Raw genomic sequence first — 72,089 nt, 5'->3', positions numbered from 1 at the left:
CTTTTATGCTATCCAGAAATTCTATATCATTTCCAGTCAACAATATGTCATCCACATATAAGATTAGAAATGCTACAGAGCTCCCACTCACTTTCTTGTAAATACAGGCTTCTCCAAAAGTCTGTATAAAACCATATGCTTTGATCACACTATCAAAGCGTTCATTCCAACTCCGAGAGGCTTGCACCAGTCCACAAATGGATCGCTGGAGCTTGCACACTTTGTTAGCACCCTTTGGATTGATAAAACCTTCAGGTTGCATCATATACAACTCTTCTTCCAGAAATCCATTCAGGAATGCAGTCTTTACATCCATTTGCCAAATTTCATAATCATAAAATGCGGCAATTGCTAACATGATTCGGACGGACTTAAGCATTGCTACGAGTGAGAAGATCTCATCGTAGTCAACTCCTTGAACTTGTCGAAAACCATTCGCAACAAGTCGAGCTTTGTAGACAGTAACATTACCGTCAGCGTCTGTCTTCTTCTTGAAGATCCATTTATTTTTGATGGCTTGCCGATCATCGGGCAAGTCAACCAAAGTCCACACTTTGTTCTCATACATGGATCCCATCTCAGATTTCATGGCCTCAAGCCATTTTGCAGAATCTGGGCTTATCATCGCTTCTTCATAGTTCGTAGGTTCGTTATGGTCTAGTAACATGACCTCCAGAACAGGATTACCGTACCACTCTGGTGCGGATCTTACTCTGGTTGACCTACGAGGTTCGGTAGTAACTTGATCTGAAGCTTCATGATCATCATCATTAGCTTCCTCACTAATTGGTGTAGGTGTCACAGGAACCGGTTTCTGTGATGAACTACTTTCCAATAAGGGAGCAGGTACTGTTACCTCATCAAGTTCTACTTTCCTCCCACTCACTTCTTTCGAGAGAAACTCCTTCTCTAGAAAGGATCCAAATTTAGCAACAAAAGTCTTGCCTTCAGATCTGTGATAGAAGGTGTACCCAACAGTTTCCTTTGGGTATCCTATGAAGACACATTTCTCCGATTTGGGTGCAAGCTTATCAGGTTGAAGTTTTTTCACATAAGCATCGCAGCCCCAAACTTTAAGAAACGACAACTTTGGTTTCTTGCCAAACCATAGTTCATAAGGCGTCGTCTCAACGGATTTAGATGGTGCCCTATTTAACGTGAATGCATCCGTCTCTAAAGCATAACCCCAAAATGATAGCGGTAAATCAGTAAGAGACATCATAGATCACACCATATCTAGTAAAGTACGATTACGACGTTCGGACACACCATTACACTATGGTGTTCCGGGTGGCGTGAGTTGCGAAACTATTCCGCATTGTTTCAAATGAAGACCAAACTCGTAACTCAAATATTCTCCTCCACGATCAGATCGTAGAAACTTTATTTTCTTGTTACGATGATTTTCTATTTCACTCTGAAATTCTTTGAACTTTTCAAATGTTTCAGACTTATGTTTCATTAAGTAGATATACCCATATATGCTCAAATCATCTGTGAAGGTGAGAAAATAACGATACCCGCCGCGAGCCTCAACATTCATTGGACCACATACATCAGTATGTATGATTTCCAACAAATCTGTTGCTCGCTCCATAGTTCCGGAGAACGGCGTTTTAGTCATCTTGCCCATGAGGCATGGTCCGCAAGTACCAAGTGATTCATAATCAAGTGATTCCAAAAGTCCATCGGAATGGAGTTTCTTCATGCGCTTTACACCAATATGACCTAAACGGCAGTGCCACAAATAAGTTGCACTATCATTATCAACTCTGCATCTTTTGGCTTCAATATTATGAACATGTGTATCACTACTATCGAGATTTAATATAAATAGACCACTCTTCAAGGGTGCATGACCATAAAAGGTATTACTCATATAAATAGAACAACCATTATTCTCTGATTTAAATGAATAACCGTCTCGCATCAAACAAGATCCACATATAATGTTAATGCTCAACGCTGGCACCAAATAACAATTATTTAGGTCTTAAAACTAGTCCCGAAGGTAGATGTAGAGGTAGCGTGCCGACCGCGATCACATCGACTTTGGAACCATTTCCCACGCGCATCGTCACCTCGTCCTTAGCCAATCTTTGCTTAATCCGTAGCCCCTGTTTCGAGTTGCAAATATTAGCAACAGAACCAGTATCAAATACCCAGGTGCTACTGCGAGCATTAGTAAGGTACACATCAATAACATGTATATCATATATACCTTTATTCACCTTGCCATCCTTCTTATCCGCCAAATACTTGGGGCAGTTCCGCTTCCAGTGACCAGTCTGCTTGCAGTAGAAGCACTCAGTCTCAGGCTTAGGTCCAGACTTGGGTTTCTTCTCTTGAACAGCAACTTGTTTGCTGTTCTTCTTGAAGTTCCCCTTCTTCTTCCCTTTGCCCTTTTTCTTGAAACTGGTGGTCTTGTTGACCATCAACACTTGATGCTCCTTCTTGATTTCTACCTCCGCAGCCTTTAGCATTGCGAAGAGCTCGGGAATTGTTTTATCCATCCCTTGCATATTATAGTTCATCATGAAGCTCTTGTAGCTTGGTGGCAGTGGTTGAAGAATTCTGTCAATGACACTATCATCCGGAAGATTAACTCCCAGTTGAATCAAGTGATTGTTATACCCAGACATTCTGAGTATATGTTCACTGACAGAACTATTCTCCTCCATCTTGCAGCTGTAGAACATTTTGGAGACTTCATATCTCTCAATCCGGGCATTTGCTTGAAATATTAACTTCAACTCCTGGAACATCTCATATGCTCCATGACGTTCAAAACGTCGTTGAAGCCCCGGTTCTAAGCCGTAAAGCATGGCACACTGAACTATCGAGTAGTCATCAGCTTTGCTCTGCCAGGCGTTCTTAACGTCGTCAGTTGCATCTGCAGCAGGCCTGGCACCCAGCGATGCTTCCAGGACGTAATTCTTCTGTGCAGCAATGAGGATAATCCTCAAGTTATGGACCCAGTCCGTGTAATTGCTACCATCATCTTTCAACGTTGCTTTCTCAAGGAACGCATTAAAATTTAACGGAACAACAGCACGGGCCATCTATCTACAATCAACATAGACAAGAAAAATACTATCAGGTACTAAGTTCATAATAAATTTAAGTTCAATTAATCATATTACTTAAGAAATCCCACTTAGATAGACATCCCTCTAATCATCTAAGTGATCACGTGATCCAAATCAACTAAACCATGTCCGATCATCACGTGAGATGGAGTAGTTTTCAATGGTGAACATCACTATGTTTGATCATATCTACTATATGATTCACGCTCGACCTTTCGGTCTCGGTGTTCCGAGGCCACATCTGCATATGCTAGCCTCGTCAAGTTTAACCTGAGTATTCCGCGTGTGAAACTGTTTTGCACCCGTTGTATTTGAACGTAGAGCTTATCACACCCGATCATCACGTGGTGTCTCAGCACGAAGAACTTTCGCAACGGTGCATACTCAGGGAGAACACTTTTATCTTGAAATTTAGTGAGAGATCATCTTATAATGCTACCGTCAATCAAAGCAAGATAAGATGCATAAAAGATAAACATCACATGCAATCAATATAAGTGATATGATATGGCCATCATCATCTTATGCTTGTGATCTCCATCGTCGAAGCATCGTCATGATCACCATCGTCACCGGCGCGACACCTTGATCTCCATCGTAGCATCGTTGTCGTCTTGCCAACTTATGCTTCTACGACTATCGCTACCGCTTAGTGATAATGTAAAGCTTTACAGGGCGATTGCATTGCATACAATAAAGAGACAACCATATGGCTCCTGCCAGTTGCTGATAACTCGGTTACAAAACATGATCATCTCATACAATAAAATATAGCATCATGTCTTGACCATATCACATCACAACATGCCCTGCAAAAACAAGTTAGACGACCTCTACTTTGTTGTTGCAAGTTTTACGTGGCTGCTACGGGCCAAGCAAGAACTGTTCTTACCTACACATCAAAACCACAACGATAGTTCGTCAAGTTAGTGATGTTTTAACCTTCTCAAGGACCGGGCGTAGCCACACTCGGTTCAACTAAAGTTGGAGAAACTGACACCCGCCAGCCGCCTGTGTGCAAAGCACGTCGGTAGAACCAGTCTCGCGTAAGCGTACCCGTAATGTCGGTCCGGGCCGCTTCATCCAACAATACCGCCGAACCAAAGTATGACATGCTGGTAAGCAGTATGACTTGTATCGCCCACAACTCACTTGTGGTCTACTCGTGCATATAACATCTACGCATAAAACCTGGCTCGGATGCCACTGGTGGGGAACGCAGTAATTTCAAAAAATTCCTACGCACACACAGGATCATGGTGATGCATAGCAACGAGAGGGGAGAGTGTGTCCACGTACCCTCGTAGACCGAAAGCGGAAGCGTTAGCACAACGCGGTTGATGTAGTCGTACGTCTTCACGATCCGACCGATCCAAGTACCGAACGCACGGCACCTCCGAGTTCAGCACACGTTCAGCTCGATGACGTCCCGCGAACTCCGATCCAGCAGAGCTTCAGGGGAGAGTTCCGTCAGCACGACAGCGTGATGACGGTGATGATGTTGCTACCGACGCAGGGTTTCGCCTAAGCACTGCTACGATATGATCGAGGTGGAATATAGTGGAGGGGGCACCGCACACGGCTGGGAGATCAAGAGATCAATTGTTGTGTCTAGAGGTGCCCCCTGCCCCTGTATATAAAGGATCAGGGGGAGGAGGCCGCCGGCCTGGAGGAGGGCGCGCCAGGGAGGAGTCCTACTCCCACCGGGAGTAGGACTCCCTCTTTTCCTAGTTGGAGTAGGAGGGGGAAAGGAAGGGAAGGAGAGGGGAGGAAGGAAAGGGGGCGCCGCCCCCCTCCTTGTCCAATTCGGACTAGAGGGGGAGGGGCGCGCGGCCAGCCCTTGCCGCCCCTCCTCTTCTCCACTAAGGCCCATCTTGGCCCATTAAACTCCCCGGGGGGTTCCGGTAACCCCCCGGTACTCCGGTATATGTCCGAAACTCCCCGAAACCATTCCGGTGTCCGAACATAGTCATCCAATATATCGATCTTTACGTCTTGACCATTTCGAGACTCCTCGTCATGTCTGTGATCACATCCGGGACTCCGAACTACCTTCGGTACATCAAAACACAAAAACTCATAATACAATCATCATCGAACTTTAAGCGTGCAGACCCTACGGGTTCGAGAACTATGTAGACATGACCGAGACACGTCTCCGGTCAATAACCAATAGCAGAACCTGGATGCTCATATTGGCTCCCACATATTCTACGAAGATCTTTATCGGTCAAATTGCATAACAACATACATTGTTCCCTTTGTCATCAGTATGTTAGTTGCCCGAGATTCGATCGTCGGTATCTCAATACCTAGTTCAATCTCGTTATCGGCAAGTCTCTTTACTCGTTCCGTAATGCATCATCCCGCAACTAACTCATTAGTTACAATGCTTGCAAGGCTTATAGTGATGTGCATTACCGAGTGGGCCCAGAGATACCTCTCCGACAATCGGAGTGACAAATCCTAATCTCGAAATACGCCAACCCAACAAGTACCTTTGGAACACCTGTAGAGCACCTTTATAATCACCCAGTTACGTTGTGACATTTGGTAGCACACAAAGTGTTCCTCTGGTAAACGGGAGTTACATAATCTCATAGTCATAGGAACATGTATAAGTCATGAAGAAAGCAATAGCAGGATACTAAACGATCAAGTGCTAAGCTAACGGAATGGGTCAAGTCAATCACATCATTCTCCTAATGATGTGATCCCGTTAATCAAATGACAACTCATGTCTATGGCTAGGAAACATAACCATCTTTGATCAACGAGCTAGTCTAGTAGAGGCATACTAGTGACACTCTGTTTTTTTATGTATTCACACAAGTATTATGTTTCTGGGTAATACCATTCTAGCATGAATAATAAACATTTATCATGATATAAGGAAATAAATAATAACTTTATTATTGCCTCTAGGGCATATTTCCTTCACATCGTCACCGGATTGACACCTTGATCTCCATCGAAGCATCGTTGTCGTCTCGCCAACTATTGCTACTACGACTATCGCTACCGCTTAGTGATAAAGTAAAGCATTTACATGGCGATTGCATTTCATACAATAAAGAGACAACCATATGGCTCCTGCCAGTTGCCGATAACTGTTACAAAACATGATCATCTCATACAACAATTTATATATCATCACGTCTTGACCATATCACATCACAACATGCCCTGCAAAAACAAGTTAGACGTCCTCTACTTTGTTGTTGCAAGTTTTACATGGCTGCTACGGGCTTAGCAAGAACCGTTCTTACCTACGCATCAAAACCACAACGAGTTTTCGTCAAGTTTGCTGTTTTAACCTTCAACAAGGACCGGGCGTAGTTACACTCGATTCAACTAAAGTTGGAGAAACAGACACCCACTAGCCACCTGTGTGCGAAGCACGTCGGTAGAACCAGTCTCGCGTAAGCGTACGCATAATGTCGGTCTGAGCCGCTTCATCCAACAATGCCGCCGAATCAAAGTATGACATGCTGGTAAGCAGTATGACTATTATCGCGCACAACTCTTTGTGTTCTACTCGTGCATATAACATCTATGCATAGACCTGGCTCGGATGCAACTGTTGGGGAACGTAGTATTTCAAAAACAATTCATACGATCACGCAAGATCTATCTAGGAGAAGCATAGCAAGGAGCGGGGAAGAGTGTGTCCACGTACCCTCGTAGACCGAAAGCGGAAGCGTTTAGTAACGCGGTTGATGTAGTCGAACGTCTTCGCGATCCAACCGATCAAGTACCGAACGCACGGCACCTCCACGATCTGCACACGTTCAGCTCCTCGAACTCTTGATCCAGTTGAGGCCGAGGGAGAGTTCCGTCAGCACGACGGCATGGTGATGGTGATGATGAAGTTACCGGCGCAGGGCTTCGCCTAAGCACTACGACGATATGACCAAGGTGTGAAACTGTGGAGGGGGTGACGATGACATGTGCATAGGGTAGGGCAATAGACCTGATCTAAGCACCCTACCCAAGGATATTACCCTACAGTCAAGGACATTCAAAGGACAGCAGATTCTATCGACTGAAATCACCACTGGACACAACCACTCGACTGAGAGTTCACCCGGATAACCCAATTCCATTCGACCAAGATATATTCATTCGACCATACCAGAAACCACTTGGAGAACAGAAGATCTAAGGTCACTCTGAATGACAATGGTCAGGCGTTCACTCCGTAGTCTTAATGATCATTTATATGACTTTAATGCTGGCGTTACCAGTAACGTTCCCTCTTTATGTACATTGAACTCCTTGTGACGTGGGCTGGCTGGGGTCCTGGCGCACTCTATATAAGCCACCCCCCTCCATTGGCATGAGGGTTCGCACCCCCTGTAACTTCACGCATAATCCAATCGACCAAGCCTCCGGGCACCGAGACGTAGGGCTGTTACTTCCTCCGGGAAGGGCCTGAACTCGTAAATCTTGCGTGCACAACTTCACCGTAGCTAGGATCTTGCCTCTCCATACATACCCCCTATTCTACTGTCATACTTAGAACCACGACAGTTGGCGCCCACCATGGGGCAGGTGTCTTAGCGACTTTCGGTGAGGTTGCATTTTTTCTGATTCCCATCATCATGTTTTCCGGCGGTGGTTTGGCTGAGGGCCGCGAGATCCGTCTCGGCGCTCTCGTTTTTGTTGCTGACGACTCCGCCTGGCTCCAGGAGGCCCCTCTCGACGTCGAGGCGCTCCCCGTCCGCGGGGCGACGCACTTTCGCGCGTGCGTTCGCGGCGTCCTCTTGAGGCAGCCGTCGACCCAGTATCGGTCGGCTCCTGCAATGTCTTCGCTCCCCGCTGTGCGCCGTCACAAACGATCTGGTCAGTCGCGGCTTCAGCGGTGGGTGAAGCACGCGGTGGCACGCCAGTCGGCCACCCCCCAAGTCACGGCAATCGAGCCCGACGAAACTCTCTACGACCTGTTCGATCTGTCGACTAGCTCCGTCAAGACCCTGTCCGAGTGCGACAGTAGCGACCCTGCGGCAAAAGTCTTGATGGTCAACACGCCGCGCAGCCCGCCTGGTTTTCGTCGCGTCGACCGACGCGACGGCGGCGGTGATCTGTCGCAGGCTGATGAGGAGTATAATCCCGAAGCCCTCACCTCACAGCAGAGGGAGGAACTTCACCACCGCAACATGGAGGCACTCCACACGCCCATCGTCAGAGAAACCTCCGAGGCTTGGGCCTTGGAGGCGGTGCGCCTGGCCACTTTGGCTGAGCGCACTCGACAGGAGAACCTTCAGCATACACTCGACGAGCATGCTCGATGGCAGATCCCTGAGTCCAGTCGACGACAACTGTTTCCACCTGAACCATAGGTATACCGCACTCCAATTCAGAATCTTACAGCCGCTGCCCGTATAGCAGAGTCCATTCAGCCGTCCCAGTCGGAGACTGGAAGAGGTTTGATGCAAATCAGAGTGTTGCTATGAGCAGCAGGAGAGCTGAACACAGCAGTATCTCAGTCACGTAACAGAATACACAGCAGATCTATGATGGCTGACATAGTTCAGTTGGCCCACAGCCCAAGATCGCCCTGCAGTGTGAGGGACGTGGGCATCACCAGGATCAGTACTTGGGTCGGAACCACGAGCAGTATGATCACCAACTCGACCGTGATGACCGCCGTCGGGTGCCCACACCTCCTCCGAGGAGTGGATCATATGTGCCCCGGCAATATGATGGCAGGCGCCCGCACAGTGGTGAACGAAGGGTACCAGTCGACCCAAGGGAGCCAGGTTTTGATACGAGATCGACTCTCGTTCAAGGTCTGGTCGACAGGAACAGAGCACACACAGAGGGACTTGACAAAGATCGCCCGACTGGCAGCAGAGTTCATGTTTCCGGTCCAGAGTGTTTTAGCAGAGCCATCGGGGCTGCAGAGATTCCTCCCAACTTCAGGTTGGCGACTGGAGTTAGCAAGTTCACCGGTGAGTCCAAGCCTGACACTTGGCTTTTGAGGATTACCGAGTGGCTGTACAGATCGATGGTGGCAATGATGAGGTGGCCATGAAGCACCTCCCCTTGATGCTTGAAGGATCAGCTAGAGCCTGGTTGAATCAGTTGACTCCAGGCAGTATCTTCAGCTGGGAAGAGTTAGCCCGAGTGTTCGTCAAAACGTTTGAAGGTACATGCAAACGACCTGCAGGGTTGGCAGAATTACAGCATTGTGTGCAAAAACTGAATGAAACTTTGAGAGATTACATCCAGAGGTGGACCACTTTGCATCACACAGTGGAGAATGTGTCTCAGCATCAAGCAGTGTGCGCCTTCAAGGAGGGCGTTCGGTATCGTGAGCTTAACCTAAAATTCGGTCGGACAGGAGACATGACCCTGACCCGAATGATGGAAATAGCCACTCGGTATGCAAATGGTGAAGAAGAAGACCGACTCTGCAGCGGCAAGAGCAAACCAGTCGGCCAAGATACTGGAGGAGGTAATTCCAATCAGAAACAGAAACATAAAGCTGAGCCTGCAGGACCTGGTGAGTCTGCAGCAGTGATCCAAGGAAAGTTTAAAGGAAAACCTAAGGGGCCCTGGACCCCCAAGAAGATGAAAGATCAAGCTGGGAATGATGTGTTGGATTTCCCATGTCACATTCACACCAAGAAGGATGAAGAGGGAAATCTGATTTATCCCAAGCATACCACTCGATAGTGTCCACTCCTTATCCAGCAATTCTTAGAGAAACAACCCAGTGAGAAAGAGGAGTCTGATAAGGATGAGGGCAAAGAAGAGGATGATGGTTTCCCCAATGTCAATTCCACCTTGGTGATTTTTGCTGACATTGAGAGCAAAAGTCGACTGAAAGTCATAAACAGAGAAGTAAACATGGTTGCCCCGGCAACGACGACATATTTGAAGTGGTCGCAAACTGCAATCACATTTGACCAGTCCGATCACCCAGCACGCGTTGCCACTCCAGGGCGGCAAGCGTTGGTAGTCGACCCAGTGGTTGGAGGCACTTGACTGACCAAAGTGTTGATGGATGGTGGCAGTGGTCTGAATATTCTTTATGCTGAAACCCTGAAGGGGATGGGCATTCTGATGTCCAAGCTTAGTGAGAGCAACATGAGCTTCCATGGCGTTATCCCTGGAAAGAAAGCTGAATCACTCGGTCAGATCACTCTTGACGTGGTTTTCGGTGATTCGAAGAATTACCGTAAGGAAAAGTTGACATTTGAAGTGGTAGATTTTCAAAGTGCTTATCATGCTATTTTGGGCAGGCCTGCATATGCACATTTCATGGCTCGACCATGTTACGTGTATCTTAAGTTGAAGATGCCTGGTCCCAGAGGTGTGATCACAGTTACCGGTAATCGGCAGAAAGCAAAAGAGTGCCCATCAAAAGGGCTTGAAAATTGCTGATGAGCAGATGGCAGCAGTTGAGATGCAGGAATACCAGAAGAATGCAGATCCGAGTGATTTGCTGCGAACCAAAAAGCCTGCCTCAGATTCTGCATTTCAGTCGTCTGGTGAAACAAAGTCAGTTCATATTCACCCGACCAATCCCAATGCTGCTCCGACTCATATCTCAACAACACTTGACAGCAAATAGGAAGAAGCGCTCATCCAGTTCCTCCGTGAGAAATGGGACATCTTCGCATGGAAACCTTTTGACATGCCAGGTGTGCCCAGGGGACTGGCTGAGCACCGTTTGCGAGTCGACCCAAAGGTAAAACCAGTCAAAGAGCATCTCCGATGGTCTTCCGTACAGAAGAGAAAAGCCATTGGCGAGGAAGTGGCTCGGCTTCTGGCAGCTGAGTTCATCCAAGAGATTTACCACTCCGAGTGGCTCGCCAATGTCGTCATGGTTCCTAAGAAAGATGATTCACTCCGTATATGTATCGGCTTCAAGCATATCAATCGGGCCTGCCCGAAGGATCACTTCCCTCTTCCTCGCATAGATCAGATAGTCAACTCGACTGCGGGATGTGAGCGGTTGTCTTTCCTGGATGCATATTCCGGGTACCATCAGATCCGGCTGTATGGACCCGATGAAATAAAAACAGCTTTTATCACCCCATTCGGGTGTTTTTGCTATGTCACCATGCCCTTTGGTCTCAAGAATGCTGGCGCCACATTCATGCGCATGATACAGAAGTGCATGCTCACTCAAATCAGTCAGAATGTGGAAGCATACATGGATGACATTGTGGTTAAGTCGCGTAAAGGTTCCAACCTGCTGACTTACCTCGCTGAAACCTTTGCCAATCAGAGGAGATATGATATCAAGCTCAATCCGTCAAAGTGTACGTTTGGAGTTCCAGGTGGCAAGTTACTCGGTTTCCTTGTTTTCAAATGTGGGATCGATGCAAACCCAGAGAAAGTTGGAGCAATAGTCCGAATGAAACGCCCTGTGCGCATACACGACGTTCAGAAGCTTACTGGTTGTTTGGCCCCTTTGAGTCGATTCATCTCCTGTCTCGGTGAAAAGGCTTTGCCTATTTACCGACTGATGAAGAAATCTGATAAGTTCGAGTGGACTCCTGAAGCTGACGCAGCGTTTGCAGAGCTCAAAACCCTGCTTTCCACCCAGCCGGTTGTGACGCCCCCGATTTGACCGTACACTAATCATGCACGCAAATGTGTACGATCAAGATCAGGGACTCACGGGAAGATATCACAACACAACTCTACAACATAAATAAGTCATACAAGCATCATAATACAAGCCAGGGGCCTCGAGGGCTCGAATACAAGTGCTCGATCATAGACGAGTCAGCGGAAGCAACAATATCTGGGCAAAGACATAAGTTAAACAAGTTTTCCTTAAGAAGGCTAGCACAAAAGAAGCAACGATCGAAAAGGCAAGGCCTCCTGCCTGGGACCTCCTAACTACTCCTCGAAGCCGAACTCCATGTAGAATCATCCTCGGGATCCCTAGCTCCTGGACTCCAGCATCTGGTTGCGACAACCAGGTACAGAAAGGGGAAAAGAGGGAGAAAAGCAACCGTGAGTACTCATCCAAAGTACTCGCAAGCAAGGAGCTACACTACATATGCATGGGTATATGTGTAAAGGGCCATATCGGTGGACTGAACTGCAGAATTCCAGAATAAGTGGGGGATAGCTAATCCTACCGAAGACTACGCTTCTAGTAGCCTCCATCTTGCAGCATGTAGAAGGAAGTAGATTGAAGTCCTCCAAGTAGCATCGTATAGCATAATCCTACCCGGCGATCCCCTCCTCGTCGCCCTGTTAGAGAGCGATCACCGGGTTGTATCTGGCACTTGGAAGGGTGTATTTTATTAAGTATCCGGTTCTAGTTGTCATAAGGTCAAGGTACAACTCCGGGTCGTCCTTTTACCGAGGGACACGGCTATTCGAATAGATAAACTTCCCTGCAGGGGTGCACCACATAACCCAACACGCTCGATCCCATTTGGCCGGACACACTTTTCTGGGTCATGCCCGACCTCGAAAGATCAACACGTCGCAGCCCCACCTAGGCTCAACAGAGAGGTCAGCACGCCGGTCTAAAACCTATGCGTGCAGGGGTCTGGGCCCATCGCCCATTGCACACCTGCATGTTGCGTACGCGGCCGGAAGCAGACCTAGCCCCCTTAATACAAGCGCGAGCTTACGGTCCAATGCGGCGCGCGCCACTCAGTCGTTGACGTCAAAAAGAGCTTCGGTTGATACCACGACGCCGGGATACCCATAACTACTCCCGCGTAGATGGTTAGTGCGTATAGACCAAATGGCCAGACTCAGATCAAATACCAAGAACTCGTTAAGCGTGTTAAGTATCCGCGAACGCCGACCAGGGCCAGGCCCACCTCTCTCCTAGGTAGTCTCAACCTGCCCTGTCGCTCTGCCACAAAGTGACAGTCGGGGGCCGTCGGGAACCCAGGCCCACCTCTACCGGGATGGAGCCACCTGTCCTTTCAGCCCCCTCATCAGTAGCACTTGCGGGTACTCAACGAGCCGACCCGACTTTAGTCACCACATGTGTCATGTATATAGTATATAAGTATATACCCGTGATCACCGCCCAGGTGATCACGCCCGATAATATAGCACAGCAGACGGACAAGAATGTAGGGCCACTGATGGAAAACTAGCATCCTATACTAAGCAGTAGGATAGCAGGTAAGGGAAACAACTGTAGCAACAATGACAGGCTATGCAACAGAATAGGATTAACCGAAAGCAGTAACATGCTACACTACTCTAATGCAAGCAGTAGAGAGTAGAGTAGGCGATATCTGGTGATCAAGGGGGGGCTTGCCTGGTTGCTCTGGCAAGGAGGGGTCGTCAACACCGTAGTCGATCACAGGGGAATCAGCATCGTCACGGGGTCTACCGAAGAGAAGAGGGGGAAGAAACAGTAAATACATAGCAAGCAAGTGCATAACAGGACAACAGGCAGAGCTAGACGTGTTCTAACGCGGTATGAGGTGATACCGGTGAAGGGGGGAAACATCCGGGAAAGTATTCCCGGTGTTTCGCGTTTTCGGACAGATGAACCGGAGGTGAAATGTTGCAGGTTCGCTATGCTAGGGACGCGTGGCTGGCGAACAGGTTGCGTATTCGGATTCGTCTCGTCGTTCTGCGCAACTTTCATGTACAAAGTATTTTCATCCGAGTTACGGATTATTTTATATGATTTTTATAAGTTTAAATGATTTTCTAAATTTCTAGGATTTATTTTAATTTGAAAATAAAAGAGAAATTGCTAAATGTACCCAGCCCTGTGTACATAGCAGTTTACACAGGGGCTGACATGTGGGCCAGGGGGACCCAGTTGACTAGTCAATGTTTGACTGGTCAACGGGGGGTTGGGGCCCCCGTGTCATTGACAGATTAGGCTAAACAGGGTTTAATTAAGTTAACTAGTGATTAGGTTATTCTAATTATGATTAATTAACTTAATTAATTCTTTAATTAATTAATTAATTAATTAATATTTTTATTATTGTTATTATATTTTTTTAATTCTTTTTTTTATAAAAATGTTCTGCGGGGTGGACCCCGGCTGTCATTGGGCCAGGGCCCCTAACGGGTCGAGCGTGCAGCGGGGCGGGCGAACCCGAGCGGAAAAGGGTGAAGCGGGCGGGGCGCCCGAACGGGGCTCTGGCCGTGGCGGGGCGCTGGCCCCGGCCGCGTGCTGGCTGGCCGGCGGCCGCAGCCGGCCTGAGTGGGGGCAGCGAGGTGAGGGGCGGGGCCAGGAGCGGCGCAGGGCGAGTGCCACGGCGGAGCGGGACGGCAAGTGTGGCGGCGGCCTCGGCACGCAGTGCGTGGCCGCGGGGAGCAGGGGGTAGGGCGGAGCTGGCCGCAGCGCGATGGGGGCGAACGGCGTCGGCGGGGGCGTGCGCGATCCTTGGCGGGGACGCGGGGCTGCGGGGAGGTAGAGCAGCGGCAGTAGCAGAGAAACAGCGGGGCGGCCACGCGCGCGAGCAGGGAGCGATGCGGGGCGCGGTCAGCGCGAGCGCGCGCGCGGTGGTCGGGCACGGTGGGGCGCGTGGCCTAGGCGCGTGCGGGGGAGGAGGCCCCGAGCACGGGGAGTGCGGGCGACGAAGGTAGCACGGGAGTGCGGGCGATCAGAGGAGAGGGAGCTCACGGGGGTGTAGGGTCCGGGGGCAGGGGTGCTCGGGGAGGTAGATGGGGATGACGGCGACAAGGTGGCAGTCCGGCGGGGAGGCGGCACGGGGGTGCGGCGCACGGCGGAGAGGACGACGAGGCGTCCAGCGAGGAGGAGTGGTCGAGGCGGCGCGGTGCGGTCGACCCGGGCGGCGGGGTTGTCGGGGGCGGGGGCATGGTCGCCCCGATCCCGATCTGGATCGGGGGAGTGGGGGAGAGAGCGAGTGGTGGGAGGGAGTGCGTGGTGGTAGTGGGTTAGGGTTTGCCCAGGGGGGTTATAGGGGGCGGCTGGGCCGGCCTGGTTGGCCCGAGGGGGTACAGTGGCAGCTGGGCCGGCCAGTTGGTCGAGGCCCAAGGGCAGTGGGGGGGTTTCATTTGTTTTGTTTTTTTTTGTTTGACTTTATTTCTTTGTTTAATCTTTTCCTTTTTTCTGTTTTATTTTTGTTCCTTTTTATTTCAGTTTTATAAAAATTAACACTAGCACCTAAATTTGTATTTATAAATATACTACTGCCACATTAACTTTGGCACCTAAATAAAATAGTTTTGTAATTATTTATTATTTAAAAGTATTTATTAAATAACAATTTTCCCGCTGTTTTAATTACTATGGTGCATTTAAATACTTTAGAGGAGTGTGGTTTCTACACCAATATTTAGTATGGATTATTTGGCTCACCCCGAACGTTTAGTTTTAATATTTGAAAACTTTTATTGTTTGCTTGATTTTGAATTTGAATCAGTTTCGAACTAACGTGAGATTAGCAACAGTAATCGAGGTGACGTGGCATCATTAGTAGAGAGTTACTGTAGCTTAATTATCCGGGCGTCACAATTCTCCTCCACTACAAGAAATCTCGTCCCGAGATTTAAGAGGGGAGTACGGGGGAAAGTTCTGGTTATGGAATTCTAACGAATCTTCTCGGTCCTGGTTGCTCTTCTCGAAGAAGTTGACACGTTACGTTGATGTCTTCATTTTTCCTGCTCAAGGTCATCATGATTAAGCTGGCATCCTTTCTTCGGGAACTCCATCGTACTTATGAAGGACAAGGGGTAACTTCGGAATAACAGACCTCTGAACGGTTGACTATCTGGTTGATAACATCGGGGAAGGTGGCGGAAAGTAACTCTTGAATGGAAACTTAAGACAATATCGAGAGCAAGGTAAGTAGGTACCATGAGAAGTTTTGAGCGGGTGAATCGTTCGTTGCCTGAAACAAAGTGTGAAAGGGGTTCAAGCAGCGAGAGTAAGTATTGCGTCTGATACCAGAATAGATCAGTAGGACGGTGGTCCGTGAATTACATACGAGGCCACGCGCGATGAATAAATTTGGGAACAGGGGGTGCACAAGAGAGTCAGGTTTTGATCCTGTGGAACTATGGGTTATGGGCCCACCATGTGGTTAAAGTAGGAAGGGCGGTGACATCTTGCACGATCATGATAGCAAGGCATGTCAGAGGGTAGCCTGTCAGTTATATGTCAGCAACATCGTCGGTACCAAGGGCGAGGGACGAAGAGAACCATTTTCCTGCTTGTTGAAACGAGGCGGACCAATAGGCAAAGTTCTCGTCCATCGGTGGTTACCGGAATGTCACCAACAATAGTAACAGGGTCTTACTGACAGAGTTGTACACTAAGGTGTTTGCACAAGCAGGGAATTAATACTGCTTAGATCATAATGAGCACCAGAGACGTTAAGCCAACCAATGGAAAGGAAAATATGATTATCAGATTAAACAGAACAATGGAAAGGAAAATGTGTTTAAACACATATTTCAAGTGGTATATCCTTCCCAAGGAAAATGGTTAGAAGAGAACCATTTAGGTTAGGGAAGAGGAAGTTCATGACATTACCCAAAGAATGGTGTTTGAATAATTGATAACGAAAATTTAGCATTGTGCTTCAAATGTTTTTATTGAAGATCGGAGTACCTTAGACATGCTTCGAGATAGCATTGACATGGTCATCAGGTGAAGATCAGACTTTGAAAACACACAGGATCCATCAGGAATAACTTGTAGAATAAGCCTTACAATTTCCTCATGGAAGAATGGATAACCTTGCTGAAAAGGAATCTATAACAATAGGGCCAACCGGCCAGGTGTGCTAGGCATGACATCACCTTACCGGGTTATATAAAGACCAATGTTATGACTCTTGGAAAATGTTCCAACCATCATATCTGTCAAATTCAGATTTGATTGGTGTCAGGATACCTCAGACTCAGGATGTCTGAGAAGAAAAGGTGCAACACAATTTACGAGATGACATTGTAAGATTTTCAAGAACTGAACTATGGAAGCGAGTTCTGAAACCAGAGTTCATCATTAAAGGAGAGGATGAGGAGGTGGCTGATGGAGTTGGCGACAACTCATCGAGATTTCTAAAAAGAGGGATTCTGACAATTATGTGAACAAGGGTATAACATTTGTCAGATCAAATGATATAATGGTGTGCTCGAGGAAAGCATACACAATTGAACATTGATTGAAAGGTGCACCCGAAATATGGGTTGGGTCGCACGATCAATGTTAGAATGGTGACTAAATGAACAAAATAAGTAGAATGAAACTATCGACCATTCAATTCCAAGCAATAGAGTTGCTAGAAGTTTTGAATTCACCCTCAAAGTTCGATAGCCGGTATTCCGATTAGAAACCACACGGGGACCAAGAAACGAACGGAGATGGCGAGAAGTAATACTATAGAAAGAATTCTTAAGAGGTGGAGCATTTCTCACAACATCCTTGATATAAAAGATGATACTAATCCAAGGTAAAGAAGAACAAATGCTGGATAGCTAGGATCTCAAGGTATAACACAAAACATGAACAAGTTTGTGTTTGAACGGGAGGCAATCGAGTGGTCGATGATAACACAGATCATCGAGGGCAAGGGTGGTATTTCTCATCATGAATTCAATTGATATCCTTGAGGAGCTCGGAATGTTGATGATGACCACGACACATTTGTCGAGAGGTTTCAAGAAGATGTAATCGATCGGCTACGACATCACACCAAGGGAATGGTGAAACAAAAGGGTACTGGAACCATGGGTACGACACAAACTCGAAATCACATTTGCTATTCAAGGAGAAATGATATGACGAGGGAGATTGACGTAAGATTAGCTCACTGTCGAAATTTGTGCGCTGGGAAGGTCCAGGTAGCACAGTTAAAATTCAGCACGATAATGATGTAGCCAATCAGGCTAGGAATGACGTGATCGGGTACAAACTCATAAGTAAAGAAGATTACTAAGAGTTGTTTAATCGTAGTGCAGACTCGATTCAGCTATCGGTGGTTTTGAGTGTCTAAAAACTCGAAGCCCGTGAAAAATTGGAATCAATGAGAATGTAGCTCTTGATGGAGAACTCATAATAAGTTATGCAGTTCCGTGATAATCTCGAGATACCAGGGGGGTAATACTCGACGACAAACCAAAGTAGAGGTTGGACTGGGGTATTGCTCTGCAGAAGACAAGTGCTCAACTTGTACGAGAAATGGTATTTAAAGGAGAACATGGTCGGAACCACGATTGCAAAAGACCAGATCATAGATATAAGATGAACTTATACCAAGGGAATAATTAATTTAAGAGAAGCTTTTAATGATAAGATCTACATCGTGTCCATGGGCATGAACACAAAGTTCAAGGTCGACTCTCACTTCTCCAATGCATAACCTTTCATTCACTTCTCGCATTCGATGAAGTTGTATGGTAGAAAATTATCTGGTAAAATACCAGAAGGGTATGGCTAGTGAAAACCTTCGGGTTCATACGGTTTTTAGGGAAGGTATAGGTTCAATCCATCGGGGCATCTTAGAAACATATACCTCAAACTTCAGGAGTAAATAACACAAGCTCGAAAGGAGAGCATTGTTGACAAAGCATAGGATACAATTTACCAAAGGCATTATGTATCCGAGAAATGACTCACAAGCTTATTTAATATGGAGGACATTGTCGGATAAAATCCGACAAAAGGGTCTGGTGGTCCACAAGGGATCTGATGTGAGCATCAGTACTCAACCAGAGGAAGAGAGAATGCAAGGAGATCAGATTATAGAAACAACTGACTAACTCAAAGCTCAATGCAAAGGATTTATAATTTCAAATTCGAGGGATCAGAAGCAAACGCTCTGATTGAGGATGTGTAAGTCGAGTAAACTTACGGGTACAATCGATGGCAAATTTGATTGGTCGAGATCCAGCTCATGTTAAAAATGATGTCTGAGCCGGAAGGATGAATTCTAGGATCTGATTGAGGATTGCGAGCATTCGCAACATATTGAATCAATGGACTCAAAAAGATAATGACAAAGGGTGCCAATAAGATTTCGAGACTTATGGGATTAATCATAATGCTAGTAAGCAAGAATTTCAAGAGCAATAGGCTCCTGAGGATTTTCGGAAGATCAAATGGTATTCTGAACACTTTTGTGATATACTTGAATCAACTGGGGATGAGCGGATACTCGGTAAGTGCGAGAATTATCCGTAGGGGTATTCAGGTGACAAGGAACAGCAAGGCAGTAAGCTCAAAGGATTCTCGGAACAACAGAGAGAATTTCGGGGTATCTTGTAATAACAAGATCAACGGGGAAACATTGTATGAATGGCGAGTATACGTGGTTATCCATAGGGTTTTATCGATGGAAGGGAATTGCAAAAGCGATGAACACAAGTTCTCGGGTTAACAGCGGAGAGTGTCTTCAGGGTCTTCACGTGCAGCAGACGATCATCAGTAATAAGGGGCTCTCTGGGTGAAAGTGATAACGAGATCCTAATGTTAGATTTAGCAAAATTCATTTAACCCGAATAGGAGAGGGGTCAGAGTCCCAGAGTAAAGGTCGAGGAGTAAAAGATCCTAGTACCACCCAATGGCGACGTGGGCCCGTAAGACACACAGCCATGTTAGTAAAAGTTTTGCAATGACTAGACTCAACTTCGGCCAAGGAGTTGGAAAGGGGGATTCCTACAGGCAGTCGGCTCTGATACCAACTTGTGACGCCCCCGATTTGACCGTACACTAATCATGCACGCAAATGTGTACGATCAAGATTAGGGACTCACGGGAAGATATCACAACACAACTCTACAACATAAATAAGTCATACAAGCATCATAATACAAGCCAGGGGCCTCGAGGGCTCGAATACAAGTGCTCGATCATAGACGAGTCAGCGGAAGCAACAATATCTGGGCAAAGACATAAGTTAAACAAGTTTGCCTTAAGAAGGCTAGCACAAAAGAAGCAACGATCAAAAAGGCAAGGCCTCCTGCCTGGGACCTCCTAACTACTCCTCGAAGCCGAACTCCATGTAGAATCATCCTCGGGATCCCTAGCTCCTGGACTCCAGCATCTGGTTGCGACAACCAGGTACAGAAAGGGGAAAAGAGGGACAAAAGCAACCGTGAGTACTCATCCAAAGTACTCGCAAGCAAGGAGCTACACTACATATGCATGGGTATATGTGTAAAGGGCCATATCGGTGGACTGAACTGCAGAATGCCAGAATAAGTGGGGGATAGCTAATCCTATCGAAGACTACGCTTCTGGTAGCCTCCATCTTGCAGCATGTAGAAGAGAGTCCTCCAAGTAGCATCGTATAGCATAATCCTACCCGGCGATCCCCTCCTCGCCGCCCTGTTAGAGAGCGATCACCGGGTTGTATCTGGCACTTGGAAGGGTGTATTTTATTAAGTAGCCGGTTCTAGTTGTCATAAGGTCAAGGTACAACTCTGGGTCGTCCTTTTACCGAGGGACACGGCTATTCGAATAGATAAACTTCCCTGCAGGGGTGCACCACATAACCCAACACGCTCGATCCCATTTGGCCGGACACACTTTTCTGGGTCATGCCCGGCCTCGGAAGATCAACACGTCGCAGCCCCACCTAGGCTCAACAGAGAGGTCAGCACGCCGGTCTAAAACCTATGCGCGCAGGGGTCTGGGCCCATTGCACACCTGCATGTTGCGTACGCGGCCGGAAGCAGACCTAGCCCCCTTAATATAAGCGCGAGCTTACGGTCCAATGCGTCGCGCGCCACTCAGTCACTTACGTCAAAAAGAGCTTCGGCTGATACCACGACGTCGGGATACCCATAACTACTCCCGCGTAGATGGTTAGTGCGTATAGACCAAATGGCCAGACTCAGATCAAATACCAAGAACTCGTTAAGCGTGTTAAGTATCCGCGAACGCCGACCAGGGCCAGGCCCACCTCTCTCCTAGGTAGTCTCAACCTGCCCTGTCGCTCCGCCACAAAGTAACAGTCGGGGGCCGTCGGGAACCCAGGCCCACCTCTACCGGGATGGAGCCACCTGTCCTTTCAGCCCCCTCATCAGTAGCACTTGCGGGTACTCAATGAGCCGACCCGACTTTAGTCACCACATGTGTCATGTATATAGTATATAAGTATATACCCGTGATCACCGCCCATGTGATCACGGCCCGATAGTATAGCACAGCAGACGGACAAGAATGTAGGGCCACTGATGGAAAACTAGCATCCTATACTAAGCAGTAGGATAGCAGGTAAGGGAAACAACTGTAGCAACAATGACAGGCTATGCAACAGAATAGGATTAACCGAAAGCAGTAACATGCTACACTACTCTAATGCAAGCAGTAGAGAGTAGAGTAGGCGATATCTGGTGATCAAGGGGGGGGGGCTTGCCTGGTTGCTCTGGCAAGGAGGGGTCGTCAACACCGTAGTCGATCACAGGGGAATCAGCATCGTCACGGGGTCTACCGAAGTGAAGAGGGGGAAGAAACAGTAAATACATAGCAAGCAAGTCCATAACAGGACAACAGGCAGAGCTAGACGTGTTCTAACGCGGTATGACGTGATACCGGTGAAGGGGGGAAACATCCGGGAAAGTATTCCCGGTGTTTCGCGTTTTTGGACAGATGAACCGGAGGTGAAATGTTGCAGGTTCGCTATGCTAGGGACGCGTGGCTGGCGAACAGGTTGCGTATTCGGATTCGTCTCGTCGTTCTGAGCAACTTTCATGTACAAAGTATTTTCATCTGAGTTACGGATTATTTTATATGATTTTTATAAGTTTAAATGATTTTCTAAATTTCCAGGATTTATTTTAATTTGAAAATAAAAGAGAAATTGCTAAATGTACCCAGCCCTATGTACACAGCAGTTTACACAGGGGCTGACATGTGGGCCAGGGGGACCCAGTTGACCAGTCAATGTTTGACTGGTCAACAGGGGGTGGGGCCCCCGTGTCATTGACAAATTAGGCTAAACAGGGTTTAATTAAGTTAACTAGTGATTAGGTTATTCTAATTATGATTAATTAACTTAATTAATTCTTTAATTAATTAATTAATTAATATTTTTATTATTGTTATTATATTTTTTAATTCTTTTTTTTTTATAAAAATGTTCTGCGGGGTGGACCCCGGCTGTCATTGGGCCAGGGCCCCTAACGGGTCGAGCGTGCAGCGGGGCGGGCGAACCCGAGCGGAAAAGGGCGAAGCGGGCGGGGCGCCCGAACGGGGCTCTGGCCGTGGCGGGGCGCTGGCCCCGGCCGCGTGCTGGCTGGCCGGCGGCCATGGCAGGGCGGCCGCAGCCGGCCCGAGTGGGGGCAGCGAGGTGAGGGGCGGGGCCAGGAGCGGCGCAGGGCGAGTGCCGCGGCGGAGCGGGACGGCAAGTGCGGCGGCGGCCTCGGCACGCAGTGCGTGGCCACGGGGAGCAGGGGGTAGGGCGGAGCTGGCCGCGGCGCGATGGAGGTGAACGGCGCCGGCGGGGGCGTGCGCGATCCGTGGCGGGGACGCGGGGCTGCGGGGGAGGTAGAGCAGCGGCAGTAGCAGAGCAACAGCGGGGCGGCCACGCGCGCGAGCAGGGAGCGATGCGGGGCGTGGTCAGCGCGAGCGCGCGCGGTGGTCGGGCACGGTGGGGCGCGTGGCCTAGGCGCGTGCGGGGGAGGAGGCCTCGAGCACGGGGAGTGCGGGCGACGAAGGTAGCACGGGAGTGCGGGCAACCGGAGGAGAGGGTGCTCACGGGGGTGTAGGGTCCGGGGGCAGGGGTGCTCGGGGAGGTAGACGGGGACGACGGCGACAGGGTGGCAGTCCGGCGGGGAGGCGGCACGGGGGTGCGGCGCACGGCGGAGAGGACGACGAGGCGTCCAGCGAGGAGGAGTGGTCGAGGCGGCGCGGTGCGGTCGACCCGGGCGACGGGGTTGTCGGGGGCGGGGGCATGGTCGCCCCGATCCCGATCTGGATCGGGGGAGTGGTGAGAGAGCGAGTGGTGGGAGGGAGTGCGTGGTGGTAGTGGGTTAGGGTTTGCCCAGGGGCGTTATAGGGGGCGGCTGGGCCGGCCTGGTTGGCCCGAGGGGGTACAGTGGCAGCTGGGCCGGCCAGTTGGTCGAGGCCCAAGGGCAGTGGGGGGGGTTCTTTTGTTTTGTTTTTTTTGTTTGACTTTATTTCTTTGTTTAATCTTTTCTTTTTTTGTTTTATTTTTGTTCCTTTTTATTTCAGTTTTATAAAAATTAACACTAGCACCTAAATTTGTATTTATAAATATACTACTGCCACATTAACTTTGGCACCTAAATAAAATAGTTTTGTAATTATTTATTATTTAAAAGTATTTATTAAATAACAGTTTTGCCGCTGTTTTAATTACTATGGTGCATTTAAATACTTTAGAGGAGTGTGGTTTCTACACCAATATTTAGTATGGATTATTTGGCTCACCCCGAACATTTTAGTTTTAATATTTGAAAACTTTTATTGTTTGCTTGATTTTGAATTTGAATTTGAATCAGTTTCGAACTAACGTGAGATTAGCAACAGTAATCGAGGTGACGTGGCATCATTAGTAGAGAGTTACTGTAGCTTAATTATCCGGGCGTCACACGGGTGCTCGCTGCTCCAATCAGCAAAGAGCCTTTGTTGCTTTATATTGCAGCCACTGGACAAGTCGTCAGTACAGTACTCACGGTCGAGCGAGAAGAAGAAGGTAAAGCCTACAAGGTTCAACGCCCAGTGTATTATATTTCTGAAGTTTTAACCCCATCCAAGCAAAGATATCCACATTATCAGAAGCTTGTCTATGGAATTTACTTAACCACAAAGAAGGTTGCACATTACTTCTCAAATCATTCAATTACAGTCGTCAGCGACGCTCCATTATCAGAAATTTTGAACAACAGAGATGCAACTGGTCGAGTGGCTAAGTGGGCGATTGAACTCCTTCCATTGGATATCAAGTTCGAGGCAAAGAAAGCAACCAAATCCCAAGCAATAGCAGATTTTCTCGTCGAGTGGATTGAACAGCAGCTGCCGACTCAGATTCAGTCAGAACATTGGACTATGTTCTTTGACGGGTCCAAGATGTTGAATGGTTCAGGTGCTGGAGTAGTCTTGGTATCCCCGTGAGGCGACAAGCTCAGTTATGTTCTCCAGATTCACTTTGACTCCTCAAACAATGAGGCTGAATGTGAGGCACTTCTGTACGGGTTGCGTATGGCCATTTCACTCGGCGTCCGGCGCCGAAAGGTTTACGGCGACTCAGATTTGGTGGTCAATCAAGTGATGAAGGAATGGGACGTGAGGAGTCCAGCTATGACTGGTTATTGCAATGCAGTGAGGAAATTGGAAAAGAAGTTTGAGGGGTTAGAGCTTCATCATATACCCCGACTGAAGAACCAAGCAGCCGATGACCTGGCAAAGATAGGTTCCAAGAGGGAGCCTATTCCCAGCAATGTGTTTTTGGAACATGTTCACACACCATCCGTTCAAGAGGATCCCTTAACAGAAGAGCCCCCATAGGCTAAGAGCTCCATTGATCCGACTGAAGTTGAAATCCCAGCCGTGGTCGACTTGATCATGGAAGTTTTGGTCGTTATTCCCAATTGGACAGTGCCGTACATTGCATATATTCCCAGGAAAGAGCTCCCAAAGGATGAAGAAGAGGCTCGTCAAATTGTCCGTCGATCCAAAGCCTTTACTGTGATGGGTGGACGGCTTTACAGAGAGAGTGTTACTGGAGTCGCTCAGAAATGCATCACACCAGAAGAAGGCCGAATGATCCTCAATGATATCCACTCGGGGACCTGTGGTCACCACGCGTCCTCTCGGACCATCGTGGCCAAAGCATACCGAGCGGGGTTTTACTGGCCACGTGCCAATGAGATGGCAAAGGAAATAGTCGACAAGTGCGAGGGTTGTCAGTTCTACCCCAACATGTCCCACAAGCCTGCATCAGCCTTGAAGACCATTCCACTCATCTGGCCATTTGCTGTTTGGGGATTGGATATGGTAGGACCTCTGAGGACTGGCAGGAGTGGCTTCACCCATCTGCTCGTGGCAGTCGACAATTTCACCAAATGGATTGAAGCTAAACCTATCAAAAACCTTGAATCAAGTACTGCTGTCAGCTTCATCAGAGAGATAACGTTCATATATGGAGTTCCGCACAGCATCATCATAGATAATGGGTCAAACTTTGATTCAGACGAGTTCAGAGCTTTCTGCGCTTCCCAAGGCACTCGCGTCGACTATGCTTCAGTCGCCCACCCACAGTCGAATGGACAAGCAGAGAGAGCAAACGGTTTGATCCTCAAAGGGCTGAAACCTTGATTGATGCGTGACCTCAAGCATGCAGCAGGCGCTTGGGTCGACGAGCTACCATCAGTGCTTGGGGGATTGAGAACAACTCCCAATCGGTCGATTGGTCGGACTCCCTTCTTCTTGGTGTATGGGGCTGAAGCTGTGCTTCCGAGTGACTTGCTTCACAATGCATCCCGAGTGGAACTTTTCTCAAAAACTAAAGAAGAACAAGCTCGACAGGACGCTGTTGATCTTCTGGAAGAAGAGAGAGAGATGGCCTTGATCCGGTTGACTATCTATCAGCAAGAACTTCGTCAATTATACGCTAGAAACGTCAGAGGTCGAGCATTTCAGGAAGGTGACCTAGTGCTCAGAATGGATCAGCAACGGCCACACAAGCTTGCTCCCGCTTGGGAAGGTCCCTTCATCATCACTAAGGTGCTCCACAATGGAGCATATCACCTCTACAATGTGGAGCACAATAAAGACGAGCCACACGCTTGGAACGCGGAGCTGCTCTGACGTTTTTATACTTAAGTCATTCAGACTATCGAGATGTAATAAGAAGTACCTTTTAGTTTGTTTATCAAAGACACAGTTTTACAGTCTCCTAAATGATTGTTGTTGCTTAAACATGTGTTTAAAATCCCCCGGTGGGTGGCTTAGCTGCGAATCCATTTCGCCTAAGTTTCAAAAACAAACTCCGAGTGAAGAGCAAGCCTCTCACTTGGAGACTTAGCTGCAGTCCCGTACTCGCCTAAGTTTAAAAAATCCCACCGAGTGAAGAGCAACCCTCTCACTCGGGGGCTTAGCTGCAGTCACATGCTCGCCTAAGTTTAAAAAATCCCACCGAGTGAAGAGCAACCCTCTCACTCGGGGGCTTAGCTGCAGTCTCGTGCTCGCCTAAGTTCAAAAAATCCCACCGAGTGAAGAGCAACCCTCTCACTCAGGGGCATGGCTGCAGTCCCGTACTCGCCTAAGTTTAAAAAATCCCACCGAGTGAAGAGCAACCCTCTCACTCGGGGGCTTAGCTACAGTCCCGTGCTCGCCTAAGTTCATAAAATCCCACCGAGTGAAGAGCAACCCTCTCACTCGGGGGCTTAGCTGCAGTCCAGTACTCGCCTAAGTTCAAAAAATCCCACCGAGTGAAGAGCAACCCTCTCACTCGGAGGCTTAGCTGCAGTCCAGTACTCGCCTAAGTTTAAAAAATCCCACCGAGTGAAGAGCAACCCTCTCACTCGGGGGCTTAGCTGCAGTCGCCTAAGTATTAAAAAAATCCCACCAAGTGAAGAGCAACCCTCTCACTTGGGGACTTGGCCACAAGTACAATGTGTGCTCCATCCTGATCCACAAGGATGACGAGGTACAGGTCGACTACGACCTTCTCCTCAGAGTTGTGCCACAAGTACAATGTGCGCTCCATCCTGATCCGCAAGGACGACGAGGTACAGGTCGACCACGACCTTCTCCTCAGAGCCGTGCCACAAGTACAATGTGCGCTCCATCCTGATCCGCAAGGACGACGAGGTGCAGGTCGACTACGACCTTCTCCTCAGAGCTGTGCCACAAGTACAATGTGCGCTCCATCCTGATCCGCAAGGACGACGAGGTGCAGGTCGACTGCGACCTTCTCCTCGGAGCTGTACCACAAATACAAACAAGAACAATAGCCAGTTCTGAGTGAAGATTCAAGTTCCGCTCGGAAATAAAGACAAGCATATTCAAGTTCAGATAAATCCCGCGAGGGTCTAGATCGCGGATTAAAGTACTCGGGCTTCAGACCCGAAGGAGTTTTACGGTTACAAAACCACTCGGCATACCGAGGCAAATTTAAACGGATCATAAAAGAGTTTGTTTACTCCGCAGGAGGAGGGCTAGCAGGCTCGACAAACTCATCCAAGTCGATTCCATCAGCAATCCGAGTAGCAGCAGCAATGAAAGTCTCCATGAAGGACTGGAAGTCAAGCCTCTTGGTGTTGGCAACCTTGATCGCCGCTAGCTTCTCTTCTTTGGCTTCCTTGCAGTGAACGCGAACCAGAGACAGAGCCACGTCAGCACCACACCGAGCAGAAGACTTCTTCCATTCCTGCACTCGACCGGGGATCTCATTGATTCGAGTCATCAGAGACTCGAGATCATTCTGGAATGTCACCCTTGGCCAGAGCGCTGAGTCGATCCGCGACACCGCAACCTTCAGTCGAGCGAGGTAGTCGACGACGCTAGCAAGACGAGATTCCACTTGGAGCACATTCATGGCAGCTTCATCCTTGACAGGGGAGTTGATGGGGTCCAAGCTCGTTTCGATTTGACCAGTCTCTGCCTCGAAGTTTTGACAGAATTTTGTGCTCACAGAGAAGCAATGAGTCGACGGTTTTACAACTAGTCGACAAAAGCAAATCAATCAGATGAAGACAAATACCTTCTAGCATGAGGAATAACTTCTTGGCGAGTACTCCCAGATAATTATCCAGCTCGTCTCTCTTGCGGGAGATGTCTCCCACCTTGTCAGTCAGGGCGCCCTTGTCCTTCTTCAGTCGAGTCACCTCTTTGTTGGCTTCGTCAAGGGCAGCCTTCAATTTGGTATTCTCTTCCTCCAGCTTTCCGACTGAGGCCAGCTTCTGGTCGGCGAGTGCCGTTTTGTCTTCTGCCATTTTTCGTGCAGCCGCAAGATCAGAGTCCTTCTCCAAAGCTTGTCTCATTGTTTCTACAAAGAATAACATTCGAGTTAGAAAAAGGAAGGGAAAGATAGCAGGAGAATCAGTCGACAAGTTTTCCATACCAGCAGCATCATCCTTAGCCTTCTGCAGATTCGTCTTGGCCAACTCCAGATCAAGATTGAGCTGGATCTGCTTCTGCTCCAAGTCAGCAAACCGAACTCCAAGTTCACAAGATTTCTGTGGACAGAAGATAGTTAGTCGACAGACAAAAAGATTGGTTGCTTCTGAGCAATAGAATAACAAGTTCTAAGAGTTCTAAGACTACTGCCGAATCAAACATTCAACAGTAGTCTCGGGGACTACACCCAGTGGGTGCACTCAGCGTGCCCCCACTGGTTCAGTGACTTTTCAATTGACTTGGTTCGTCCAGTCGGTAAAAAAACATATGACTTGTTCTCAGACCATAGTCGACTGCTCGCAGTCGACTACGATCTCGGGGACTACACCCAGTGGGTGCACTCAGCGTACCCCCACTGGTTCAAAGATTCAAACGACACAACCTAGTCGACTCAAGTGGAAAAACTATTCAGCAGAAATTGAAACACCCACTGGGTGTACAGATGCAAAATGCAGACTGGCAAGTAGAAGCACAATAAAGGTTTTTCAGGTAGCATATCCTAACAGAACAAGCGACAAGCTAGAAGATCAGTCGGAAATCAGCTAAGCTGGACATTGGCCTGGAGTGCTGAGCTGGCGTCATAAGCAGCTTGACCAGCCTCGCGAACCACTTTCATCTGCTCCATCATAATGCCTGCCTGGCGTATAGCTTCCTTGGCAGCACTCACTTGGTCCTCTGGGACATGATGGGCGGTGAAAAGTGAAGACGGTGGATCAGCTGGAGCCTGTGCAGTTGATGCTGAAGGCTGTGCACTTGACAATGGAACGACAAAAGTAACAGAAGCCCGGTTGGCGTCTCCGGACTGCTGAACCACTAGTTCCGTCACTGGCGTCGACTGAGGCGTCTTGCTAGTTGATGTTTTCCTGCTCAAAGTCCTGCTCCTCCTTCCCGTGGGCCTCAGTGGTACATCCTCGTGGTCGTCTGGAAGTTCAATAACATTGGGCGGAGCTGCAAAAGAATCAATCGCAAGAGTTCAGTCGACCGTCAAAATGGCCGATAAAGTAAAGACAAAATGGCAAGAGTTATACCCGTGTTGGAGGTGACTGCATCTTCCATCTCCTCCTCATCATCATCTTTATAAACAGAAGTCCCAGAGGTAGCAGCACTGCAAATTTCAAAATTCACTCGGTCAGACCTTCCGAGGTGAGTCGACCAAATATCAAGCCATGCTAAACTAAGAAGTCGAATTCAAAGATTACCCAGAAGCAATGGGGACAGCCACTTTGATCTTAGGCAAGGCCTTCCGAGGTTTTGACGGCGCGATTTTGGGCTGCTTCGAAGCCTTCTCAGTGGGCACAGGAGAAGACGTCTGAGTGCGCTTTGAAGTATGTCCAGTCTGTGCGGTCGCTTTGCCACGGATACTTGCTGGATCATGGGTATGCTTGGATCGCCTTTTGGTGCGAGGAGGGGAGTCGACTTCCTCACCACCGCTTGAGTCGTCACTCTCATCGTCCTCCCCTCCATCAGAATGCCAGTCGCCGCTGTCACCCCCGCTCGCCTCTCCGTCTGGCTCCTGCTCCTGCTCCCCGTTGGGCATCGAATACATCTCGGTGTAAATCTGCAAGACACAGAGTCGACCGGATATCAGTCGGTTTCAAAGGTAATTACATGTCAGAGCAAAAAGACACTCGGAAGGAAACAATCGGACCTTGGCTGGTTCGTTGACGTGGTCGAATGGAGGGACCCTCCTAGACCCCCTGGGGTTGTCTTTGTTGCCGGTGATGCCCTGCAACCACTGCGCCACCGTCTCCTCATCAACTTCTTCCGGGTGGATCCGGGTGCTGTCTTCAATACCCGAGTACATCCACATTGGATGATCGCGGGCTTGGAGTGGTTGGATACGTCGACCGAGGGATACCTCTAGCAAGTCCATGCCAGTCACCCCGTCGCGAACAAGTTGGACTACTTGAGCAACCAGCATATTCACCTCCACTTTTTCAGCTGGAGTCACTTTCAAGGGGGAGGGTTTTTCAACTTGATCCATGGAAAATGGGGGAAGGCCAGTCGACTGTCCAGGAGTCGGCTGGTCCTTGCAGTAGAACCAGGTCGACTGCCAACCCCTGACTGACTCGGGAAGAATCATAGCTGGGAAAGTGCTCTTACCCCTCATCTGGATTCCTAAACATCCACACATCTGGATCACATGTGTCCTCTCATCACTCGGATTAGCCTTTTTTACAGACTGAGAACGGCAAGTGAAAATGTGCTTGAAGAGACCCCAGTGCGGTCGACACCCCAGAAAGTTCTCGCACATGGACACGAATGCAGCAAGGTATGTGATGGTGTTGGGAGAAAAATGATGAAGTTGGGCTCCGAAGAAATTCAGAAAACCCCGGAAAAAAGGATGTGGGGGCAAAGAGAAACCGCGGTCGACGTGAGTGGCGAGAAGGACACACTCACCCTCTTGCGGCCGCGGCCGCGGCTCGGTCTCGTCCTCCGGAAGCCGCCAGGAGCCGTGGGGAATCAATCCTCCCTCCACCAGATCCTCCAGGTCCTCCTGATGGATCGTCGACCAAATCCAGTCGCCCTGGATCCAGCCGGGCGGCAGGCTAGATCTCGACGAAGACCCTCCTCGGCTCGTTTTCTTCCCCTTCGCCTTCGCCGTCGTCTTCTTCGCGCGTTCCAGAGCCACCGTCTTCTCCTTCCCCATCGTGACGGGTAGAGTTTGGGCTGGGCGGCGGCGCCGAGGGTGGAGGTGGATGCAGTGGAGAAGCAGAGGAGGAAGAAAGGAAATGGGGCGCACGGTGCAAGGGTACCGGCCCAGGCGCCTTATATGGGCTTGCTCCCCGAGTGACTGACTTGTGGGCCTGAGCAATCCTGTCAAATCCCGCTACAGTCACACGCGCGGTACGTGGCGAAAAAGGTGGCGCAGGGATCGAGGCGCCCCAGCCTAATCCACTCCGGTTACCGCGGCCCTCTCCGCCCCGCGCGCTTCCCCAAATTTCGAACCCCGCAAGATCCGGGGACGGCTTAGCAGTCAATCATACCGGAAGATTTTATACCATATTAAACACTCGAAGCTTATCAACAAAGTTCACTCGACAACTTCTCAATGGCTCAAGGCGACTGAAAATGAAGTCAAAGCTTTTGCATGGTTCACTAATCCAAGTGAAGTGCTTCCGAAGCACGAAAGTTGGGTCGGAACCACCTTCAACTCCATCTCCACTCAGACCCAGAACCATTCGGGGGCTAATGACGATGACATGTGCCTAGGGTAGGGCAATAGACCTGATCTAAGCACCCTACCCAAGGACATTACCCTACAGTCAAGGACATTCAAAGGACAGCAGATTCTACCGACAGAAATCACCACAGGACACAACCCACTCGACTGAGAGTTCACCCGGATAACCCAATTCCATTCGACCAAGATATATTCATTCGACCAGACCAGAAACCACTCGAAGAACAGAAGATCTAAGGTCACTCTGAATGACAACGGTCGGGCGTTCACTTCGTAGTCTTAATGATCATTTATATGACTTTAATGTTGGCGTTACCAGTAACATTCCCTCTTTATGTACATTGAACTCCTTGTGACATGGGCTGGCTGGGGTCCTGGCGCACTCTATATAAGCCACCCCCCTCCACTGGCATGAGGGTTCACACCCCCTGTGACTTCACGCATAATCCAATCGACCGAGCCTCCGGGCACCGAGACGTAGGGCTGTTACTTCCTCCGCGAAGGGCCTGAACTCGTAAATCTTGCGTGCACAACTTCACCGTAGCTAGGATCTTGCCTCTCCATACATACCCCCTATTCTACTGTCAGACTTAGAACCACGACGGGGGGCACCGCACACGGCTAAAAGATCAACTTGTTTGTCTTTGGGGTGCCCTCTGCCTCCGTATATAAAGGAGGGAGGAAGAGGAGGTCGGCCTAGGAGGGGTGCGCCTATAGGGGGAGTCCAACTAGGATTCCCAATCCTAGTTGGAGTCCCCTTCCTTTTCCAAGAGGGGAGAGAGGGAAGAAGTAGGAGAGGGAGAAGGAAAGAGAGGGGGGCGCCGCCCCCTCTCTAGTCCAGTTCGGACTTGCCATGGGGGGGCGCGTGGCCACCCCTTGAGGCCCCTTTCTCCTTTCCCGTATGGCCCATTGAGGCCCACTACTTCCCCCGGCGAATTCCCGTAACTCTCCGGTACTCCGAAAAATACCCGAACCACTCAGAACCTTTCCGATGTCCGAATATAGCCTTCCAATATATCGATCTTTACGTCTCGGCCATTTCAAGACTCCTCGTCATGTCTGTGATCTCATTCGAGACTCCAAACAACCTTCGGTACATCAAATCACATAACTCATAATACAAATCGTCATCGAACGTTAAGCGTGCGGACCCTACGGGTTCGAGAACTATGTAGACATGACCGAGACACATCTCCAGTCAATAACCAATAGCGGAACCTGGATGCTCATATTGGCTCCCACATATTCTACGAAGATCTTTATCGGTCAAACCGCATAACAACATACGTTGTTCCCTTTGTCATCGATATGTTACTTGCCCGAGATTCGATCGCCGGTATCATCATACCTAGTTCAATCTCGTTACTGGCAAGTCTCTTTACTCGTTCCATAATGCATCATCCCGTAACTAACTCATTATTCACATTGCTTGCAAGGCTTATAGTGATGTGCATTACCGAGAGGGCCCAGAGATACCTCTCCGATACATAGAGTGACAAACCCTAATCTCGATCTATGCCAACCCAACAAACACCTTCGGAGACACCTATAGAGTATCTTTATAATCACTCAGTTACGTTGTGACGTTTGATAGCACACAAGGTGTTCCTCCGGTATTCGGGAGTTGCATAATCTCATAGTCAGAGGAACATGTATAAGTCATGAAGAAAGCAATAGCAATAAAACTCAACGATCATAATGCTAAGATAACGGATGGGTCTTGTCCATCACATCATTCTCTAATGATGTGATCTCGTTCATTAAATGACAACACATGTCTATGGTCAGGAAACATAACCATCTTTGATTAACGAGCTAGTCGAGTAGAGGCATACTAGGGACACTTTGTTTTGTCTATGTATTCACACATGTACTAAGTTTCCGGTTAATACAATTCTAGCATGAATAATAAACATTTATCATAATATAAGGAAATATAAGTAACAACTTTATTATTACCTCTAGGGCATATTTCCTTCACTTTAATTGGTCCAATCTGGAATAAAGCATCTGATATCTCCTTCTCGGAAAAAGGAGCCCACAATCTTTCGTTCATCTCAGCAGTTACTTTCTCTTGTATGTACTGTATAACATCATCCGGAGACAAAGTTGGGTCCTTAGTGAATACCTCCTAAAAGTAGGACCTGGTCATTAGCTCCATCTCCAAAGGCGAAACGCATCAGGAGCCATCTAGCTTATGAAGGCGCTGAATATGATTACGCCTCGCCCGCCACACAGCCCTTCGATGTAGGTACTTGGTATTTCTCTCGTCTTCCTTTAACCAAGTAATCCGTGAACGTTGCAGCCATAACATTTCCTCTCTGTAGAGAAGCTCATCCAGATCATTCATTTTTTGCTTAATTAATGATCTTTCCCTATTACCTTGTTGTAAGCTTGCCAATTCAATACGCAGTTTCTCAATGTCCCGCAATATATGTCTGAACGTCTTGCTGCTCCACTCCCTCAGGTTCCTCATTAATTCCTTGAGTGATCTTGCCACCGATCCCAAATTCCCCGAAGGCCTATTTTTTGCCCATGAGCAAGCAACCACGTCCGGTAGGGAAGGGTCCCGTTCCCACATAATTTCATAACATGGCGCTCCTCTTTTCTTACGATCAATGTCAACAAGGACCATCTCAAGAACGATCGGGCAATGGTCTGAGCATGATGACGCCAAGTGAATCACCCTCGACGCCGGGAACAGATCACGCCAAAGTTCACCTGCACACACTCGGTCTAAATGAACCCGAATGTTGTTGTTTCCACTCTGGCCATTATCGTATGTGAATGGAATTCCTGAAAAACCGATATCTTCCAACTCACACAAAAGTAAACAATCTCTGAACGCAGCCATCTAAGACTCTGGTCGCATTGCTCTGGACATATGCTCATGCTGCCACATCGTTTCATTGAAGTCACCACATACAAGCCAAGGTTCTGGCAAAACCCCTCTCAACCGTGTCAAATGATCCCACATTATATGTCTGTTCTCCACCCTTGGCTCACCATACACAAAGGTCATACGCCACTTCTTTCCAGAACTTCTATCCTCCACTATAACATCGATAAACCTTTGACAAGATTCCAAAACAGTGACCACGAGTGATTCATCCCAATAAAGTGCTAGGCCACCGCTTAAACCTGAACTGCTCACACCACAGAAACCTTTCAAACCGAGTCTCCATCGTAACTTCTCCATCTTCGCATCTGCTTGCCTTGTTTCACACAGAAAGACAAGCTTAGGCATGTTGGTTTTAGAGAGGGCTAACACCTCACGAACTGTCCGGCGGTTCCCCGCCCCCCTGGCAGTTCCATATTAAGGTATTCATTGTTCCTGGCGCGACTCCTCGCGGGAGCCCGCCGAATTGTTGATGTCATCTATCACGGTTCGTACACGTTTGCCTCCTGAACTGGTCGTAGTAGAGGACGTATTGACATCCTCTCCGTTCCCTGATGTTATCGCCAACAAGGGCGTACTAGGCTTCCTTTGGTCCGGACCAGTCTCGCCCTCTAGCAGCAACCGTTTCCTTACTCCCTTGTCCTCCTCCATGGCAGTGTTTTCCAACTCTACAGCCCCTAGTTCATCCACCCCCTTTATAGCAGACTGACTTTTGATTATCCTGGATGCAGTATCACGAAGGTCATCGTCTCCTTGGCTACCGGTGGAGGGTGCAGTACTACTTCCACCACCACGTTTCTCTGCTCTGTTCACAATTGGTAGATCCGCGTACAGCCAATCTCCAAATTTCAGTTCCTTGGCAGTGTATACACCAGACCCACACTCCTTAAACTCATGCCCAATCTTCCCACAAAATTTGCAGAAGCGAGCTAGTTTCTCATACCTCACCGCAAACACCTGCCTTTCCTTCCCCTTGATGATACTGACATGTTTTGTGAGGGGCTTTCTGACATCATGCTTAACCCTAATTCTGACACAGTTACCTCGGGAATTTCCAGCTAACCTGAACTCCATGATTTCTCCCGCTTTACAGATCAGTTTTTCCACAATATCCTTGCTGCAATACCCATCCGGCAATTTATGTATCTGAAGCCATATTGGCATATGCACAATCAGTGTATCCTCAGCCCGACTAAATCCATCGTAAGGGTGCAGCAAAACCGCCCGAACAACCATGGCCCCTGATTCATGATTCGTTCCCAGTCACCCAAGCAAGAAGCTTGTACCACGAACAGATTGGCTCCGGCCGGCCTGAACCTTACTGGTTGCGCCGTGTTCCACGCTGCCCTCATATCCTTGAAGAACGCCGACTGGCTGAACGTCTTTTCAGTATGAACACGCGCAAGAGCCATCCACCCGACGCGCTCATTGATCTGTGGTATCACCTCATCAATCACTAGATTGTCGAACACTTCATCTTCTAGATCAAGTTGCCCCAAAAAGTCATCTAGGTCACCCGTACTTCCGCCGCGCGATTCCCCGCGCGTCGCCGAGGGCGCATAAGAGGCAGTCGCCATCACCGCTTCCTGCACACAGGAGCCCTCGCACGGTCTCTTTTGGTATGGTGGAACTCAGGGCGATCGGGGATCGCCAAGCGGAAGAGAAACCCTAGCCGTCGCTAGGGGTGAGTCCGTCACGGAAACCTAGCTCGGAGATAATTGATTAATTGATAACTTATTAATTTATTACTTCATATAGGATATATATTGGATTCAATGTTATAAGTAAGAATTTTTGCTGTTGCAGTTGATCTGGCTACATAACGGCTGATTCCATTAACAGATTCTTACTTAATAGTTCGAGGGATCGGCTAGCTAGTGCTTAATTCCTCAAATGAAAAAAATATCTTCCTAAATACTCCCTCCGTCTCAAAATAAGTGACTCAACTTTGTACTAAGTATAACTTTTGAGGGATTAGCTAGAGATGCCATTACTGTCACTACAGCTCTTGCTTATCTACTACAGTACTTACTCACTATAACGCACTCTCAATTCCTCTACAGCTGGATGATGGATAATTCCTCTCAATGCAGATAACCTACTCTGCCCCAATTGGCAACTAAATCCAGCTGGTTTTAGATCAGTCAGGTAGAATCGCTGCTTAGAGATTTTTGAGTAACCTAGCCAGCATCACATAGAAGAGCTATAGATGCCTTTGATAAAAGAAAAACATAGAAGAACTACACGGTGCAATCAAGTCGCTCAGCGATCATCAAATGACTTGAGTAACTGAGTACATAACGGCTGATCATAACACACAACAAGAAACCACTGATCATTATTGAGTAAAGGGTGCACCGTGAACAACTTGCTTTACCCACTGAGGAAGCGTACAGACTCAGTTTTATTGGATAGATGAATAACAGTTGCAGCCTTCTAAATGAACAATAGGAGCCGCCCCGTGCTGCAGGCAGGCTAGCGCCACCGCAACGCTGCCAGGGCCTGCCCATGGACATGGGAATCTCCGGCTGCCACCACGTTGAAACCTGAACCAAAATGAAGTGAAAGAATCACACCTTCGGTACCAGGAACATTGGTTTTCTGCTAAACAGAAGCAGCAAATATGCTCGACTGAAATGCCTGTGCCATTTTTAAATCTCGATATTTACGTAGTGTTGCAATTTCTTAAGTGGAGGGATGCGAGGTAGAAAGAACTGAGGAATGCAAAAAAGAAGTTATTTTGAAGCAAAATTTCGTGAAATCAAGAAGACTGAGTATTATACTTGTTGGCCGAGATTCCGAAGAGACAGGCCAGTGGAGCTTGTTCCCTTCCCAATCAGTTATTGAGCCCCCAGCTCCTTCAATCACCGGTACCAGCGAGAGAAAATCGTATGGCTTCACAACAGAATAAATTATCTTAGTAAATAACTTTAGTATATTTGATGCGTTTGAAAGAATAATATTGGGCTGGTCAAAGAGAGATACTGACAAAACGAACCCAACTTAAATACAAAGATAGCTTGAGCTGAAAACTGACTACCAGGCTCAGATTTGGTCCATTCCAAGCATCACTAAAAATAAAACAAACAGCATTTCACAAAATACACATCCAGGATAGTGTTATATACCTTCAATCCAGATTCAACAACAAGATCCACAAAACCAGAAGCCAGGAGAGCATAAGCATAACAATCACAGCCATACAATGGGACTTTCACCTTGCATGACAAACAAGTAAAACGGCAAGCATGTGAGTTGTGACGTTGATGGTGCAAGTTTGCCAACAATATATGGTTACAAGAATGGTATGTACCTTGTCTCGTACACGAATGAATGCATCTTCAGCATCTCCTTCAAAGAGATGTGGACTCGTAGTATATCTGCCACATGCACAACACTGATCATTATACACAGGACGAATAATTCAACATTGCAATGTCATGTATTATTTCTATGTACTAAAACATAATATACCTACAAGTAAGCTTGCTCCAGTACATTGCAAGGACGGACAGATATTTCTTGTCCATTTAAGGTAGTTTTCTTCCCGTCCACCCCAACCCATCTCTCTCTCAAGATTGGCTGATCAATAATGCCCATAACCTAAATAAAAGAAGAATAGTCAATGGCAAGTGATATAGAATAAATATCTAACATATATGACGCACTTAGACAACATGCCCAGAAGAGACTTTAGTATATATATGATATGCTCAAACTAAAACAAAAAATATTTTACAGGTTGCATCGAATATCATGCAGCGGTAGTTCTTTGGTGACGGTATCAACAAAATCAAGCTAAATCACTGGGTACATGTAATTATATATGATAGACTGCTATCCAGTACAGTTTCCAGCAGGTAGTAGTGAAAAAATGGACAAAAACAAGGAGAGCTAATATGAGAAAGAGAAAATCAGCATACCGGCTTTCCATTGTGAAGAAGCGCAATAAGCGTACCAAAAAGAGGCTTCCCTGCGAACAACAAATCAGCACCCATCATTGTTGGTCACTGTTTTTGAGTCGCGTGACTAGTCACAACTAGTCGTCGACTAGTCAACGAGTCGCACTTGATGTCGACTCAACCTCTCGACTAGTCGAGACTAGCCGATCGGACACGCACGACTCGTCAAGAGTCACTACCCCAGAACGACTCGTCGACTCGAAAACCTTGTTGTTGGTTAAGCTGAAATTAGTTGGCCTACACACTGTTACAATTCAATACCAGTTATGAAGCTCTTTGTTCCATCTATGGGGTCCAAGACCCAAACATAGTCAGCAGACTTCTCTGCACACCTCCAACCGTTCTCCTCACCGAAACTGCATGACCCAGTAAATGTTGCATTATTTATCATGCAGGTGCATTGAAAGTGAGCTGGAATATTGGGTGGGAATGCAAGCTCACACAGCATGAGTAGGAAAGCTCTTCAGTATGACTGAGGTCATTGCTTCTTCTGCTTCTCTATCAGCGATCGTGACGGGACCTGGAAAAAATGCAGTAAATCCAGTTCAAGACCACATAATTATGGAGCCTCCGATCAAGATCCCACCTTTTGATTTGAGTAATAAAGAAATGTCCAGCTCAACAGTTCTACAGTTTGGACATTATTCACAGACACATTCAGATTTCCTCAACAAGTACATATTCACTTTTCCAAAACAATGTACAGATATTATTACAACAAACAAAAATAATACATAGTACTACAAAACTATGGCAAGGCATTTGTAGCCACCTAAGTTTTGAGGACAGAAGGATGAACCATTCTAACCAACCTATCACCAGTCACCAGAGTACAAAACAGTAGAACAGTAGTATCACCCAAACGGATAATTTTCACTTTCCGATTCAAATATAAGCAAACAGGAATAATAAAAATATTAAGAGGAGCAAACTATCATCACTCCAACATTCAACACCTGGCTACAACCCCTTCAAAAATGCCTGTAAGTAGAGAGGAGGAGGGCACGAACTGTGGTCCTCTTTGTCGATGATCTCGAAGCGCTGCCTGAAGTACTTCCTGAGCACCTCCCCCGCCGCATCCGCCGCGCTCTGCGCCACCGCCACCAGCCGCTCCATGTCCACCCCCTCCTTACCCGCCGCAGCCACCGCCCAGCCCCCCGCCTCAGAGGGCGAGGCTCGAACCGAGCCCATCCAACGGCCCGCTATCCCGCAGGCCCGACCCGCCGCGGAGGAGGAGAAGGTTGCCAGGAGGGAGGGCGAGCGGAGGTGGTAAGGGAGGCTAGGTTTTGTGAAGGCGGGGTGGGGAAGGGGAAAGGTGGGTGGGATGGTGGAGATTGGGGGAAGCATCTGGGAGGAAAAAAGCGGCGGCAGGCGGCGAGGTTTAAATGGTGTCGCCGCGCGGAGAGGGAGCGGTGGAGGGTGACGACCACCGCGGCGAGCTGGATTCGGCGGGTTTTGGCCGCGCCGCCGCCGTGCCGCCGCTTCAGGAAAGGTTCGTTTAGGTTGGTGTGATGAGTGATGACAATCTTTTTTTCTGACAACGTGAACGTCAACTGCCGGCCGTCGATATCCCCCTGCGGTATCGCAAAATTCCTCCTGTTGCAGGCTTGCACCAGCTTCATTTTCTTCTGGATCAAGCAGTAAGGGCATCTTCAACGCCGAACCGTGAATTCCCTCCGATATCCGGCCGCGGACATAGAAGCGGGAGACGGCATCCAATGTTATCGTGTATATATCCGCTAGTAAAGGACAATTTAAAATTTAAATTTGGTCCGATCCACATAGCGTGCCGGATCGCATGCCCCATCACAACAAAAAAAAAAAGACAAGATGCCTGAATCCAAAAGAACATCAGTCCGGCAGTCCGTGCAATTTTCTGCCCTGTCAGACCGACAATCCCAGCCATCTGCTCCCCGATCAAGGTGTCGCCGCCGCCGCGTAGGCAGCCTCCGCCTCCGCCGCGTCCTCATTGTCCGCCGCTATCAACTCATTTTTTGCTGCTGCAACATCTAGTAGCGGACGGATTGCACGATCATTCTTGCGTCGGCATCCAAAGAGGCCACATTCAAGGACAACATCTTGGCGTCCTTCACAATGGCGGCGATCTTCAACTTCTTTTTCTCGAGCGCCACCACCACGCCCGCCAGCGGCCATCTGCCTCTTGAGCTTCTCCTACTTTGCGGCCTTCGCTTTGACGCGACGAGTTTGCCACGTAGCCGAGCTGATCTTCCAGGCGAGCGTGATGCTCAGATCCTCAAGTACCTCTGCCACCTCCATCTCCGATAGGTTCTCCTCCGGTTCCATGCGTCGACTGCGGAAGGAATGAGAGGGTGGGATAAAAGGGCGGGAATTGGGTGGAGAGCAGCGTGGGATGGAAGAAGAGAGTGGAGGATTTTGGAGTAGAAACGGTGCAGGTTGCTACAAAAAAAGCATGGGCTCCACCTTCCTTTTGGGTGGGCCCTGGGTCAGAATCCAATGTTTCTCGTGTCCGGACTCCTGCAACCCCCCCCCCCACACACACACACGCACGTTTGGTTCCGGTTAACGGGAAAATGGTCCAGACAGGGTCCGGACTACTGAGTTGGATGCCTTCCAGACGGATGCGGTCAGTTTGAGGGTCGGCGCTGGAGATGCCCTAAGTAGTACAACGACGTGATATAAGCAAATTATAAAGTCTAAATACTACTCCCTCTGTAAATATTTATAAGATCAGGAGGGATTCGTAGTACATTTCTCAGCACGCTATGAATTTTCGGTCGTTTCCAATTCCGCCCCTCGCTCTCCCTGCACCTCCCCAAATCCCTAGCTTACCGACGGCGGCCCGCACCTCCTTTCGCCCGCGTCACCGCCTCCCTCTCACTCGTGTCGCCGCCTCCCTCTCACCCGCGTCGCCCCAACCCTTATCCTCTTGCCCCGCGTCGCCCCAACCCTTATCCTCTCGCCCCGCGTCGCCTCTCGATGGAGTTAAAGGTGGTTTTTTGTGAAGCAGCGGTGTAGCGGTGGTGAGGAGCAACAAGAGGAGTTGTGCAGCCGGATGGTTCTGAAGCTGTTGGATCTGAAGCAAGAGGACCTCGTCGTGAGCTGGACCGGGACCTCGTCGTAAGCAATGATCGAATCACTTAAAATGAAATTCCCTTTTGTAGCAAAATCCAAAAGGTTTCTATTAGGCATGGTGACCCCTACATAAAAAATTTGAAGCAAAATTTTCATATCCCCTTTTGTAGTGCAAATACGATAAGATTCCATCATTCTATATCAAACATCTTTCAAAAAAATTCCTTGCTTTTGCCTGAAGTAAAGAACTTCAAAGTCCGGAGACAAAGGAGGGATAGTAATGCTGGTCATAGTGACAAAGCAAGCAAACAGGAAAACAAGCAAACGGCAAACGGAAAATATTTTTGTGTTATTGTAAAACGTTTTAGAAGTGGGGGAGATGAAAACGAGAGGCAAATGGCAAATAATGTAAATGCAAGAAGATGAAAGTTTATGCGATGGTACTTGATAGATGTTGATGATGTCTCCCCGGCAACTGTGCCAGAAATTCTTCCTGCTACTTGTGAGCTGCGCTGAGATTTTCCCGAAGAAGAGAGGGTGATGCGGTACAGTAGAGATAAGTATTTCCCTCAGTTAAGAACCAAGGTTATCAATCTAGTAGGAGAACCAAGCAACACCTCGTTAGCAGTACCAACATGCAAAATAACAAATACTTGCACCCAACGCAAACAAGGGGTTGCCAATCCATTGGCAGTTAATTGCAAGGATCAAATCTCGTAGTGATAGATAGATAAATAAAAACACAAAATAAAATAAAGTAAATAAAATTGCAGCAATATATTTTTTAGATTTTAATATATGATAAAAATAGTCCCGGGGGCCATAGTTTTCACTAGAGTCTTCTCTCTTGAAAATAGCATACGGTGGATAAACAAATTACTGTTGGGAAATTGATAGAAAAGCGAATAATCATGATGATATCCAAGGCATCACGTCCGAGACAAGTAGACCGAAACAATTCTGCATCGACTACTATTACTCCACACATCGACCACTATCCAGCAAGCATCTAGAGTATTAAGTTCATAAAGAACGGAGTAACGCCTTAAGCAATATGACATGATTTAGACAAAGTAAACTCAAACAATATGAATAAACCCCATCATCTTATCCTTAATGGCAACAATACAAATACGTGTCATGTCCCTTTCTGTCACTGGGATATAGATCACCACAAGATTGAAACCATCACAAAGCACCTCTCCCATTGCAAGATATATCAATCTAGTAGGCCAAACCAAATCAATAGATCAGAGAGAAATACAAAGCTATAATAATCATGCATAAAAGAGTTCAGAGAAGACTCAAATAATTTTCATGGATAATCTAATCATAAACTCACAATTCATCGGATTCCAACAAACTCGCCGCAAAAAGCGATTAAATCGAATAGATCTCCAAGAACATCAAGGAGAACATTTATTGAAGATCAAAGTGAGAGAAGAAGCCATCTAGATACTAGCTATGGACCCATAGGTCTATGGTAAACTACTCACACATCATCGGAGGGGCTGCAAGGTTGATGTACAAGCCCTCCGTGATCGATTCCCCCTCCGGAGAGTGCCGGAAAAGGCCTCTAGATGGGATCTCACAAGAATAGAAACTTGCGGCAGTGGAAAAAGTGTTTTGGGTGGCTCCCTGTTGGTTTCCAGATTTTAGAGAATTTATAGAGGCGAAATTAGGTCAAACGGAGCGAAAGGGGCCCACAGGGCACCAGGGCGTGCCTACCCCCGGGCGCGCCCTGGTGGCTTGTGGGCCACTCCTTCATCTCCTGACTTCCTCCCGAAGCTTCTAGGGTCTCTTAGGTCCAGAAAAAAATCGTCAAAAAGTTTTGTGGCATTTGGACTTCGTTTGGTACTGATATCCTGGAAAACCAAAAATAGCAACTGGCACTTGGCACTGAGTTAATAGGGTAGTCCCAAAAAATGATTTATAATGACATATAATTGCTTATAAAACATCCAAGATTGATACTATAATAGCATGGAACAATAAAAAATTATAGATACGTTGGAGACGTATCAGTAGTGCCGCAACAACGGTACTACCGCTCGATACACTACAAAACAAAGACACATCCGTGACATTTTGGCCCGAACGAAAAAAATTATGTCATGCTTATGACACTTCTATGACAATAATTGTGACAAAAGCACGTATCATCATAGATGTGCTGGACTCCTACTTCTATGACAAAAAATCATGATAGAAAATGGGCTTTTCATCCTGGGCGGGCCGGGGACGCACCTGCATGACATTCTTTGGGCCGTCCATGACGGAAAAAATCATGGTAGAAGCAAGGGCGAGGAAAATTTCGGGGAGTTCCCGGTTACGGTGGGTGGTCGGGGCCGAGCGATGCACGGAGGTTTTGCACGTTTCTCTCGTACACGTACGCGCATGGGTGCGAGGCGGTGGGCTCTAACTGAACCCGAGCGAGGCGTTCGCTTACTGAACCCGAGCGATTGCACTAGCTACGCGCGTTACTAAACCTGAGCGATCGATCCCTTGGCTGTTAACTGAACCCGATCGAGCGATTTCCTCGCTACTGCTGCTAACTGAAGCCAATCGACCCTGTTGTCTCTTGATGAATAGTGACCGTTGTTGGGGATTGAATGAACAGTTCCCGGTGGGGGTTGGATGAACCAGACCCCGTGGTAGTAGAGACCGTTGCCGCTGGATGAACATGACCCCGATCGAGGAGATGGGGTTGGTTCAACAGTAGCCGGTGGAGGGACCCCGTGGAGGGCTGGTTGAACAGGACCCCGTGGAGGGCTGGTGGAAGAGTAGCCGGTGGAGGCTGGATGAACAGGACCCCATGGAGGGCTGGTTGAACAGTAGCCGGTGGAGGCTGGATGAACAGGACCCCGTCAATGAACAGTAGCTGGTGGAGACAGGAGGAAGTCGACGATGGATGAACAGTAGCAAGTGGAGGCTGGAGGAAGTCGACGATGGATGAACAGTAGCCCCGTGGAGTCCTGTTTTGCGGTACGCCACAACCCTCCCGATGAACAAGACCCTGTTTTGACCGTAGGCGCTCCAACACAAGTCTGTTTCCTTCGTTTTGCGATACGTCACACCCCTCCCGATCTACAACACCCCATTTCGACCGTAGGAGCTCGAACAGAAGTCTGTTCCCTCCGTTATGAGGTACACCAGACCCCGTTTCGACCGTAGGAGCTTGACTAGAAGGCTTTCCTCCGTTCTACGGTATGCCAGACCTCGTTTCGGCTGTTTCGTCCAAACCAATTGGCTCCCGATGAACACGACGCATTCCGTTGCCTCCCGATGAACATGACACAGTTTCTCCTCCGACCCAGCCGGTTGGCTTCCGATGAACAGGACGCAGTTGCTGCCGTCCGTTGCCTCTCGAGTACATGTGCCCTGGCCGTACGTATGCGCGAGTAGCTAGGCGTTCGAGAGCCCGCCCGTATGTACGTATGTGGCCGTATTTTTTGGCATGTGGTTGTACGTACGTGTACACGGTTTAGAAGGGACTGCCTGAATTGCTACGTCGCGGGCTCTACTACTACACGTGCTGATGCTTGCTCGGCCACGGTTCATCGTTTGCAGAGAGACAGGTCGACCAGTATGTACGTACACGTTCACGACAACGCTACGTAAGCTTTGACCGGGTGGGCCCCAGCTGTCAGGGAGGATAAGGACGAACTTCCTTGCGTGCGAAGATATAGTTGGTGGGTCCCAACTATCATGGGGAAGAATCATTTTTTTCCCGTAATATGGATGCACTTCCTTGCGTGCAAAGATGTAGCTGGTGGGTCCATTTGTCAGCCTCACCGTGTAGAGTCCTCTTCCGATGGTTGTCGTTCGCTGACCACGTTGACCACGCCGTGCGGACAGCACCCAGGAGGTGGACGACGGCGAGGCCTAGGAAGCGAACGACGCGGAGCCAGGGAAGACGAGGCAGGTGGATGCCCACGCGAAGGGGAGTACGAGGGTTCACTGGTTGCCGTCGCCGAAGAATAATAGGAGGTGTTGGTGAGTAGAGAATGGCCTAGACGGCGATGGGAGTAGGGTGGGTCGGTGAGTCCTGCGCGGCAGCACAGCCGGCAACGGGAGGCGGTAGCAGGCGGTACCGCCGGCGGTGGTTTGGGCGGCTGAAGCAAGAATATCCGAGATTGAAGAAGCACGACATCCGTTGGATGGACATCCAACGACCACTACTGCTAGAATTGTGTGTTGACTATAAGTTGCCAAAGCCTTGCGTACGCGTCAACTTACTAGGCCCACAAGTGTGTGGCAGAGAACATATAGCCAATTTGCGATTTGTAATAATGTACAGTCCATTTTTGAATTCTAATGAAATTTACTACAGCCCATTTACGGTATGTTAAAATTACAGCCCATTTTCTAGTCAGGACAATGATTAATAATTTTAACCAACCACTCAAAACAGAATTCAATCAAATTTCCCATATTTTGATGGGATACGAAATATTTTTATCCCGAAATTTCGAGTCGGATTAAATATAATTTCAAAATAAATTTGTATTGCGTAAAAATCCAATGAAATATTGTGCGCGCAACAAGTAATGAAATTAAAATTTTCAAAATCCAAAAATATTTTTTTAACTAATTACGTGTTTGCTGCATTTTTTTATAGTTACAGCCCAATTTTTATAATTACATCCCATTTATTATTTTTTAAAGCCCATTTTCTTGTTAAGGCTAATGCATCCCTCCTAGGAAAGATTTACAGCCCAGCGGGGCGGAGAATAACAAGTTGACCTGGGCTGGGTATTCCTCAAAAAAAGTATAGCTAGGCTAGCCATTTTCACCTTAAAAAAATTGATATCCTAGCTAGATATTTGGTCGACATAAAATAATAGACTGGGCTAGACGGGCCACAGCCCGCCCAGTTGATACCCTGCTCCTCTGAACAACAATAAAAACATCGCTCAAGAAAAACTCTGCTCACACCTCAAAAACACAAATACTGCTCGAGCTACTGGGTCCAAGCTGTCAGATGCTCCTTGTGCAATTCCCTCATTCATTGACTATATAGGTTGACAATGGTGTGGGACCATGATGTCAGGAAACCAGGAGGAAGCAAAAAAAGATTATAGTTGTATATAATAAGGAGGCACTTCCGTACGTGCGGCTTATGGCCTTGGTGGGTCCTCACTATCATCCTCTCCAATTAAAGTCATCTCCTGATTCCTCATGTTTGTTGACCATATTGACAATGCGAGACCGTGGCGCCACGGCGAGCGCAACAACTCGAAGGACGACGGAGAGGGCCTCGCGGGCCCTATGGATGGTCTGATACTGCGCCCGCTGCTTGTTCAGGAAGTCAGGATCATAGGGCCACATAACCGCGATGGCATTGTCGTTCGCTTGTTTGCTGGCGATTCGTCCTTCCGTGAGCCCGTGCTCATTGAGGAGACTGAGGTTGCAGCATAGGTCCTCCTGCACTGGTAGCTCTTCCGCCATTAGGCAGTCGAAGTGCGGCCGCACCTGCTCTATGGTGAACATGGCATGAACCGGCTTGGGCGGTGGCGTCGGCTCCTGATCGGTCCATCGTCTGATTGTCGTCGCTGAGCTCGGTGAGCCAGCATGTCCGGCTGCTGGACTGGACCGCTGCCAAGCACGAGTCTGACCGCCCCTGCCCACCCAGACCCCCTCCCTCACCCGCGCGCGCTTTCCGCCCAAAACGGTCAGCGCCGCCCGCGCCGCTTCCCGGTGCAGGCGTTGCTCCGCGTTCAAACGACACAAGTGTCGTCCGTCCGTCTGCTGCCCACATTAATGATACGCGGTTGCCGAGGCGGCTACTCCAGCGCCACCCATCCGTCCCTCTACTGCCCACCATTGCTATATAAACTATTGTGCCGGCCATAGCCGCAGTCATCCGCCTCCGTTCCCTTTCTCCTGTCCACACCACTCCCACCATGGCTTCCTCGCGCTCCAGCGCTCTTCGAGAAGGGCGGACGATGGACCGGAAGGAGATGGCAGCCATTGCTGTTGACTGGCTGGCCGGCAGGCAGGCAGCCGGAGGATGATGACGTCCCGATGGAGAACGTGGTAGTCGACGATCCGGCGGCAACCCCCTCCTCTGCGCCATCCTCGCCGGTGCATTGCACCATGACCATCGACGAGGCTCATGCCCAATACTTGGACATGGTGAGGCAGAAGCGTGAGGAGCAGTTTCGGGAGGCGCAGGCCGACTACAACCAACATGTCCTCCAGGAGCACCTGTAGGAGGAGGAGCAGATTGCCGCGGAGCGGGCGGAGCAGTAGGCGCTGCTCGAGTCGTACCGCTCCGCCCGCGAGAGCCGCCTCGTGCGCTGGCGCTACCGCATGTGGGTGGCGGAGGTTGCGCCCGCCTACAAAGAGGGCGATGAAGCGGGAGAGGCGCTGTTTGGCAAGACCGACGACGAGGCGGAGGACAATGCCAGCCCCGCCGAGGCCCCGCCCTGCCGGCACCGAGGCGGAGGACTTCGCCGTCTTTGGCGAGGCCCTGCTCCGCCGAGGCCCCGCCCCGCCAACAATGAGGCAGAGGACATCGCCGGCTCCGCCGAGGCACCGCCCTGCCGGCAACGAGGGGGCGGATTTCCCCCGCTCCACCGAGGCGCCGCCCCACCGGCAACGAGACAGAGGACATCGCCGGCTCCGTCGAGGCCGCGCCACACGGAAAACAAGGAAGAGTAGAACACGGTAGGTCGCCGCCGCTCGGGTCCAAGTAAGGCCACCGCTGCTACCCTCCGGTTGAAGCCAAGCTTGGAGGGTTAAACATTGACGGCCAATTAGTTTCTTGGTGGTGACGTGGAGTCAGAGAGCTGAGTTGGAGAAGAAGCTTCTGTTCGGCTCAGCCGGACGCGGGAAATGGGCGCCGGAGATCATAGATTAGGTTAATTAATTATACCTCCAGCGCACCCCTTTTTAGTTGAAGAATGTATGAAATGTAATGAAATCCGGCTGTGTATGGACGAATTTAGTTCGAATTCTTGTATCACTGGCATTGGATGAACATGCAAAACAATACGTACTAGCATTATTCTCAGGATGCACGGTGATCACCTCGTTTGCAGCAGTTTCACACGTACAAAAAGTTTGAGCAGCTTTTTTGCGTGCCTGTACATTGCAATCAAACTCACAGGCCCGACAATTCATAGAAAACATTCAAAACAATCAATGATTATGCATCTCAATGATTCAAACGCCAGAGCCAATATTTATTTCATAACTAAAGAATAAAAAAATCGATCGATGCTGCTGACGGCAAAGGGCGTCCCATTCCAAAATATCAAATGCATGTCTTCTTGCTAACATCAATGAGCAAAATTTGAGAAGGTTGTCCATTCCAAAATATCAAATGCGTGTCTTTTTGCGTACATCAATGAGCAAACTTGGACAAGGTTTTCCCATTCCAAAATATCAAAAACTTTTTGCGTACATCAATGAGCAAACTTTGACAAGGTTTTCCCATTCCAAAATATCAAATGCATATGATTGTGGAATGGGCTGGGTTTGCCATCAATTCGGACATTGACATGTCACCTCGTGCTAAATAAACCAGCTGTTCTTTTTGTGCAGTTCCACTAAAATCAACAAACTTTGCGTGTAGCTTCTATGATTTCTCCTTTATATGTTGCAAGGCCTTAAACATATCGGCACCTCCTTTCTTGTAGCTAATTTTGTGGCTGAAGATGGAAATGAATGATTCGAGAACATTCGATGTATTATGCATGGTAAAGTATAATGGAGGGCATGAACCATCAGAACATTTTTTGCGGTTCCCATTGAAATCAAGCTGAGCATCCCTGTTTGCATAAATACAAAAAAGTGATTAGTACAAAGCAAACTGTATTATAAATTTATGGTTTAAATAGGCAACCTACATGATCCATGCAGATCACACATTTAAAAAAATAGAACTCACCAGAAAGAATCCTAAAACAACATTGTATTGGCCATCACAGCAACAAAGATGAAGATCTGTGAGTCCTTCTGAGCTGAAGTTAGTTTGTTCTCATGGGCAGTAATGTAACCATCCTTCAACTGCTCCTACTGATAAGAAGAGAAGGACTTGGCTTCTTCATCCTGGCATAATCGGAACTAGGCACTTCACGTACTCCATATTCTTCTTCAGAGGAGGATGATCCTGTTGTGCAAAGACAAGAGAACAACTAAATACTAGCATCCCTGTTTGCTCGAAAAGAAGGAAAGGAAATATTTAAAATAGCCATTACATTAACAATGGGAGTAACTAATGAAATGTATAGTCACAAAGAGATGCATCCTCATTATCCTCATAGGAAATGACTAGTAAATGTGCCCGTGTGTTGCTACGGGTTGATTGGAAAAAAAAACTTCAATATCATATTTGTTCTCCTGACATCACTCAACCATTTAAATTGGTCTCCTTTGATAGTTAAAAATCATTGGCCATCTGTCCAAGCTTTAGGATGGAAAATGACATAACTCAAACGTTGTCCTAAAATTCAACAGAAGTGTCAAATTTGACTCTTTATACATCGAGAGCTACTTTATTAATTTCTTTTAACTATCAAATTAATATAACACAACATTCCACACACACATAATAATAATTCACTAAAACTTCACAAAAATAATTCAATTATGTTTTAATTTGGTCAACCTTTAGTTAGCATTGTGTTTTCTTTGGCATTCTTTTTTTACTCAATTTTGATTTTGTTTTTACTAAATCTACAATTTTAGACTCATTTCTAGTTTAAAATGTACACCTTTCTCTACTTCTTCTCACTGTTTATATCCCACTCGCATTATAACAATTCTTACCTACCAAATACCTATCTCAAGAACAAACATTTAAATACTACATGACGGTTCATAACAATAATTCAGAGAAGCAAGCAATATCAACAAAGCATCAGTTTACACTTAACAACGTTATAGCAATTTTCCTGCTAGCAAGCTGCAGCTATAGCAATTTTAGCAGCAGCGCAAAAAAGTGCACGCGCACAGCTACCAGTCAGCAGCCAACACACGCATGTAGCTTAGTAATCATCAGCAGCAGAGAAACACACAGAGCAACATCTTCTCACCGTCTCATCTCTCGCACACATCAGAGGCAGAGCACGCCATGCTCTCCCCTTGATTTCCTCCCTCCCCTCCTCACTACCGAGGCCCCTACCCCCCATCCCCTCCGGCTACCTTCCTTCCCGTGCTGGCCGTCCCCATCCCCTCCAATCAAGCACGCCCACAACTGCATGTCCTAACTTCCCTGCTGGAGCTCGACGGTGTACCTATCGAGAGCAGGACGTAGACACCACTGACAGCATCATTCGGAACATCGAGTGCCAGCTTGGCCATGGCCTCGCTAAGCTCTAACCCAGCATTCTGCTTGCAGCATGCATCTAGTAGGCTCCTCCAGATGATGGCATCGGGCCGGCAATTCACCAGACACGACATCCAGAGCCTCTTTGATGAAGCCAGCTCTTGCCAATATGTCCACCATGCACCCGTAGTGCTTGATCCTCGGCCTGATCTTGCACTCGCTGACCATCATCTCAAAGTATCTTCTGCCTTCCTCCACCATCTTGCCATGGTTGCACGCGCTAAGAACCGCAACAAAGGTGATTGCGTTGGGCACAACATTCTCCACCCACGTCATCCAATCAAATAGCTCCAAGGACTCGCGCACACATCCGTGGTTGGCGAGTGTGAGAATCGCCATGTTCCACGACGTGATGTCCCGCTTGGGCATCTGGTCGAACACCTTCCGTGCGAGTTCGACGGCTCCGCACTTGCCGTAGAGGTCTAAGAGCGAGTTGTTGATGAGCCCGTCACGGGACACATCGTCGTGGCCCCCGAGCTGGCGCAGCAGCAGTGCGTGCGCGTAGACCCCGAGCGAGAGCGCGCCCGCGCCGGCGCACGCGCCGATGACGCTCTCCACGATGTAGGCGTCGGGCGCGAGGCTCGTGCCCCGTTGCATCTCCCGGAAGAGGTCGAACGTGTTGAGGTGGTCGCTGTTGCCGGCAAGCGCGTCGACGGCAGTTTTCCAGGAGACTACAGACTTGGTGGGGATGCGGCGGAAGAGCACGAGCACGGCGTCGGGGAGGCTACAGGAGGCGTAGAGGTGGAGGAGGGAGTTGGCGACGACGGTGTGGGCCGGGGTGAGCGCGGCGTCGGGGAGGCCGCAGGAGGCGTAGAGGTGGAGGAGGGAGTTGGCGACGACGGTGCGGGCCAGGGCGAGCGCGAGCTTGGCCGCTAGCGCGTGGAGCTGGGGGCCCTCGGGGAGCATGGAGAGGAAGGAGGCGGCGGAGAGCGCCGCCGCACTTTGTTGGACCACGGCGTCTCTCTCCCATCGGCCGAGACCGGCAGCCCGATGATCAGCTTGCCCGCCTCCTGCCAAACGGAGTAGGAGCAGCAAATTCACGCGCGGTTGAAATGTCGGGCAGACTTAGGGCGCAGAGAAGAGATCGAGAAAGAAGATGACAATTTTTCTACTTGCTGCTGAGCTACATCGACATCGAGCAGCATCAGCTCGAGCTTCTGCCCCCACAGCTTTAGAACCTGACGGAATCCACTAACCCATCTTCAAATCCCAAATCACCCGAACGAAGCAAAGCGTAGTAGATTTCGAGTGTGAGGACTCCTACGGTGAAAGGACGGGGCAGGGTGATGCCACGGGCGATGGCCAGCCCTGTGCGTGCGGTGCCCAGGTCCACGCTGAGGCTGAACCCGCCGCCGTGCCAGAGCGGCCGGCGCACGTTCGGCTGGAGCCGGGTAGGCGGCGGCCCGTGGCCCATATGAAATTTTCTGGCGCATGTGATACGACGCTGTGAAAACGAAACTGGACGGATGAAATTTAGTACCACCTCACGTATATGTTTTAAATTCGAACTGAAAACGTAAATTTATGAAAAGAAACGTATTGTGACGGTGAACCCACGGAGTCAATCCGTGGTTTATTATTATTAGGGAAAGATATGATACCAAACACATCAGCCAACTTGAACTGTATTATTACTTAATTTTATCAGTGGCTATAACGGTGGCAAACCGGTGCCTCAATTTATAAGCAGCCTTAGATTAACATGCGAAACAATACCACTTTCTCATGACAGTAGCTAAACAGTAGCACAACACCAATAGAGATGACAAAGCTCGATCATATGGATGAAATCCGTGGGCCGGTACCAACATTTGTCAGGAGGCTTATTGTGTAGAGCGTGCAGATGAAGCACTTCTCCGGAACCATCCGTTATTATCTAGTGTGGTTGTCATGCTTACTATAAACTCCTCGATTAGTTTAATGTTTCCAACATCTTCTTGTGCAGTTCCACTAAAATATATGTTATCTTCAAACAATATCCATGTTTGCACAAGTAGAGATAATTACATATTACATTAAGAGTGGCATCAAATCAGAGTGGCAATACAATTGCTCGTTCCAGCCGTAGCAATAAATTAAGGTGCAAAACTATATCATTACTTGTGTCATACAGTTCCAGTGCTTCATTACAGCATCGGGAGTTGATTTTTGTTCTTCTTCCGCTTGTTCTTTCCCTTCATCACTTGGTTCAATAACAGACAAGCTTCGCCTTCAATGTAAGATTTCGCATGTCAATTAGGGAGCACAGGTATAGCACTAAACAACAACATTACTTTTCTGATGACAGTAGCAATATATAGGCCAACAGTTGCGAAATATCATTATCTTACCTCAATGGGATATTACGGTGCACATACAGATTGGAAGTCTGGTCTCCTTTTGTGCAGTTCACTAAAATCAAGTAACATTACAGTATAAGTAGTCAAACATATGAAAGCACACTGCACAATCATGTGGAAGAAGGCCAGTACTGACCTCTCATGATGCGGAATTCAAACAACTCACAAGAAGAAGATTTGAAACAAATTTGCCAACACAGATAGGAAGTCAAATCTCCTCTTGTGCAGTTCCACTTAGATCAAGCAATCAAGCAAGGTTGTCGGTGTGACATTTTGGTTGAACTGAACAAAACACTCTTAAAACAAAAGTGTTTTGTGCAGTGCGACAAAAGGTTGCAATAGCAACAAGGTGAAGTAGATAACCCTGTTTACACAGAGGAGCAAAGGAAACAATTACTGGTCAATAACGGTGGATGACACAGAAGCCCACAAAAAGAAGTATCTAACTTATCTAAATGGGAAAGAAAGCAAGACAGTAGCATTTCTCAAACAGTGGCATTGATTTATATTAACAGAGAGATTATATTAACAATAAAATTCGTTAAACATGTAATTTGCTTTTAACTGTGGCATTGCATCAATTTTCCAGCGACATTATTAGATTAACAACAGCTAAAGAGTTGTACGGGACAGTGGACGCACCAGCACCATGTGCATCTACTGATGTATAAAGGGGGGATGCACAGTCTGTTGCAATAAAGAACAAACAACCAAGAAGCATATTTGTGTTGGTCCCAGTTTTGTTATCTTTAGACACCTTTCCCTATGTGAGGGCAGCAATTCTAGTCCTTCTCAAACTCTACGGCCTTGTCCCCCACCCACAGAAAGATCAGTTCGTTACAGATGTGTGTACAGCGTTTGTCATTGTTTTCCCTTTTCGACCAATGTAGGTGTTGGATAGCCAGTATGTACTACTTTTCCCCTTCCTTTCCTCTTTGAACCACGTCCTAGATTCATGCTATACAACTTTTCCCACTACTTTCCTGTTTGATCCAACACCTAGATTCGAGTGCAGAAGCGGAGAAAATCCACATGCAGCTAGAGCAATGCATGTGGATTAAGTAAATTATACCTTAAGGTTCTCAGGTTGTGGCTCAGTGGGCGGGCGAAGGCTGATCTGCCCACACTATGTACGGCAGCGAGGAAGAAGGGGTCAGAGGCCCTCCCGCGCCGCCACTGGGTGAAAGAGAACAGCGGCGCTGGTAGTGGATTCCCTCCCTCATCGACGGCGACAGCGTTAAGCCTCCTTCCCTTCCTTGGCGGACGGGATGCTGCCGACTCTTTGACCAGCAGTGAGGGGAGAGAGGCCAACGCGGTCTTGTTTAGATCTGGAGAGGGTGAGAGTGTGAAGAGAGCAACTACAAGCGCTGAGGCTCCAGCGTGTATCTCTACTCTCTACTCTTATAAAAGACTGAGTTGGCGATGATGGTGTGCCTGGCATCATGTAATATAGATTGTCTGATCTATATCTGACGGATAGAAAGCAAACTATGGCAATTTTGCAAAAAGATACCCGCATCTTTCTCCACACTTGCAGATAAGGACTTCCCTCGTTTATCCTTTTCTCTCACAAGATAATCTACTCATACAAATGCATCTTGATGTTCTGTCAACGCACGGGCATCTTGCTAGTATATACATAGTGGAGAGAGTGTGAAGAGAGCAAACCCTAGAAAACAAGCTCTGAGGCTGCAACGTATCTCTACTCTCATAAAAAACATAGTTGGTGATGATGGTGTGCCTGCCATCCTGCAATATAGGTCGTCCGATTTATATCTGACGGATAGGAAGGAAACTATGGCAATTTTGCAAAAATATACCCACACCCCTCTCCACATTTACAAATAAGGCCTTCCCTCGTTCATCTTTTTCTCCCACAAGATAAACTACTCATACAAATGCATCTTCATGTTCCGTGCACGCACAGGCATCTTGCTAGTATATAGTCCTATATAGTTGGAGTGCTTATCTTTTTCTCTCCATAAAAATTGTTTTAAATTGTGCATGAAACGGAACTCTTTATTTAATTTCTCCCTCCATCACAGTTTATAGGGCACGCATCAACAATCCCTCGGACCAAGGTGATTAGCGATTGAACTGAAAAAATAGCATCGGGAGTTATACCATGGCGCCCAATTACTGGAGAAATTAATGCGTACACACATGCATGGAGTGCTTTCAGTCCACGTACACACATGCATGCATTTATTCCACCCCGCGCACACACCTGCATGGAGAGAAAATTTTGGGCTTGGTTGCTGTTACGATGCCCTAATTAATTGGGCATTAAACCAAATGCGCCAAAAATCCCTCTGGCGGTGGAAATGCATGAGAATTGAAGCGCTCCTTGTAAATTGTGACGGAGGGCAATGCTAATATGCGAAGAAAATTTAACGCTCGAAGGAATCAATTCGCAATTAACGCTCCACGCCTCCCGGCCGCACTTACTATCATTCACGTGTGGTACACGACCCTCCGAAGTGAACAACAACTAAAACTGCATGCCACGTGGAGGCATTGCCATTGTTGTGCGACCCGGTACCCGAACAATCCATGGCAAGACGCAGTCGCACGCGGCCAGAATGCTCCAAATCCGACAGCCGCGTGCGTCAAATACCGCGGCTGCAGATATAGCGGTTGACCACCGACACATGAACCTGTGTGTGTGCGTGTGTGTGTGTGTGTTTATTTTTAACAGTGTGTGCTTGTGTGTTAGAGAGAGCGGCACATCGACCTACAGAGAGATTGTGTGTAGTACTACGATTTAACCGCAAGAGTTGGTGCATCCTCTCGTTTCCAGGCGTCCAGTCGGGACAGCAGCCACGCCCGCTCCTGACCACCCTAGCCCACCCAAACCCCCTCGATCGGCCGCGCGCGCTTCCCGCCCGAAACGGTTAGCGCCACTCCAGAGAATCAGTGCCGCATTCATGCCCGTGAAGAGCGGACGCGACCTCTCACTAGCGCCTGCGTTGAAGGGAGAAGCAGATTCAATGAAGAGTGATGGTTGCTTCGTCTGTCCAACTTACTGCCGGGTCTATGTGATTTGACAGCTCATTGGTCATTATTACTGAGGTGGTACAAGCGTGCTGAGTCTCAGTTGCACTGTACACTTTACTTTGGTGCATGACACGTGCACCGGATGCTGGATGTCCCACATTTCGGCGAAAGGAGGTAGAGTGTCTCCACTCTTTACAATTTTCTCCACTCTTGCACCGGAGGAGTGCGAAAGCAGCGAAAACACGGCAGCTCAGTGATTACATGGCCCACCTCACACTATCACCATATTTTCTGGACATCGTGCGACACCTAACTCTTTAGTAGTACATGATACGTCTCCAACGTATCTATAATTTATGAAGTATTCATGCTATTATATTATTCATCTTGGATGTTTTATGGGCTTTATTAAACACTTTTATATTATTTTTGGGACTAACCTATTGACCCAGAGCCCAGTGCCAGTTTCTGTTTTTCCCTTGTTTTAGTGTTTCACAGAAAAAGAATATCAAACGGAGTCCAAACGGAATGAAACCTTCGGGAAAGTTATTTTTGGAACGGAAGCAATCCAGGGGACTTGGAGTGCACGTCAGGGAATCAACGCGGAGGGCACGAGGCAGGGGGGCGCGCCCACCCCCCTGGGCGCGCCCTCCACCCTCGTGGGCCCCTCGTGGCTCCCCTGACATATTTCTTCCTCCTATATATACCAATATACCCTAAAACCATCTGGGGACAGAATAGATCGGGGGTTCCGCCGCCGCAAGCCTCTGTAGCCACCAAAAACCAATCGGGACCCTGTTCCGGCACCCTACCGGAGGGGGGACCCCTCACCGGTGGCCATCTTCATCATCCCGACGCTCTCCATGACGAGGAGGGAGTAGTTCACCCTCGGGGCTGAGGGTATATACCAGTAGCTATGTGTTTGATCTCTCTCTCTCTCTCTCTCTCGTGTTCTTGATTTGGCACGATATTGATGTATTGCGAGCTTTTCTATTATAGTTGGATCTTATGATGTTTCTCCCCCTCTACTCTCTTGTAATGGATTGAGTTTTCCATTTGAAGTTATCTTATCGGATTGAGTCTTTAATGATTTAAGAACACTTGATGTATGTCTTGCGTGGGATAACCGTGGTGACAATGGGTTATTCTATTGATTCACTTGATGTATGTTTTGGTGATCAACTTGCAGGTTCCGCCCATGAACCTATGCATAGGGGTTGGCACACGTTTTCGTCTTGACTCTCCGGTAGAAACTTTGGGGCACTCTTTGAGGTTCTATGTGTTGGTTGAATAGATGAATCTGAGATTGTGTGATGCATATCGTATAATCATACCCACGGATACTTGAGGTGACATTGGAGTATCTAGGTGACATTAGGGTTTTGGTTGATGTGTGTCTTAAGGTGTTATTTTACTACGAACTCTAGGGCTGTTTGTGACACTTATAGGAATAGCCCAATGGATTGATTGGAAAGAATAACTTTGAGGTGGTTTCGTACCCTACCATAATATCTTCGTTTGTTCTCCGCTATTAGTGACTTTGGAGTGACTCTTTGTTGCATGTTGAGGGATAGTTATATGATCCAATTATGTTATTATTGTTGAGAGAACTTGCACTAGTAAAAGTATGAACCCTAGGCCTTGCTTCAACGGATTGCAATACCGTTTGTGCTCACTTTTATCATTAGTTACCTTGCTGTTTTTATATTTTCAGATTACAAAAACCTATATCTATCATCCATATTGCACTTGTATCACCATCTCTTCGCCGAACTAGTGCACCTATACAATTTACCATTATATTGGGTGTTTTGGGGACACAAGAGACTCTTTGTTATTTGGTTCCAGGGTTGCTTGAGAGAGACCATCTTCATCCTACGCCTCCCACGGATTGATAAACCTTAGGTCATCCACTTGAAGGAAATTTGCTACTGTCCTACAAACCTTTGCACTTGGAGGCCCAACAACGTCTACAAGAAGAAGGTTGTGTAGTAGACATCAGTACATAGTACGTACTATAATTTCTCAGTGAGATAAATTTGTACAATGGTATGAAGCTTCAGCTTCTGTTTCATGTATCTTGCGTCCAAGGATGCCCCGTTGCAACATTCCATCAAATACAAAGGAACATGCATGCTATTGCATCTCAATGATTCACAGATCATAGCCAATATGTACTCCCTCCGTTCCAAAATAAGTGTCTCAACTTTATGCCAACTTTAGTACAAAGTTGTACTACTAAAGTTGACACTTATTTTGGAACAGAGACATTTAGAGAAAAAACGATCCATGCAGTCCCTAGGACTAGAACCCTAAGCCCTAACCGGGCTTTAATTTGCTGGCGACGTTGAACCTTCCGAAGAAATGAAGTTTGCAACCCTTTGACCATCAGATCATTTTGTGCAGTTTCACTAAAATTGAGCTGAGCATCCCTGTGGCAAAGAAATTGAAGAAGCGTGATTAGAATAAGACCAGTGGGACTAGTTGATGAGACATAAACTCATCACAAATACAGTAGAAGCCAGTAGAGGTACGTGATAACCCACAAGTATAGGGGATCGCAACAGTTTTCGAGGGTAGAGTATTCAACCCAAATTTATTGATTCGACACAAGGGGAGCCAAAGAATATTCTCAAGTATTAGCAACTGAGTTGTCAATTCAACCACACCTGGATAACTTAATATCTGCAGCAAAGTATTTAGTAGCAAAGTAGTATGGAAGTAGCGGTAACGATGGCAAAAGTAACAATAGCAGTTTTGTAGTAATTGTAACAGTGGTAACGGTAAAGTAACTAAGCAAAGAGCAATATGTGAAAAGCTCGTAGGCATTGGATCAGTGATGGATAATTATGTCGGATGCGATTCCTCATACAATAGTTATAACATAGGGTGACACAGAACTAGCTCCAATTCATCAATGTAATGTAGGCATGTATTCTGAATATAGTCATATGTGCTTATGGAAAAGAACTTGCATGACATCTTTTGTCCTACCCTCTCGTGGCAGCGGGGTCCTATTGGAAACTAAGGGATATTAAGGCCTCCTTTTAATAGAGTACCAGACCAAAGCATTAAGATATAGTGAATACATGAACTCCTCAAACTACGGTCATCACCGGGAGTGGTCCCGATTATTGTTACTTCGGGGTTGCCGGATCATAACACATAGTAGGTGACTATTGACTTGCAAGATAGGATCAAGAACTCACATATATTCATGAAAACATAATAGGTTCAGATCTGAAATCATGGCACTCGGGCCCTACTGACAAGCATTAAGCATAGCAAAGTCATAGCAACATCAATCTTAGAACATAATGGATACTAGGGATCAAACCCTAACAAAACTAACTCGATTACATGATAAATCTCATCCAACCCATCACCGTCCAGCAAGCCTACGATGGAATTACTCACGCACGATGGTGAGCATCATGAAATTGGTGATGGAGGATGGTTGATGATGACGATGGCGACGGATTCCCCTCTCCGGAGCCCCGAACGGACTCCAGATCAGCCCTCTCGGGAGAGTTTAGGGCTTGGCGGCGGCTCCGTATCGTAAAACGTGATGAATCCTTCTCTCTGATTTTTTCTTCCCGAACGTGAATATATAGAGTTGGAGTTGAGGTCGGTGGAGCACCGGGGGCCCACGAGGCAGGGGGCGCGCCCAGGGGGGAGGCGCGCCCCCCACCCTCGTGGACAGGGTGTGTCCCCCTGGTCTTGATTCTTTCACCAGTATTTTTTATTAATTCCAAAAATATTCTCCGTGAAGTTTCAGGTCATTCCGAGAACTTTTATTTCTGCACAAAAATAACACCATGGCAGTTCTGCTGAAAAGAGCGTCAGTGCGGGTTAGTTCCATTCAAATCATGCAAGTTAGAGTCCAAAACAAGGGCAAAAGTGTTTGCAAAAGTAGATACGATGGAGACGTATCAACTCCCCCAAGCTTAAACCTTTGCTTGTCCTCAAGCAATTCAGTTGACAAACTGAAAGTGATAAAGAAAACTTTTACAAACTCTATTTGCTCTTCTTGTTGTAAATATGTAAAGCCAGCATTCAAGTTTTCAGCAAAGATTATGAACTAACCATATTCACAATAACATTTAGGTCTCATGTTTACTCATATCAATGGCATAATAAACTAGCGAGCAATAATAATAAATCTCGGATGACAACACTTTCTCAAAACAATCATAATATGATATAACAAGATGGTATCTCGCTAGCCCTTTCTGAGACCGCAAAACATAAATGCAGAGCACCTCTGAAGATCAAGGACTGACTAAACATTGTAATTCATGGTAAAAGAGATCCAGTCATAGTCATACTTATATAAATTAGTAGTAATGGATGCAAATGATAGCGGTGCTCTCCAACTGGTGCTTTTTAATAAGAGGATGATGACTCAACATAAAAGTAAATAGATAGGCCCTTCGCAGAGGGAAGCAGGGATTTGTAGAGGTGCCATAGCTCGGTTTTGAAATAGAGATGAATAATATTTTGAGCGGCATACTTTCAAAAACAAGAGAGGTCGAGTTCATACCAGCTTCTCTCATCTCAACCAGTCCATCATATATCATCATTATTGCCTTTCACTTGCACGACCGAACAGTGTGGATAATAATAATAGTGCACGTGCATTGGACTAAGCTGGAATCTGCAAGCATTTAATTCAAGGGAGAAGACAAGGTAATATGGGCTCCTGGCTAATTCAACAATAATGCATATAAGAGCCCCTTCAAAATTTTCATTATGGTCTTCTCCTCTCGACCCCCAAAGAAAGGAGGGAAATAAAACTATTTACACGGGAAATCTCCCAACAAACAAAAAGAAGAACGAGAAATCTTTTTGGGTTTTCTTTTAATTACTACTACTACAGGCATGGAAAGTAAACTAGCTAAAAGCTACAACTAATTTTTTGGTTTTTCTTAAGGTTTTTCAAACACACAAGAAGAAAGCAAGAAAAGAAAATAAACTAGAATGGATAGTAAAATGAAGAAGTATGCGCACCGACAACTAGAATGAGTGTGTGAACATGAATGTAATGTCGGTGAGAAATACGTACTCCCCCAAGCTTAGGCTTTTGGTTGTCCTTGAATTTTACCTTAGGGTGCCTTGGGCATCCCCAAGTTTAGGCTCTTGCCACTCCTTATTCCATAATCCATCAAATCTTTACCCAAAACTTGCAAACTTCACAACACAAAACTCAACAGAAAATCTCATGAGCTCCGTTAGTGTAAGAAAACAAACCACCACATTAAGGTACTGTAATGAACTCATTCTTCATTTATATTGGTGTTAAACCTACTGTATTCCAACTTCTGTATGGTTCATACCCCCCGATACTAGCCATAGATTCATCAAAATAAGCAAACAACACACGAAAAACAGAATCTGTCAAAAACAGAACAGTCTGTAGTAATCTGTATCAAACACAAACTTATGAAACTCAGAAAAATATACCAAAATAGGAAGACCTAGATAATTTTATTATTGATCTACTGCAATTGGAATAAGTATTTTATCACTTTCTGATGATTTTTAACAATTTTTTTCGTGAGCAGAAAGTTTCTGTCATTTTCAGCAAGATGAAATAATTATCACCCAAGAAGATCCTATAGGTTTACTTGGCACAAACACTAATTAAAACATAAAACCACATCTAACCAGAGGATAGATAAATTATTTATTACTAAACAGGAGCAAAAGCAGGGAACAAAAATAAAATTGAGTTGCCTCTCAACAAGCGCTATTGTTTAACGCCCCTAGCTAGGCATTTTTTATTGCAAGGATAATTCAGAAAACAGACAGAAAATACTATTTTTGCTTTTTAAAATAACATAAAGTAAAAGGAGGTGCAGAGAGTTGTGCTTTCTAACTTCATCCATCTCATGCTCATCAAAAGGAATCCATTAACAAGGTTGATCAAGTCTTGTTAACAAACTCATTCCGAATCGCATGAAACCGGAGAATTTTCGAATAACACTAGGTTACCTCAAAGGGGATATGCATGTCCCCAATAATAGTAATATCATATTTTTTCTTGACAGTAGGAAGAGGAAATTCAAAACCTCCAATAATAATCGATGGAATTTTTCCAATAGAATTGATATGTGGACTTGAGGTTGTTTCCTCGGAAAGTGTATCGTATGCTCATTACCATTAACATGAAAAGTGACATTGCCTTTGTTGCAATCAATAACAGCCCCTACAACATTCAAAAAGGGTCTACCAAGGATAATCGACATACTATCGCCCTCGGGAATATCAAGAATAACAAAGTCCATTAAAATAGTAACGTTTGCAACCACAACAGGCACATCCTCACAATACCGACAGGTATAGCAGTTGATTTATCGGCCATTTGCAAAGATATTTCAATAGGTGTCAACTTATTCAAATCAAGTCTACGATATAAAGAGAGAGGCATAACACTGACACCGGCTCCAAGATCACATAAAGCAGTTTTAACATAGTTTCTTTTAGTGGAGCATGGTATAGTTGGTATTTCTGGATCTCCTAGTTTCTTAGGTATTCCACCCTTAAAAGTATAATTAGCAAGCATGGTGGAAATTTCAGCTTCCGGTATCTTTCTTTTATTTGTAACAATGTCCTGCATGTACTTAGTATAAGGATTCATTTTAAGCATATCAGGCAAATGCATACGCAAAAAGATAGGTCTAATCATTTCAGCAAAGCGCTCAAAATCCCCATCATCCTTTTTCTTGGATGCTTTGGGAGTAAAAGGCATGGGTTTCTGAACCCATGGTTCTCTTTCTTTACCGTGCTTCCTAGCAACAAAGTCTCTCTTATCATAACGTTGATTCTTTGATTGTGGGTTATCAAGATCAACAGCAGGTTCAATTTCTACATCATTGTTATTGCTAGGTTGAGCATCAACATGAACATCATCATTAACATTATCACTAGGTTCATGTTCATTACCAGATTGTGTTTCAGCATCAGAAATAGAAATATCATTGGGATTCTCAGGTGTGTCAACAACAGGTTCACTAGAAGCATGCAAAGTCGTATCATTTTTCTTTTTCTTCTTTTTAGAAGGACTAGGTGCATCAACATTAGTTGTCTGAGAATCTTGCTCAATTCTCTTAGGGTGGCCCTCGGGATACAAAGGTTCCTGAGTCATTTTACCCCCTCTAGTCACAACTCTAATAGCATTATCATTTTTCTTATTATTTAATTCATTGAGCAAATCATTTTGAGCCTTAAGCACTTGTTCTACTTGAGTGGTAATCATAGATGCATGTTTACTAATGAGTTTGATCTCACCTTTAACACTAGACATATAATCACTCAAGTGTTCAATCATATAATCATTACGTTTCAATTGTCTAGCAACATAAGCATTGAAGTTTTCTTGTTTAACAATAAAATTATCAAACTCATCTAAGCATTGGCTAGCAGACTTATAACGAGGAATATCACCTTCAACAAATCTATAGAGAGAATTTACCTTTACTACCTATGTCAGGTTATCAAGACCATGTATTTCTTCAATAGGCGGCAAATTAAGACCATGTATTTCTTCTATAGGAGGTAAATTCTTAACATCATCAGCTTTAATACCTTTTTCTTTCATAGATTTCTTTGCCTCTTGCATATCTTCAGGACTGAGAAATAGAATACCCCTTTTCTTCGGAGTTGGCTTATGAGTTGGTTCAGGAAGTGTCCAATTATTTTCATTAGTCAACATATTATTGAATAGCAATTCAGCTTGATCAACTGTTCTTTCCCCGAAAACACAACCAGCACAACTATCCAGGTAGTCTCTGGAAGCATCGGTTAGTCCATTATAAAAGATATCAAGTATTTCATTTTTCTTGAGAGGATGATCAGGCAAAGCATTAAGTAATTGGAGAAGCCTCCCAAGCTCGTGGGAGACTCTCTTCTTCAATTTGCACAAAAATATATATTTCCCTTAAAGCAGCTTGTTTCTTATGAGCGGGGAAATATTTAGCAGAGAAGTAAAAAATCATATCCTGGGGACTATGCACACAACCAGGATCAAGAGAATTAAACCATGTCTTAGCATCACCCTTTAATGAGAACAGAAATAATTTAAGGATATAGTAGTAGCGAGTTTTCTCATCATTAGTGAACAGGGTGGCTATATCATTTAATTTAGTAAGATGTGCCACAACAGTTTCAGATTCATAGCCATAAAACGGATCAGATTCAACCAAAGTAATTATCTCAGGATCAACAGAGAAATCATAATCCTTATCAGTAACACAGATAGGTGAAGTGGCAAAAGCAGGGTCATGTTTCATTCTAGCATTCAAAGATTTTTCTTTCAGCTTAGCTAATAATTTCTTAAGATCATTTCTATCATTGCAAGCAAGGAAATCTCTAGCAGTTTGTTCATCCAGAACATAACCCTTGGGCACAATAGGCAATTCATATCTAGGGGGAGAATCTTCATCATCGCTTTCATCAATATTATCAGTTTCAATAATTTCATTCTCTCTAGCCCTAGCAAGTTGCTCATCAAGAAATTCATCTAGTGGCACAGTAGTATCAAGCATAGGAGTAGTTTCATCATAAGTATCATGCATAGCAGAAGTGGCATCATCAATAACATGCGACATATCAGAATTAATAGCAGAAGCAGGTTTAGGTGTCGCAAGCTTACTCAAAATAGAAGGTGAATCAAGTGCAGAGCTAGATGGCAGTTCCTTACCTCCCCTCGTAGTTGAGGGATAAATTTTGGTTTTCTCGTCTTTCAAGTTCCTCATAGTGACCAGCAGATATAAATCCAAGTGACTCAAAGAATAGAGCTATGCTCCCCGGTAGCGGCGCTAGAAAATAGTCTTGATAACCCACAAGTATAGGGGATCGCAACAGCTTTCGAGGGTAGAGTATTCAACCCAAATTTATTGATTCGACACAAGGGGAGCCAAAGAATATTCTCAAGTATTAGCAGCTGAGTTGTCAATTCAACCACACCTGGATAACTTAATATCTGCAGCAAAGTATTTAGTAGCCAAGTAGTATGGAAGTAGCGGTAACGGTGGCAAAAGTAACAGTGGCAGTTTTGTAGTAATTGTAACAGTGGTAACGGTAAAGTAACTAAGCAAAGAGTAATATGTGAAAAGCTCGTAGGCATTGGATCAGTGATGGATAATTATGTCGGATGCGATTCCTCATGCAATAGTTATAACATAGGGTGACACAGAACTAGCTCCAATTCATCAATGTAATGTAGGCATGTATTCCGAATATAGTCATACGTGCTTATGGAAAATAACTTGCATGACATCTTTTGTCCTACCCTCCCGTGGCAGCGGGGTCCTATTGGAAACTAAGGGATATTAAGGCCTCCTTTTAATAGAGTACCGGACCAAAGCATTAACACATAGTGAATACATGAACTCCTCAAACTACGGTCATCACCGGGAGTGGTCCCGATTATTGTCACTTCGGGGTTGCCGGATCATAACACATAGTAGGTGACTATTGACTTGCAAGATAGGATCAAGAAATCACATATATTCATGAAAACATAATAGGTTCAGATCTGAAATCATGGCACTCGGGCCCTACTGACAAGCATTAAGCATAGCAAAGTCATAGCAACATCAATCTCAGAACATAATGGATACTAGGGATCAAACCCTAACAAAACTAACTCGATTACATGATAAATCTCATCCAACCCATCATCGTCCAGCAAGCCTACGATGGAATTACTCTCGCACGGCAGTGAGTGATACGTCTCCGTCATATCTATAATTTTTGATTGTTCCATGCCAATATTCTACAACTTTCATATATTCTTGGCAACTTTTTATACTATTTTTGGGACTAACATATTGATCCAGTGCCCAGTGCCAGTTCCTGTTTGTTGCATGTTTTATGTTTCGCAGAAACCCCATATCAAACGGAATCCAAACGGGATAAAAACGGACGGAGAATATTTTTGGAATATTTGGAGAATTCCGGAAGAAATATCCACGCGAGACGGTGCCCGAGGGAGGCTCGAGGTAGGGGGCGCGCCTCACCCCCCTGGGCGCGCCCCTGACCCTCGTGGGCTCCCCGTAAGGCAGTTGATGCCCTTATTCGGCCGCAAGAAAGCTAATTTTTGGAGAGAAAAAATCACGGCGAAGGTTTCAATCCAATCGGAGTTACGGATCTCCATATATATACGAAACGGTGAAAGGGCAGCAGAGGAGAACGCAGAAACAGAGAGAAACAGAGAGACAGATCCAATCTCGGAGGGGCTCTCGCCCTCCCATGCCATGGAGGCCAAGGACCAGAGGGGAAACCCTTCTCCCATCTAGGGAGGAGGTCAAGGAAGAAGAAGACGAAGGGCCCCCTCCCCCCTTCTCTTCCGGTGGCACCGGAACGCTGCCGTGGCCATCATCATCACCGCAATCTTCACCAACAACTTCACCGCCATCATCACCAACTCTTCCCCCCTCTATGCAGCGGTGTAACCTCTCTCTTACCCGCTGTAATCTCTACTTAAACATGGTGCTCAACGCTATATATTATTTCCCAATGATGTATGGCTATCCTATGATGTTTGAGTAGATCCGTTTTGTCCTACGGGTTAATTGATGATCGTGATTGGTTTGAGTTGCATGTTTTATTATTGGTGCTGTCCTATGGTGCTCTCCATATCGCGCAAGCGTGAGGTATCCCCGCTGTAGGGTTTGCAATATGTTCATGATTTGCTTATGGTGGGTGGCGTGAGTGACAGAAGCACATACCCGTGTAAGTAGGTTGTTTGCGTATGGGATAAAGGGGACTTGATGCTTTAATGCTATGGTTGGGTTTTACCTTAATGATCTTTAGTAGTTGCGGATGCTTGCTAGAGTTCCAATCATAAGTGCATATGATCCAAGTAGATAAAGTATGTTAGCTTATGCCTCTCCCTCAAATAAAATTGCAATAATGATTACCGGTCTAGTTATCGATTGCCTAGGGACAAATAACTTTCTCGTGACAAAAAGCTCTTTAATAAAACTAATTTACTTGTGCCTTTATCTAAACAGCCCCTACTTTTTATTTACGTGCTCTTTACTTTCTTGCAAACCTATCCAACAGCACCTACAAAGTACTTCTAGTTTCATACTTGTTCTAGGTAAAGCGAACGTCAAGCGTGCGTAGAGTTGTATCGGTGATCGATAGAACTTGAGGGAATATTTGTTCTACCTTTAGCTCCTCGTCGGGTTCAACACTCTTACTTATCAAAAGAGGCTACAATTGATCCCCTATACTTGTGGGTTATCAAGACCTTTTTCTGGCGCCGTTGCCGGGGAGCAATAGCATGGGGTGAATATTCTCGTGTGTGCTTGTTTGCTTTATCACTAAGTAATTTTTATTTTCTGTTCTTAGTTGTTCTCTATCTTTAGTTATGGATATGGAACACAAAATACCAAAAAAATTAGGTGTACTTGCTACTCATGGAGATGAGGAACCTCCTAAAACCCTTGATGCTCGTTATGTGACAGATATTATGTACTACTTTGATAATCCTGAGAAAACCCCATTCAATCTGGTAATGGGAGACACGTTAGATCAACGTGAATACTTTAGGGATTATCGCTTGACTCAAAAAGGGAAAATATTATGGGATCAAATTTATATGTTGAAGTGGTATGCTAGGCAACTATGCTTGAGATATGATTATACTTGTTGCTCTAGGATGAAGTCTCCACACCTTCCATTTTCATGCAAATTTAATGATAATGAAACCTTGGCTTCTTATGCTAGAGGTATATATGACTACTATGATGTGGAACAAATGGAAGAATTTGTTGCTTTTATGGGTGCTTATGAAATTGAATCTATGTTCAAAGAATATGAAAATCTTTATGATGCTGTTTACAGACCTGAAAATTTAGCTATCCTTAAATATTGTTATGAGAATTATGAATACAATTCCGATATTGATGCGTTTATTGAGAAAGTCTCCGCTGTCCAAGAAGAGACTAATATTTTGCAGGAATCTATGGAAGAAGAAATTGATGAAACTGTGAGCTCATTGGATGAAAAAGATGAGGAGGAGAGCGAAGAACAAAAGGAGGAAGAGCGGATTGATCACCCGTGCCCACCTTCTAATGAGATTAACTCTTCAACTCATACATTGTTTAATTTCCCTTCATGCTTATCGAAGGATGAATGCTATGATAATTGCTATGATCCCGTTCATTCTTTTGAAATATCCCTTTTTGATGATGCTTGCTATGCTTGTGGCCAAGATGCCAATATGAATGATGCTTATGGAGATGAACTTGCTATAGTTCCTTATGTTAAACATGAAATTGTTGCTATTGCACCCACACATGATAGTCCTATTATCTTTTTGAATTCTCCAAACTACACTATATCTGAGAAGTTTGTGCTTATTAAGGATTATATTGATGGGTTGCCTTTTACCATTACACATGATGATTTTGATGAATATAATATGCATGTGATTGATGCTCCTACTTGCAATTATTATGAGAGAGGAACTACATCTCCACCTCTCTATGTTTCCAACACGATAAAATTGCAAGAAACTGCTTATACTATGCATTGGCCTTTACTTTGTGTGCATGAATTGTTCTTTTATGACATGCCGATGCATAGGAAAAGAGTTAGACTTCGTTGTTGCTTGATATATGTTGCCTTGTGCTCACTACTAAATTATAAATCATTGTTAATTAAAATTGGCTTTGATATACCTTGGGATCCGGGTGGATTCACTACTTGAGCACTATATGCCTAGCTTAATGGCTTTAAAGAAAGCGCTGCCAGGGAGACAACCCGGAAGTTTTAGAGAGTCATTTATTTCTGTTGAGTGCTTTCATATAGTTTAAAAACAACTAAAATAAAGAGGGGAACCCAAAACTTTTTCAAAAAGGAAAGTGAAAGTGAGAGAGACAAGCATTGTTGAAGTGGGAGCTAGCTTTGAACTTTGTTCATGCTCACGGAAACTTTGTGAATCTTGATTACAGAAACTTTTCAACAAAAATAATTATCCCCTTGTACAGTTCCATTGTATTATAAAAATAATGTGCCAAGGTTTTCCTTTAGGATGTTTACAATGCTTGTTGGTTTGTACGGTGCAGGACAGAAACTTTGGCTGTAGTGCGCGATTTTAATTTTTTTACTGGAACGTCAAGTGGTTCTGATTCTTTTTGCACTGTCTTTCTATACAAATTGTTTATTTTTCCTAATTTTGGCAGAATTTTTCAAGTATCAGAAGTATGGTGAATGTTCAGATTATTACAGACTGTTCTGTTTTAGACAGATTCTGTTTTTGATGCATAGTTTGCTTGTTTTGATGAAACTATCAATTTATATCAGTGGATTAAGCCATGAAAAAGCTATATTACAGTAGACACAATGCAAAAATAAAATATGAATTGGTTTGCAATAGTAAATAGAGTAGTGATTTGCTTTATTATACTAACGGATCTTACCGAGTTTTCTGTTGAAGTTTTGTGTGGATGAAGTGTTCGATGATCGCGAAGGTCTCGATGTGAGAAGAAGGAAGAGAGGCAAGAGCTCAAGCTTGGGGATGCCCGAGGCACCCCAAGTAAATATTCAAGGAGACTCAAGCATCTAAGCTCGGGGATGCCCCGGAAGGCATCCCCTCTTTCTTCAACAAGTATCGATATGTTTTCGGATTCATTTCATTCATGCCATATGTGCAAATCTTGGAGCGTCTTTTGCATTAGTTTTCATTTTTCTTTTATGCACCATGCTGGTATGAGATAGTCCTTGGTTGATTTATAGAATGCTCTTTGCACTTCACTTATATCTTTTGAGTATGGCTTTATAGAATGCTTCATGTGCTTCACTTATATCATTTGAAGTTGGATTGCCTGTTTCTCTTCACTTAGACAATCACCATTTGTAGAATGCTCTTTTGCTTCACTTATATTTGTTAGAGCGTGGGCATATCTTTTGTAGAAAGAATTAAACTCTCTTGCTTCACTTATATCTATTTAGAGGGATGACAGGAACTGGTCATTCACATGGTTAGTCATAAAATCCTACATAAACTTGTAGATCACTGAATATGATATGTTTGATTCCTTGCAATAGTTTTGCGATATAAAGATGGTGATATTAGAGTCATGCTAGTGGGTAGTTTTGGATTGTAGAAATACTTGTGTTGAGGTTTGTGATTCCCATAGCATGCACGTATGGTGAACCGTTATGTAACAAAGTCGGAGCATGAGGTATTTATTGATTGTCTTCCTTATGAGTGGCGGTCGGGGACGAGCGATGGTATTTTCCTACCAATCTATCCCCCTAGGGGCATGCGTAGTAGTACTTTGCTTTGAGGGCTAATAAACTTTTGCAATAAGTATATGAGTTCTTTATGACTAATGTGAGTCCATGGATTATACGCACTCTCACCCTTCCATCATTGCTAGCCTCTTCGGTACCGTGCATTGCCCTTTCTCACCTCGAGAGTTGGTGCAAACTTCGCCGGTGCATCCAAACCCCGTGATACGATACGCTCTATCACACATAAGCCTCCTTATATCTTCCTCAAAACATCCACCATACCTACCTATCATGGCATTTCCATAGCCATTCCGAGATATATTGCCATGCAACTTCCATCATCATCATATACATGACTTGAGCATTTATTGTCATATTGCTTTGCATGATCGTAAGATAGCTAGCATGATGTTTTCATGGCTTGTCCGTTTTTGATGTCATTGCTACGCTAGATCATTGCACATCCCGGTACACCGCCGGAGGCATTCATATAGAGTCATATCTTTGTTCTAGTATCGAGTTGTAATATTGAGTTGTAAGTAAATAGAAGTGTGATGATCATCATTATTAGAGCATTGCCCCAGTGAGGAAAGGATGATGGATACTATGATTCCCCCACAAGTAGGGATGACTCTCCGGACGAAAAAAAGAAGAAGAGAAAGGCCAAAAAAGAGAAGCCCCCCCAAAAAAGAAAAAAAAGAAAAAAATGAGAGAAAAAGAGAGAAGGGGCAATGTTACTATCCTTTTACCACACTTGTGCTTCAGAGTAGCACCATGTTCTTCATATAGAGAGTCTCTTGAGTTATCACTTTCATATACTAGTGGGAATTTTCATTATAGAACTTGGCTTGTATATTCCGATGATGGGCTTCCTCAAATGCCCGAGGTCTTCATGAGGAAGCAAGTTGGATGCACACCCACTTAGTTTCAGTTTGAGCTTTCATATACTTATAGCTCTAGTGCATCCGTTACATGGCAATCCCTACTCCTCACATTGACATCAATTGATGGGCATCTCCATAGCCCGTTGATTAGCCGCGTCGATGTGAGATTTTCTCCTTTTTTGTCTTCTCCACATAACCCCCATCATATTATTCTATTCCACCTATAGTGCTATGTCCATGGCTTGCGCTCATGTATTGCGTGAGGGTTGAAAAGGCTGAAGCGCGTTAAAAGTATGAACCAATTGCTCGGCTTGTCATCGGGGTTGTGCATGTTTTGAATATTTTGTGTGGTGAAGATGGAGCATAGCCAGACTATATGATTTTTTAGGGATAACTTTCTTTGGCCTTGTTATTTTGAAAAGACATGATTGCTTTATTAGTAGGCTTGAAGTATTATTGTTTTTATGTCAAATGTTAGACTATTGCTTTGAATCACTCGTGTCTTAATATTCATGCCATGATTAGATACATGATCAAGATTATGCTAGGTAGCATTCCACATCAAAAATTATCTTTTTTATCATTTACCTACTCGAGGACGAGCAGGAATTAAGCTTGGGGATGCTGATACGTCTCCGTCGTATCTATAATTTTTGATTGTTCCATGCCAATATTCTACAACTTTCATATATTTTTGGCAACTTTTTATACTATTTTTGGGACTAACATATTGATCCAGTGCCCAGTGCCAGTTCCTGTTTGTTGCATGTTTTATGTTTCACAGAAACCCCATATCAAACGGAATCCAAACGGGATAAAAATGGACGGAGAATATTTTTGGAATATTTGGAGAATTCCGGAAGAAAAATCCACGCGAGACAGTGCCCGAGGGAGGCACGAGGCAGGGGGGCGCGCCCCTGACCCTCGTGGGCTCCCCGTAAGGTGGTTGATGCCCTTCTTCGGCCGCAAGAAAGCTAATTTTTGGAAAAAAAATCACGGCGAAGGTTTCAATCCAATCGGAGTTACGGATCTCCATATATATACGAAACGGTGAAAGGGCAGCAGAG

At 46.3% G+C, this 72,089-nt stretch overlaps 1 protein-coding gene and 1 pseudogene across 1 annotated transcript; both read right to left on the bottom strand.

Moving 5' to 3' along the window:
• Window positions 1-36,444: 36,444 nt before the first annotated feature.
• Window positions 36,445-39,699, bottom strand: LOC109768500 (bifunctional phosphatase IMPL2, chloroplastic). The gene is made up of 9 exons (XM_020327219.4): window positions 39,169-39,699; window positions 38,600-38,678; window positions 38,420-38,514; window positions 38,120-38,169; window positions 37,675-37,799; window positions 37,510-37,576; window positions 37,325-37,414; window positions 36,980-37,091; window positions 36,445-36,742 (listed from the first exon to the last, which is right to left on the bottom strand). Exons 1-9 carry the CDS (start codon window positions 39,503-39,505, stop codon window positions 36,672-36,674), a joined length of 1,026 nt encoding a protein of 341 aa, XP_020182808.1. The 5' UTR covers window positions 39,506-39,699; the 3' UTR covers window positions 36,445-36,671.
• A 10,349-nt stretch (window positions 39,700-50,048) lies between these two features.
• Window positions 50,049-51,968, bottom strand: LOC109768499 (pentatricopeptide repeat-containing protein At1g59720, chloroplastic/mitochondrial-like; annotated as a pseudogene).
• Between the last annotated feature and the right edge of the window lie 20,121 nt (window positions 51,969-72,089).

Source organism: Aegilops tauschii, chromosome 3, assembly GCF_002575655.3.
Source record: "Aegilops tauschii subsp. strangulata cultivar AL8/78 chromosome 3, Aet v6.0, whole genome shotgun sequence".
Lineage (NCBI taxonomy): Eukaryota > Viridiplantae > Streptophyta > Magnoliopsida > Poales > Poaceae > Aegilops > Aegilops tauschii.
This window is presented reverse-complemented; position numbering and strand designations above follow the sequence as displayed.

What these genes read in the sequence shown, in the direction of transcription:
- LOC109768500 (XM_020327219.4), bottom strand. Translation starts at nt 39,505, where the DNA reads ATGCTTCCCCCAATCTCCACCATCCCACCCACCTTTCCCCTTCCCCAC. An exon ending in CATCGACAAAGAGGACCACA is followed by an intron (nt 38,679 to 39,168) that starts GTTCGTGCCCTC and finishes CATTTTTTCCAG; the next exon opens with GTCCCGTCACGATCGCTGAT. An exon ending in TTGTTGAATCTGGATTGAAG is followed by an intron (nt 37,092 to 37,324) that starts GTATATAACACT and finishes TCTGTTGTGAAG; the next exon opens with CCATACGATTTTCTCTCGCT.